We start from the raw sequence: 60,948 nt of genomic DNA on the forward strand, positions 1-60,948 counted from the left end.
GTAGCTCTGGGCAAGTGTGTTCACTTCTCTTAGCCTCGGTTTCCTTATCTGCAAATCTATATGCTGGACTCCATTTCTTAGGTCTGTGCTAGATTTACTATTATACAATTCTATAAATAAATGTATCAGGTGGGAAAACACCCAGTCAAGTCATCCAGCAGCCACAATTAGTTGCTTGAGCCGACACACCAGTATAAGGCATTTGGAAAACAAGTTTTATTTCATGCACCCACTCAGGTCTGTGGGCAGTGGCTATCTGGAGTGCTGTGTTGAGGAGGAATCTGAAAACTTATCTCTCGGTACAGCAGGAGACAGGATAGTTTAGGGTTAAAAGCTGGGCTCAGAGGCAGACACCCCTCCTCTTATGAGCTGTATGATTTGGGCAAATTACTCAATCTTTCCCAGCTCTGGGCTGGTTGTGATGATGGATGAGATAATGCCCCTAAAATTCTTGCATGGTGGGATCAGGCACATAATCAATGCTCCAGGAGGATGGCCAGGGCTGTCTGGGGTGCGTCTGGGAGGGGAAGGATGTGTGCCAGCACAGGGACCTGCCCTGGGCCATTATCTCCTTCTTCTCAACCCAGTGATCACCCTGGCTGTTCACTCTGTTTGTCCCAGGAAAGGGAATTAGGAATCTCATCAGGATAGAATCGAGTTAGAGGAGACAGCCCACCCTCAAATCCTCGGGAAACAGCTAAATTGCTCCTTCCCTCTTCTTTTTATCCTGGAGGGGATTTATCATTTCCAGAAATGCCTTTGCAGCCCCCACCCTCTGCCCCTTTCTTGGGCCAGACAGCAGGAGGCGGGTGGCAGTCGCCTGTCCTCTGGGCTGGTCCCCGAGGGACTCAGGCCTCTCTGGGTACAGGTCTTCCTCCATGATCCCGATCCCGATCCCAATCCCGATCCCAATCCCGATCCCTACCCCTGGCCTGGGGAGGCGCGGGTGCGTCCGCGGTGATGAACGCGCCGCCGCCTGGCCAACTGATTCCCAGAGGCTCGCTAACTTGCTGGGTCTGGGGAGAAAAATCCACCCGCTCAGCAAATTTCCCTTTATTGTTGGTTTTGTCTGTCGGCTTTCCCCCGTTTTCTCTTTTTCCTTTCTTCTCTTGAGTCAGCAACACGGAGTCCAGCGAAGCAGATGGGGCGAAGGGAGAGACGCTCCCCAGCGCCCCCAGTTCCCTTCACCTAGTCCCGGCCGTCCGGCCCCGCGCTGTGGACACCCGCGCCTCTGGCCCTCCTTTCGCCCAGAAACTGAACGTCGGCCCCCTCCAGGGCCGGTCGAAGGGCACTGGCCGGGAAGGCGGGCGCCATCACCTGTGTTCTCATGGACCGATCCCTGCTTTACCTGCAGCTCCCTTCCGGCAAAGGCTCCTCCTTCCTCCTTAGCTCATGGAAACTGGACGAGTCCAGACCCTTTAATAAGTGCTTTACACTGAACTCATTTCAATCTCACTACCAATCTGTGAGTGATCCTATTATTATGCCACACTGTTGCTGTCAGCAGCCAAACCAAGCAATAATAATATAATAATCAGAATACAGCAAACCAGCAATTTTTCATCTAAGCGTTAAGATTTGAAGGGATATTTAAAAGGTCCCTGCCCACAAAAATATTACCCTTACACTCAGGTCTAAGAGTTTACCAGTATATTATGTATTTAGGAAAAGTATGACCCATGCAATATTTCTCTGGGATATACTTGTACTAAAAAATGATCCATCGTTGATCTACAATTCAAATTTAACTAGTGCCCTGTATTTTTATTTGCTAAATCTGGCAATCCTAGCCTTATGGACCCTGCACCAAGGCTGCACAGAGGCCTCACCTACCTAGAAATGCCCTCTGCAGGTACAACCCCAGAACCCCCAGCTATGGGGGAGCCCCAGGTCACTCCTGTTTCTGCCCCATTCTACTGATTACACTCACCAGGATCTCTTCTTCCTCCTCCCCCAGCTCTACAGCCTCTTCGCAAATTCATAAGCCCCCACCCCACCCCTGCCCAGGTGAGAAGATTGCCCCACAGTGGCCGCTCAGATGCTACAAAAGGATACAGGGTCTTGTCCAGAGTCCTTCCCTATGCACCCCTAATTCCATCCTGATGCCAGAGAGGAGAAAGACAGGAAAGAATAAGAGGGTGCACAGCGAGGCTTTGAGATGTCTATGCTGAATTACCAGTGGACCCTGCCAGAGAGCCTGTAGATTGATTTTTTTCAAGCAGCACATGCTTATGTGCCAGGCCCTAAGGATACGGAGTGACAGAGTGACGACCATGGGACCATGTCCTGATGGAGCGTACATCTAGCAGGAGAACAAATTACTAGGTAAGTAACACCATGTGACAAGGGTTCTGCTGGGAGACAGCATACAGCAGGGTCCCAGCGGCGCCCAGTGGCCAGGGGGCTGGGGCAGAAAAAGACCCCCAAAAGAAGAGATGAGCTGAAACCCAAGGGCTGAGCAGGAGTTCTCCAGGTAGAGGGGATGTAGAGGGTGGCTGGGGGTTAGAGTAGCAGTGTTACTGTTTGAAGTTCCCAAAACAAAAGAGAGGCTCTGGAACCTTGGAAACATGATGCTAAGTGAAAACAGCCAGACACAAAAGCCCCACGTGGTACGATTCTATTTATATGAAATGTTCAGAATCGGTCCGTGCATAAAGAAAGATTAGTTGTTGTCAGAGCTGGGAGGGGGCAAAAGAGGAGTGACTGCTAATGGGATTGGGTTTCTTTTGGGGATAAAAATGTTGCAGGGTTAGATAGTGGTGATGGTTGCACAACCTTGAGAATAACCCAAACTCACTAATTACACTTTAAAATGGTGAATTGCGTGTTATGTGAATGATGTCTCCATTTTCCACAAAGGGGGTGCGGTGGGAACTTGAGGCCCAATGAGCAACTGAATGAAGCCCAGGTCACGTGGAATGAAAGGGAGAGGTCGGCCGGGCCAGATCGTGCAGGACCACCTTTGGATGGACTTGACCTGGGAGCTCTGGAGACCAGGGGGGGGCTTTGAACCTGAGCCCCATGGTCAGGTTGGCACTTTAGAAAGACCACTCTGGCTGCAGTGTGGAGGATGCTACCGAAGAGGGGCCAGAAAGACCAGGTAGGAGGCTGCTGCCCTCTCTAGATGAGGGGTCACGGGGACCTGAATTGGGGCAGCAGGGAAAGAGAAAGGTAGGATTCAAGGGAGAGGTGGAACGACAGAGCTGGGGATGGCTGGATGTTGGGGGAGGGTGCCACGAGGGAAGCGTGGTATGTGGCCCAGGGAAATGGGCCTGGGGACCGTTTACTGGGACAGGGAAGTCCGGAGGAGGTGCAAAGGAGGGGGTGTCTTGAGAAAAATTGTGTGATCCACCGTGTGGAACACCATAGGGAGTCTAGCAGGTGGGGACACACAGGTGTCCCCTGGATTCAGGGACAGGTCAGTCACTGGCGACCCTGAGGGGACAGGGCTGGACCGCAACTTGACTGAAGGTAGACTGAGGTAGATTGAGGAGGATGACTGGAGGAGGAAGAAGCAGAAACTGATTCTGGAAGCAAGTTCGTGAAGGGAAGAAGCGATACACGAGTAGAGCTGGCAGGGTGGGAGGGCTCAAGGGTGAGAGGGAAGCCATTTGTTTCCATTCTGAGAGCCCGGACTGGAGGGGCTGAATGCTGCGCAGGGTTTCTAAGGAAGTGGGTGGAGCCAGAATTAGCAGCCAGCAGCCCTGGCCCCGTGGGAGGAGGGATGGGCCCCTTTCTTAGCGGGAGGGAAGAAGGGGCAGGGCTGAAGTGGGGGGTGCCCGGGTTTGTAAGTCTAGAGATGAGGGAAGGGAATTCCCACACAACTTCTCTTTTGTCACTGAAGCAGGGGACAAGGTCAAATACTGGGGCTGCCGGCAAAATGGAGGGGCTGGCCCAGCGTATGCCTAAAATGGCTCAGAGAGCCTCTTGTTAAGTTTCTAAGAATTCTGTGAGCCGGTTATTAAACATTGCTGTTATTAAAATTAAATTATAGTAAATCTGCACAAAAATGCTCAACTATTTTTTTATAAAGATGCAAAAGCAGGGCGCCTGGGTGGCTCAGTCGGTTAAGTGTCTGCTTTCAGCTCAGGTCATGATCCCAGAGTCCTACATGGGGCTCCCGGCTCAGCTGGGAGTCTGCTTTTCCCTCTGACCCTCCCCCCACTAGTGCTTTCTCTCTCTCTCAAATAAATAAATAAAATCTTTACCAAAAAAAAAAAAAAAAGATGCGAAAGCACTTTTCTTTTTCAGTGAGTGGTTGCAGTTGGACCTCAACAGAATGAAAAACTTTTGCTCTCTGAAAAACCCCATGGAGAGAATCAGAAGACAAGCTACAGACTGGGAGAAAATACTTGCAAATTACGTATCTGATGAAGGACCAGTATCTGAAATATATAAAGAACTCTCAAAACTCTGCAGTGTGAAAAACAAACAATTCAGTTAGAAAAATGGGCAAAAGGCATGAATGGACATTTCACTGAAAAGGAGATACAGACGGCAAATAGCACATGAAAACATGTTCAAGATTATTAGACATTTTGGGAAATGCAAAATCAAACCACAATAAGATAACACGGCACACCTACCAGAATGTCTGTTAAGGATGTGGAGAGGCTGCATCACTCATACATTGCTTTTGGGAATGCAAAATGGTAAAGCCACTCTGGACAAGAGTATGGGAAGTTTCTTACAAAAGTAAACGTGTGTACAATCCGACCCAGCAGTTGTACTCTTGGGCATTTATCCCAGACAAATGAAAACTTACATTCATACAAAAATGTGCATAGGAATGTTCATAGCAGCTTATAATAGTAAAAACCTAGAAACAATCCAGATGTCCTTCAGTGGATGAATGGTGCATCCCTACCATGAAATGCTAACCAACAGGAAAAAGGAACAAACTCTTGACATGTATAGCAACTTGGATCATACAGTATATGATCTTTTGGAATTGGATATTTTTTACTCAACATAATGCCCTGTGTGGGGAAAAAAAAAATCCAGTTCCAAAAGATATTGTACTCTGAGTCCATTTATTTTTTTAATATTTTATTTATTTATTTGTCAGAGAGAGCACACAAGCAGGGGAAGCAACAGGCAGAAGGAGAAGGAGAAGCAGGCTTCCCGCTGAGCAGGGAGCCCAATGCGGGACTCAATCCCAGGACCCTGGGATCATGACCCAAGCCGAAGGCAGACGCTTAACAGACTGAGCCACCCAGGTGTCCCTCTACGAGTCCATTTACAGAAACTCAAAATAACAAAACAATAGAAACAAAGAACAGATGAGTGGTTGCCAGGGGTCAGGGATAGAAAGAGGAAGAATGTGGGTCTCTTTGAAAGGACGACAGAAGCGATCCTTGTGGTAATGGAAGTGTTTTGTGTCTTGACTGTGCCAACAGTCATCTCCTGGCTGTGACGTTGTACTATAGTTGTGCAATGTGTCGCCCCTGGGGGACGCTGGATAGAGGTACGGGTATTTGTCTGTATCATTGCAACTCCACGTGAATTTACAATGATCTTGGAATAAAGGTTACTTTAAAAATATTTAAAAATATTTTAAAGGTTACTTTAAAATATTTTAAGGTCCCTTAAAAATAAGGGACGCCCAGGTGGCTCAGTTGGTTAAGCCTCTGCCTTCGGCTCAGGTCATGATTGCAGGGTCCTGGAATCAAGTCCCACGTCAGGCTCCTTGCTCAGCGGGGAGTCAGCTTCTCCCTCTGCTTGTGCTCTCTCACTCTCCCTCTCTGACAAATAAATAAATAAAATCTTAAAAAAAAAAAGAAGAAGAAGAAGAAGAATGGGCAAACACTGTAAATCAGGGCTTCCCTCAGCCCCAGGCCTGTTGTCAGAACTTCTGCCAGCACACCACTGGGCCGGCCGGCTTGTTGGGAGTCCAAGCAAGTGGAGTAGGCTTTCCAGGGCACAGACTCAAGAGTTGCCTGGAGACGCAGGGTCCTCAGATTGCTGGATGCTGCTGTCAGCTCAGCTGAGGGTGGAGACCACGACTTTAAGGTGGCCCAGGCTTCCTAGAACTACGGCAAGCAGCTGGCTGCATTTGTGGAGGGTTGGGGTTTTGCCAGCTGCCGGCTGGGCAATGACAAGGAAGAGAGGGATTCTAGGATATAGACAATCAGTGCTTGAAGCTGGAGCCTGGAACCTGAGCTGGGAAGGGAGGGATGTGAAGGCAGCGGAGACTGGGCTGTGGGGGCAGTGGGGAGGTGTCCGTGGGCTGGAAGTCCCCAAAAGCCTGAGGAGCGGAGGTGTTACAAGTGACTGAGCTAGTGAGCCTCAAGGGCGGGGGCTGTAGTCAGGGGGCACAAGCTCCGTGTGCACAGTCCTGGGGATGATCCACAGCCTAGACCCACTGGATTCCAGGGCACAGCATGGCCACGGGTATGAGCTGGAATGGAGGGCAGGGCCCTGGGGACGAGGAGCCCAGGATGCGAGAGGCCAGGAGTTGGCCCGTGTCTCCAGGGATGGTGGCAGGTTTGGAGTGGAGGAAGCACTGGGAGAAGTAGGGGCTATCTGGGAGGGAAGGCGGGAGGGAGAAAAAAAGAAAAGTCTTCTTAGCAGAGGCAAGAAGAAGAAATTAATGTGTAAAGCCAGAGGCTGTTTAGGAGTTCCATTTAATGATATTAAATGCCTCCATTTTAATCAAAAAGGCTGAAGGGCTGGGTTAAGAATCTCAATTACCCCAGGGGCCAGACTAAACTCCTGCCTTTGCAATTCTTAAATTATCGTAAGAGTCTGAATCTATCAGATGCTTCAGAGTGTATCCCAAATCACAGGACAGACTGTAACCAAGAAAATGAAAGTGTCAGGCAGTCCACGGGACCACCCTGCTAGCAGCTGATGGCAGTTCCCAGGCGTGAGTGGCTGCCTACTGGGCTAGTCTGAGGGAGGAGGCTTCAAAGGCAAAGCAGCATCAACCAGAAGGCAGGAGGTAGGACCAGATCTCAGCGGGCCAGGTCTGATTCCTCCAAGGACCCAAATGGGGACCCAGAAAAACCCGTGTTCACATCCCTAGGAGTGTAAGGACAGTGGGAAGTTTCCTCAAATTGCAGAAATCAGGTCTTACTCACATATGTATTTGTGCTCCCTAGCCCAGTGTCTGGCATATAGTAGGTTATAGGTGCTCAGTAACTGTTTATAGAATTAAACAGAATTTACTTGAAAAGAGAGAGAGAGAGTTTCAATGGAAGGGTTAGGGGTCTGTTATGTTTCCCTTCCAGCCGGATTTTAAGTTTAAGATAGGAGAGGGAAGGAAATATTAGCATAGTTAACGCTCTGATGGTGGACTGCCAGCTCTCAGTGGAAGGTTTTTGTGCTGTTGGAGAAAAGGTGGCAAGAGCCTTCCCTTCGCTTCTCAAATTGTCCCAAGGGGCACAGCTGTTCCAGGTCAGGTAGCCATGCTTGTGGTCACGGCTCTCCTCTGCAGCGAGTGAGTGCCAGGCACTGAGCTGAGCACTTTCCAAGGAGCCGATCCCGTGGAAGGGACCGTTGTTACGTCCACTGTAGCAGTCAGGACGCTTGGGTTCAACGAGGCCCCTGGCTGACTGGCCACGGGGTGGGTCTGGGCCACGAACCTCCTTCTGCCCTCCCAGCCTGAGCCCACAGCCGCCGCCCCCCACCCCCACAGACCCTGGGACTGATGTCAGAGCAAGTAGCCCTCTCCTCACCAGCTTGGTGACCCCTTGGGACAGACACCTGCCCGGTGTGGTCCCAGAGCCTGGTCCAAATCAGGTTCTTGTTCTGTAGGTAGAGGCAGGGGACAGAAAAATCCAGACTCCACTTTGAAAAGAACTTCAATTTGGGGGCAAGGGAGAGGTGGAAGGAGAAGGGTAGGAAATGATTCAGAAACAGCTGAAATCTGAAAAACAGCAGAAAAATCTCTCGGAGTGCATTTTTCAATGAAGCTGTGCCAAGGGACTGAAAAATTGCTTATGAGCAGAGGACATGGGCCCAGGGAACAGTTGAACTGACAGGGCAGACAGAAGAACTGCTGGGAGGGCAGTTTGTCCAGAGGCAGAAAGGGAACTCAGAGCACATGCTTCATCACTGAATTCCAGGAGGCCACCTAATCCTGCAGCCACTCAATAATATGACAGCTAAATAGGAGAGATACCAAATACGTGGGCCACTGAGTATTATGGCCACTAAATACTGTAGTAACCGAGGCCTACACCTCAGACAGAAAATTCTGGTATTATTACTCCAACAGACCAGGCCTAAAGGAAACCAATAATGTTTGTAAAAAGAACAACAGTCTTAAGGCCACTAAATTCACCTGCTGGCCCATTGTCTGGGTGGCCTCAGGAGAAGGGCATTAGATGGATGGCAGGTTGGGGCTGAGGGAGGGGAAAGGGGGAGAAGTATTATTTCACTTCCCTGTGAGGCCAGAGGCCTCTCTGTCCTTCTTGGGTCTAGGGCAGGGGCAGCAATGTGCTGAGTGTGAGTCCTAGAAGCCAGCTTGCTCTCACCAGCCTCAGGGCCAGAAGTGGGCCAAGAGAAGACCTTGCCACAGCTCCCACACCAATCTAGCTTGGGGGGCAGTGAAATTTCTCTCCAGTTTGACTGGCGCTTTGGCATAGAAAACCATCTCTACTCTTATTCACTGATAGGAGCCTGGGGACCAGTTAACATTAAAACGGCCCATGCATATTTTTGGTCAAGGTGAATGTTTGTAGCCAAGAGGTATTTGGCTTTGGTTTTGCTTTTTAACTTTTTTTAATTATTATTTTTAAGTAATCTCTACACTCAATGTGGGGCTTGAACCCACAACCCTGAGATCAAGAGTCACATGCTCCACAGACTGAGCCAGCCAGGCGCCCCCAGGTATTTGGTTTTTAACTGTGTTTGGGGATATGAAAAGGAGAGAGTGTGGGGTTTTGTTTTATCTAGATTTTATCTGTTGGCCTTTCTCCTGGGCAGCCAGGGAGTCCTGTGGCCTGTGGTCTTTCCCTGGCAGCTCATCCTGGCTACCCTTAGAGACTCCAGGAGGTGGAAGAAGCCTGGGCCTTGGTGTGGTGGCCACGGTCACGGGAGCTCGCCACGGTCAAGGGTCTCTTGGGGAAACCGCCTGCAAGCAGAAGGGACCTTGGCAGGGCCTCCCCGGCTGCCTGTGGTTCTCCTGCAGAGTCAGCATTACCCCCTGCCCCCCAGTCTCCAGGCCTCTCTCTGCTCTCCCCCAGCCTGCACCAGGATGACAAGACAGGGGGGTGTCCCCTCCCTGGGTCCCCAGGTGCTCTCACAGAGGGGATCTGGCAGCTCCTGGCAGTTGCCTCAGGCTGTGTGCGGAGAAGGGCAGACAAGAGGTGGCACAGATGGACCCAAGGCCCAGTACTCGTGTGCCCGCCCTTTCCCCCACATCCCTCCATTTAGTCTCACCCAGTGCTCCTGGGGTGGGTCACGGTTGTGGGGGCACCCAGAGGACTCCCCCAGCACTCGGGTCCCAGACAGAATTCCCGCCCTGCAGCAGCTTGATTCTCCCCTTAGGGGGTGCTCCCCATGGAGGAGGGGGATGTGGCCGCCAGCCCAGCTGAGGGTCTACGGGAAGAGGCCAGCCAAGAGGTCACGGCCACAAGGTGCGGAGGCCCCACCAGCCCCCCTGAACTGAATCTTCTGGGCAGCAAAGAGATGCCATTACTTCCTGAGCCCTCAGGGTTGGCTTTTCTAAAGTCTTCCCCTTATCACAATGATTCGTGTTCATCATAGAAGGTATGAAAAGTGCAGAAAAATAGAAAGAAGTATAAAAACAATTACTCGTGGTCCATAACGCAGAAGCAAGTACTAGTAATACTTCCACCGCCTGTCTTCTCTGCTCGCTTCCTTCACGTAACTTGTTTCCATTAACAGTAGGAGATAAAGCTGTTCCCCCAGGGTAGCAAACCCTTCAGGATGTTGTTTTAAAGGCTGTATGCAATGGTTACTTTATTTTGAGTCAACTTGGCTGGGCCATGGGTCGCCCAGATTAAATGTCATTCCTGGGTGTATCTGTGAGGCCATTTCCAGATGGGATTGGCATTCGAAACCATGGACTCTGTCAAGTCAGTTGTCTTCCCGAATGTGCGTGGGCCTCATCCAATCCACTGAGGGCCCCTCTTTCTGCCTCCCTGCAGGAGCTGGTCATCTACCCCCTCTTCTCCCACGCTCAGGCTTCTCCCACGCTCAGGCTTCTCCCACCCTCAGCTTACACAATGGGCTCCACTGGTCCTCAGGCCTTTGGACTCAGACTGAATTACACCACTGACTTTTCTAGGGGTCCAGCTGGCTGATGGCAGACTCTGGGACTTCTCAGCCTCCATAATTCTTCATAATAAGTCTCAGTAGACAGATAGACGATAGATTGATGATAGATAGATAGATAGATAGATAGGTAGGTAGACAGATGATAGATAGGGTAGGTAGATAGATCTCTTCTCTGGAGAACCCCAACTAATGCAAAAGCTGTATTATATATCTACCCATGTATTTATTCAAAATAAGGTATTGAAACAAAGGGGAAAAAAGAGACAAACCAAAAAACAGACTTTTTAAAAAAATGTTATTATGTTATGTTAATTTCAGAGAACAAACAGAGGGTTACCAGAGGGGAGGGGATGGTGAAATAAGTGATGGGGATTAAGGGTGCACTTACCGTGATGAGCGCTGAAGGATAGATGGAGCTGTTGGATCACTGTATTGTACACCTGAGACTAATACAACACTGTATGCTAACTACACTGGAATTAAAATAAAAAAACAAACAAGCAACAAAAAAAAATACAAAATGAAGCACGGAGTGCCCGTGGTGTGCTGCTAAGTACCCAGACCCTGCAGCAAATTCTGGGCCCAAATCTTGGCTCTGCTACTCATCAGTTGAGAGGTCTCAGGTAAGTGACTTAACCCTGTGCTTCTGTTTCCTCATCTGTAAACCCAGCTTGGGAGATAATGATATCATTTATCTCTTAGGGTGAGGATGTGATGAGTGAATGTGCGTCAAGGATTTAGAGCAGTGTTTGTTTGGGGCACAATTGGGGCTCAGTTGGTTAAGCATCCGATTCTTGGTTTCGGTTTAGGTCATGATCTCAGGGTCGTGAGATCGAGCCCCAGGGAGCACACCTTCCCCCGCCCCCCCGCCACCCCCACCCCCTCATCGGGCTCCCCACTCAGTAAGGAGTCTGCTTGAAGATTCTCTCCCTCTGCCCCTCTCCCCACTCTTTCTTGTGCCCTCTCTCTCTCTCTCTTTAAAATAAATAAAATAAATCTTAAAAAAAAAAAGAAAGAGCAGGGCGCCTGGGTGGCTCAGTCGGTTAAGCGACTGCCTTCGGCTCAGGTCATGATCCCAGGGTCCTGGGATTGGGCCCCGCATCGGGCTCCCTGCTCAGGGGGGAGCCTGCTTCTCCTTCTCCCTCTGCCTACAGCTCCCCCTGCTTGTGCTCTCTCTCTCTCTCTCTCTCAAATAATAAAATTTAAATAAAAAATAAAATTTGAGAATGAAATGATTTTGGAATAAGCATGTTCTGATATGGAGCATTATTAAAAATTTGCTTAAATGTCTAGATTTTATTAATAACTGAAGAAATCTGAACACTACAGGACACCTGGGTGGCTCAGTCAGTTAAGCGACTGCCTTCAGCTCAGGTCATGATCCCAGGGTCCTGGGATCGAGTCCCACGTCAGGCTCCCAGCAGGGAGCCTGTTTCTCCCTCTCCCTCTGCCTGCCGCTCCCCCTGCTTGTGCTCACTCTCTCTCTCAAATAAAGGAATAAAAATCTTAAAAAAAAAAAAAAACAGTGTCTGGCTCAGCACTCAGAAAATGTTAGCTGCTATTATTATTATTAATTGTATTATCAGTATTATTTTTACTTGGTACCATGCTGGAAGCACAAAGAGGATTTAGATACTGCCTGCCTCCCAGGAGGTCACAGTCCACTTGAAGGAACAGACAACAGAGCACACATGACAATATGGGGTAAGCAGTGAACCTTCAGGAAGGGTGCCCAGTCCAGCATGTGCGGTGGGTGCTAAGGGTGGAGAGGAGAAAGGCTTCCAGAAAGAAGGGATTCCTGAGCTGAGAATCAGCTGGGAGAAGGACGGAAAAGCGGGCATTCTGGAGAGAAGGCATGGGAAAGAGAAACAGCATGTGAGCGGCAAAAGCTGAAGGTCTGAGGTCTTAGTTAGAAGAACAGGAAAATTTGGTCACGTAAACAGGGACCCAATGAGGAAGAGCTCTTAGTGCTTCGGATAAAGTTGACCCTTATCCTGCAGCTGATGGGGAGCTGTCATGAGGACAGAAGCAAGGAAGAGGGTGACACGCATATTAGGGAGATGACCCCACAGCTGAGGCTGGAGCTGGAGATGACCAGTCCAGATGGCACCTGTCTGGAGTAAGGAGGGTCTGAGCTAATGCAGTGGTGGCGACGGGCAGATCGAGGAGAGGCAGCCTCAAGAATGATGTGGGTGGTAGCATTGGCAGAGCTCGGCAACGTGGCATAGAAGTGAGGGTGGGGGAGGCGTCCACGGCAACCCTGAGGTGCCTCGCTCGGATGATTTGGTGGATCATGGTGCCACACACTGGGACAGGTGATGGAGGAAAAGGAGTGCGCTGGAAGGTATTTCAGTTATTTCTATTCCTGCATTTCAAACCTGCCTAAAATGTGGTCTTAAGTAACAATTTATTATTTCTCATGATTCTGTCAGAGCTCAGCTGGGTAGTTCTGCTGCACCAGCTTCACCTGGGCTCATTCACTGGGCTGCTTCCAGCCTCTGACGGGACCGGAAGGTCCACAGTATGACTCACGTGCCCGGCACCTTGGCCTCTCTCCCTTCCCATGTGGCCGGCATTGGTCCCCTCCTGCCTTCAGACTCAGAATAGGACCCAGCAGAGCCGATGGTGAAGTTCCAGTCCTATTCTGAGTCTGAAGGCAGGAGGGGACCAATGCCTCAGCTCGAAGACAGTGAGGTAGACAGAAAGAATTCTTTATGACTCAGACTTCTTGCTATTCATGCTTTCGACAGATTGGACAGGCCCACTCACAGCCTGGGGAGGGAAATCTGCTTTCCTCAGTTTACTGACTCAAATGTTAACCTCACCAAGAAAACACCCTCACAGACACGCCCAGAATAATATTTAACCCAATATCTGGGCGCACGGTGGCTGAGTCAAGATGACACCTAAAGGGAGGCAGCACAGCCAACCAGCTCCCCTTCCAGAGGGAGGCATTTGTCTCCCTACTGCGAGTGCAGGCTGTTCACAGCTGGTTCTCTCTCCAGGAACTGTCCTCCCCCGAAGTCACACCCTCTCAAAGTACAGCCCCCATCCAATGCCTGGAGGATGTGGGGGATACCAGAGCCCAGCCTCCTCACCCTTCTTTAGCTCAACTCTGAAGGGCCATCCCAGCTGTAGATCTCCCCTTGGGCTCAGCTGATGACTGTGCCGTAACCATATCACCGTTCAGCTTCCTCTCCTGCCCAGTCCTCTTCCCTCGCTCCCGTACAGATGCTGCTCCAAGTCCTCCCCCGCAACTAGACACAAACCTCTGCTTCACAGTGTGTCCGCCGGCTGACCAAGGCAGAGGAGGAAGAGGCTGAGCTCTGACTGCACCACGCGGAGGTGCAGAGAGCTTCTGGAACGGAACCAGAGCCTCCTGCAGCCAGCAGGATATTTGAGGCTGCAGCTGGAGGGAGAGGTCAAGGCCTATATGGAGTGGGTAGAAGGAGAGGATCAGGGAGCTGAGGTGAAAGCAAAGGAAACACGTGACCTAACCAATTCACTAACGTGAGTAACTTAGGTTGTCTCCAATTTTCATTGTTATAAATAAAAACATCGCAATACACGTCTTGATACCTGAATTCTTTTGTCCACAGTTCTGATCACTTTTTTTTTTCTAGCCCAGACTTGAGCAATGAAATCAGGATTTAAAGAATATAAGCATTCTTGAGGCTACCAGAATTATCCAAGGCCCCTATTCACATTGTGTTTACACAGCATTCATTCTCCTGCAGCCAAACTCCTAAATTTATAAGAGACCTGATTTAAGGAAGGTCATTGATTCAGCCGGAGAGTTAATTATTCATTTGAACTGGTTTGTGCAAAAGGCTCCAGAGAGCCTACAAGAATAAATTAAAACACTGTTAGAACTAACAGGCGAATTTAATAAAGTGGCTGCATGCAAAATTCAATAGCTTCCTCATCAACTCGCAACAATCAATTAGAAAATAAAATGTGGGGGCTGCATGGGGGGCAGAGAACATCATCACAACAGTAATAACAACAACAAAATGCTCGGGATTGACTTTACCAACAAATGTGGGAAATGAGAAAACTCTATCTTAAAACTTGGTGAACTTTCTAAAACACATGCCATAACGCATTGCATGGAGATGCGTTCCTAAATGGCACGAGCAAATGTGCAGTTGAGTGAACTCGGTGACGGAACACCATCCACTGGAAAGTCCAAGGGGGTTCATTGCTTTGTTGTTGTTAAACATGCCACAATTATGCTGAGGTTCGCTCCTAGGCAAGAATGGCAAAGACAAAATTTGAAGATGGATGAAGAGAAATTTTGCCTTATCAGATATTAAATATACAATGGAGCTAACATTGTGGAAATAGTGTGGCCCTGACTCAAGGACGGGCAGACACCTCTGTGGGTCATGCCCGCAAGCAGAAGTTCGTGTGTGACCATCTAGTGGATCCAGTCCTGCTGGAAGAGGTAGCAATAAGAGGCAGAGGGACAATCAGTGAACTATCTGGGGGGAAATTATACTTTCTTTTCATACCACACATCCAAATCAGCAAATTCCAGCTGATGAAAGAGTTAGATGTTGTTACAGGTATAATTGTATCCCTTGGAAAAAATAAATAAATTAATTAATTATATATATTGAAATCCCAACCCCCAGCACCTCAGAATGTGACCTTCTTTGGAAATAGGGTCACTGTGTACGTAATTCATTAAGATAAGGTCATCCTAGAGGATGGTGGGCCCCTAATCCTATATGGCCGATATCCTTAGACGAAGACAGCACAAGAGGATGAAGCAGAGGTGGAAGTTACACCCTCCCACAAGCCAAGGAACCTGGAGGCTCCCGGGAGCTGGAAGAAGCAAGGAAGGATCATCCTTCCCTAGAGATTTAGAGCAAGCACAGCCTGCTATCACCTGACTTCTAGCCTCCAGACCTTGAGACAATACATTTCCTTTTTTTTTTTTTTTTTCAAGTAGGCTTCATGCCCAAGCAGGGAGCCCAACTCGGGGCAGAACTCACAACCCTGAGATCAAGACCCAGGCTGAAATCAAGAGTTGGACACTCAACTGACTGAGACACCCAGGCGCCCGAGACAATAAACCATCCGGTTTGTGGTACTTTGTTACAGCAGCACAAGGAAACCAACACAAATGTATAAATTAGAACCATTAAAAAAATTCAAAGAAAATACAGGTGAGGGGCGCTGGGTGGCTCAGTCAGTTAAGCGTCTGCCTTCGGCTCAGGTCATGGTCGCAGGATCTTGGGATGGAACACCAGCGGGGAGTCTGCTTCTCCCTCTCCCTGCTCTTGTGCTCTCGTTCACTCTCTCTCTCTTTTCCCTCTCAAATAAATAAATAAAATCTTTTTTAAAAAGAGACTTTGAAAAAGAAAATAGAGGTGAAAAATGAATATGCTTTCAAAATCAGTAAGGACTTTATAAGCATAAAGGCAATGGAAAAAATCCAAAGGGAAAATCAATACTTTTTCTACATTAAAAAACTTAAACTTACATAAAAAAATAGGTTTACTAAAACTAAAAGGTGAATGGTAAATTGGGAGATACAATTGCTACAAAATGACAAGTGGCCATTATTCTTTTTTTTTTTATTTGAGAGAGAGAACGAGATAGAGAGAGCATGAGAGGGGGGAGGGTCCAAGGGAGAAGCAGACTCCCTGCTGAGCAGGGAGCCCGATGCGGGACTCAATCCCGGGACTCCAGGATCATGACCTGAGCCGAAGGCAGTCGCTTAATCAACTGAGCCACCCAGGCGCCCCCATTATTCTTAACATATAAGAATCTAAAACCCCAATAGAAAATTGGGCAAAGAACACAGACATTTCACAGAATGGCCATGACTCTAAACATAAAAAATGTTTAACCTCATCAGTAATCAAATCCATGTCAATTAAAAGATGATACTTTTTGCCTTCCAAATTAATAATATTTTATATGATAATACACTTAATATCAATGAGTACAGTGAAAATTGCATCCCCTCCTACAATACTGTCCAAAGTATCCATTTCTAATATTCAAAGTATAAAATTCTAAATTTTTTAGAATGCAATCTGATGCTGGGCATAGAGTTTTAAAAATCCATACCCTTTGACCAAGTGATTCTCCTTCTAAAAATCTATCTTCAAGAAACAACCAAAATGCAGGCAAATATTTATCTACAAAGATGTTCATCACTGCATAATTTATAATAGTGAGAAATCAGAAATAGCGTCAATATCCAAAAAGAGGGGAATCACTGCACAGCCATGTGTGCAAATTATACAGCCCTTAAAGGAGGTGATTTCAATTTAATTATTGACATGAATACATTCACAATAAAAATATCAAACTAAAATCTCACTATTATATGCATATTATAAACCAAATTTTATAAAACACACACATGCTCGCAGAGGGGAGGGAAGAGGTTAAAAGAGGTTAAAATAGAGGCGCCTGGGTGGCTCAGTTGTTAAGCGTCTGCCTTCGGCTCAGGTCATGATCCCAGGGTCCTGGAATCGAGCCCAGCATCGGGCTCCCTGCTCGGCGGGAGGCCTGCTTCTCCCTCTCCCTCTCCCCCTCCTTGTGTTCCTTCTCTCGCTGTGTCTCTCTCTGTCAAAAAATAAATAAAAAATCTTTAAAAATAAAAGAGAGATTAAAATAAGCCAGACTACCTTTTCTTCTGAATGCATGATTTATGGATGGTTTTAATGTTTTTCTTATTGGGGTGAAATATATATGACATAAAATTTACCACTTCAACCATTTCTAAGTATACTATTCAGTGGCATTAAGTACATTCACAATGCCATGTAATCGTCACCCTCATCTATTTCCAGAGCTTTTTCTTCATTCCATGCTGAAACTCTTTACCCTTAAAGCAATAATAGCTCCAACTCCCTGTCCGCCCAGGCCCTCCAACCTCTATTCTACCTTCTGTCTCTCTGAGTTTGCCTATTCTAGGTATCTTATGTAAGTGGAATTATACAATATTTTTCTTTTGTGGCTTATTTCACTTAGTGGAACAGAATGAATGTTTATCTGCCCCCCCTCACCCATTCATATATTGAAATCCTAATCCCCAAGGTGATGGCATTTGGAGGTGGGGCCTTTGGGCGGGAGTGGAGCCCTCATGCACAGGATTCGTGCTCTTACGAAAGAGACCCCAGAGAGCATCATCACCCCTGTGCCTATGAAGGTACAGTGACATGATGACCATCAGTGAGGAAGCGGGCTCTCACCAGACATGGAATCTGCAGATGTCATGGTCTTGGAGTTCCAGCCTGCAGAATGGTGAGAGATAAATCTCTGTTGTTTATAAGCCACCCATTTGGTGGCCTTTTGTTACCGCAGCCTGAAAAGACCTAGACACTTGGCATAATATTTTCAAGATTCATCCATGTTGTAGCATGTATCAGAATATCATTCCTTCTTATGGTTGATTAATTTTCTATTATATGTATACCACTATTATCCATTCATCCACTGATGGACATTTGGGTTGTTTTCCTTTTTAGGCTATTACGAGTAATGCCGCTGTTAACATTAGCGTACAAGTGTATGTTTGAGTTCCTGCTTTCAATTATTTGCGGTATATACCTAAGGAGAGAAATTGCTGGATCATGTGATAAGTCTGTGTTTAACTTTTTGAGGAATGGTTGGTTTTAATTTTTAAAAATTTTCTTCTTGGGACGGCTGGGTGGCTCAGTCGGTTAAGCAGCTGCCTTCGGCCCGGGTCATGATCCCAGGGTCCTGGGATCGAGTCCCACATCGGGCTCCTTGCTCAGCAGGGAGCCTGCTTCTCCCTCTCTCTCCCTCTGCTTGTGCTCTCTCTGTCAAATAAATACAATCTTTAAAAAAAATTTTCTTCTTCATTTTTCAGATTTTCTTTACTAAACAAGTATTATTTTTATAATCAGAATAAAAAATGAACATATTTATTCTCAAGCATCTCCCATTGCTTTTCTTTCTTCTCTCTATACATAAAGCACTGCTCCCTTGGAGCCAAGCAAGAGATTGCTCAAATTTTTCCCTTAACCGAGAGCAAGGGCTGCACAAAATGACTATTTTAACATGCACCTGGGATTTGTTTTAATCAGGCATGGTAAGATGATAGACATGGAGACCATTGCCTGTATATTTTTCATTTTCTTGAGATATAATAGCCATGTAACATACTGTAAGTTTCAGGTGTACAACATGATTTGATACACATATATATTGCAAAATGATTACCACAATAAGGTTAGTCCGCACACCTATCGCCTCCTAGGTTGCCATGACAACTGCCTTTACAAGAATAGTTTATTGCTTACCATTCCCAAGAGGAGGGGGGCCAGCGGCGCCACATGGGGGAAGCACCGGTGTCATGCAGAAGGCTGAAAGGAGCAAGGGGAAAGTGTGGGCACAAGCTTTCATTGTGATTTCCATGGGAAAGGCAAGGCAAGCCAGGGTGGACAGATTTAGGATTGGCGAATTTGAATAAAATTTCAGTGGGCTCTGGGCTAAAGGGGTGGCCCCTAGTTGTTGGGTACCTAGCCCAGGGGTGATTTTTAGGGCAGGGGGAATACTGACTTGGTGTGAGAGAGGTAATAAAGGAGGTGATTTGCATATGAAAGGAATGCTCTCAGGCAAGGATGTTAACTACCCCTAAGAATTAGCTAACCCTAGGAGGACCAGCAAAGCCCCAAGATGTCAAAGCATCATAAAATACAGAAAACAAAAAACATGATTAACACAGTGATGTATGTGCAAGGTTTCTCTTTACAGCTGTTTGTCATAACAAAGTTTGGAAGCCAATGAAAGTTCCACCAAAGAATGAGCTGGTTAAGTGATGGCACAGTAACAGAATCCAATGCTATGATGCAGCCATGAAAAAGAATGGAACGATTTCCAAGAGACACCACAAAAAGGAAAAACAAAACAAAACACAACCTGGTGCAGACACCAAGTGAAATCTTCTCCATTATATGTCCCCAGGGGCTTGTACATGGAGAGAATATCTCCGGAAGGGCGCCCAAGAAATTCTAACACTGGTGCCCCCAGGCAAGGGAACTCAGTGGCTCACGACCAAGGTTAGGAGGGATAGACGTTCTGTATCTTTTAATTTTGTGTCATGTGAATGTGTTGCCTATTCCAAAAGGAATTATATAAAGATTTTTTTTTTTTAGGAAAAGAAGAAAAAACAAAAGGCCAGAGGCCCTGTTATGTCTGTTATGGGTTGAATTGTGTCTTCAGAAAGATACACTGAAGTCCTAAGCCCCGGTACCTGTGAATGTGACTTTCTTTGGAAATAGGGTCTTTGCAGATGTAGTCAAGTTACGATGGGGTCATTAGGGTGGGCCCTAATCCAATACGACTGGTGTTCTCATAAGAAGAAAGAGATTTGGACACGGACACCCGCACGAAGGGGAACACAGACACAAGGAGAAGGCAGTCGAGTAATGCCGAGGCAGAGGTTGGAGTGAGGCATCTTAGACCAAGGAACGTCAATGCCAAGGATTACCAGCAAATGTCAGAAGCTAGCAAGAGGCAAAGAACAGAATCTCCCTCAGAAGGAACCAATCTTGCTAACACCTTGGACTTCTGGCCTCCAGAACTTCGAGACAATAAATTTCTGTAATTTTAAGACACCCAGCTTGTGGTGCTTTGTCATGGTAGCCTTAGGAAATTAATATAGGCCCCTCTCAACTTGCCCTAGAAGCCCAAGTTTCCTGGTTATAATGCTGGCAGATGCTTTGAAAGAAGCTTGAGGTGGAGGCGCAATCTCTGGACATGAACCCTCAAGGACCATGCGTGCTCCTTCTGGCCAGAAGTTCTGGCCTCTGGGTTCTCCTCTGCCCTTCCTCCGAGGACTTGGAGCAGAGCCAGGTGAGAACCTTCGATCAGACATCCGGGGGCAGATCGGGGCTTGCTTGGTTCCTAGAATGTGAGCTCCAAGCCGGCCAGAACTAAATTCTGTCCCACGCCCTCCCCTGCAGCTCCTGCCGGAGCTCCTGGCAAAAGTCGGGACTCAGTTAACACTTGTGGAGTGAAGGCAGGCATAGTCTATCTTGTGCCTCATTTGATCATTAAATCAGCACACTCACAGCATCCGCCTCCTGACCTCGTGAGGATTAAAGCCGCTAATGCCCACAAAACCCTTAACAAGATGCCTGGACTATAACAAGAGCAACGCTAAGAAGCAGTTTTGTCACATTTTGGCAGAGGCATGTTTCCTTATAGCAAAACTGGCAAGAAGGTTTCACCTCGCATGCCAACTCCAGTTGTCGGCTGAGGTAGCCTAGACTGTTGTGTTGAAAAGATGCTGAGGTCAAGTCTGGGCTGGGTCATGATCAGTTAGCGAGGATTGCCAGGGGCGAAGGAGGCCGGGTGGTGGCCTGGGTGCCCCTGATCTGGGGTCTCCTCGCAGCGCGCCATCTCTCCCAATGGCAGAGCCAGCTCCTCATAGAGGTAAAACCCGGACACAAGACAGACCGTTCTCCCTGCAGTGTTGTAGGGAAGAAGCAAAGGCTGACGAGGGCACGTTGCCCCAGGACAGAGCCTCACCCCTGAGTCTGGGTCTCCCTGCAGAGGCCACCGTGGGGCCAGTGCCACGCTCCCAGCCGCGAGGACAGGGTGGGCTCCCTCAGCCCAGGCAGGAGGGCGGTGGAAATTAGCCAGTCATCTGGTGGTGGGCAAACGCTTCTAGGACAATCATCCTTTCTCCCCCTTCCTGTGAATTTACCCAGGACACTGGGTGCAGAGGCATCACGGAGCCCCCTCTTCCCATGCACCCCAGAGACCGCTGGCCCCAACCGAGGACTTCCTCACTCCTTCACGAGGCTTTTCCATTCAGCGCGCTAACAGTCCTGCCAAGTGAGCGTTATGGCCTCTGCAGATGAGCAAAGAAAAGACTGGAGGGCCTGAGTGGTTTGTCCAAGGTCGCCCTCTTGTCCCTCGGCCTTTGTCCATGTCACGGCAGCCTCCTGGGGAGATGGGCTGTGAGCGGGGTAGAGGGTGAGCTTCCCGTCGGGGAGGTGCGGCCCCACGCTCCTTCCTGCCCCTCGGCACTGCTGGGGACACACCTGGCCCCGCCTGGCTCCTGTCGCGCTTCGTACCTTCCACAACTGCAATCTCTTGGGAAGAGTCTTTCCTTCTTTTGTCTCTCACCCGACTGGAGCCACGCAGGCCCTTCACTGCCTCCATGGGAAAGGGCACTAGTCCCTTGTTAAAACCCTACATTGCCTAAATCTCATCGAGAGGCTTCGAAACGCAGATGCCCTGTAGCAGGTTCCTGGGAGCCATTTGGCCCCTGCCCCTGAGAACATTTATGCTTCCTGGAAAGTTCGGGCACCCTGGCTCACCACGGGGCTCTTTCCCTGGCAGTGGCTCTCACTGCATTCACTTCCGTGCCTGCTACCAAATACGCCCTGGGAGCCGGGCAGACAGAGGGAAAGACACCCCACCCCACCCACCCTCCTGCAGCTACCCCGGCAGGGAGAACAGGCCCAGAGATAGACTTCCAGCGGTGCCACTGAGGGATCCATGGGCGCTCTGGGTGTACAGAGGGGAGTGACTCAGCTAATTAGCCCAAGTCCGGGATGTATATTCCGAGCTGTGTGGAAATGCATGGGGTGCTTGGTGCAGGTGGTGAGTTTCCTGTCCCAGAGGGTCTGCAAGCAGAGGGCAGAGAGGGTCTACCTACACAGATTTCCCTTCTGTCGTCTTCATCCAGGCTCTGGGTGCGGGGATAGGGAGGGGATAAGCATTTGCTCAATGGGATAATATAGCACACGCCTGACTAAGTGCTTGGGAACTGTTAGCTGCTATTATGAATTTTATATTTGAGTTGAAAGCAGCCATCCTCTTGTGGGGAGTAAGAGAACAGGAGACAAAGGGTTCTTCCCCTGCACCAGCCACATCCACACACAGCTGGTCACAGGGCAGGAGACCCCAGCTGGCAGCTGTCCCCACAGACGGGGAGCAAGGGTGTGTGATTTCCTGAGCAGCCCCTTCAATCCTAATGTCCCTTTAATAAGTCCTTGTCAAATTGCCATGCCTCTCCCCAGAGACTTCCACGACTATGGAAAATAAATAGCCATTATCTGACCTCCAGGGGAATGAAGATGTCTGCAGGATTCCAAGAAGGGCCATCCTCAAACCAAGTAGAGCCAACTCACCCTTGCGGAAATGCAAAGCCAAGGTAAGGAGGACATCATAAAGTAAAAGCACTCACTGCTCTAATTCTTCTCACCTATTTTGATGTATATGAGTACATTTGGCTTCTGGAAGAGAGGGAGAAGGAGAGCAACTACAAAAATCTGGGATGGCTCCTTTTTTTTGCCCCGGGGTGGGGGGAAGGAGGTGTGAAGCAAAGGACTTAACTTTTCAGTTAATAATTTATCATCAAAACTTGGCATTACTGATTACATGAACGAAGTTTTAAAACATCTTGTTGCCATCCAAAGAACGTGTGAGAATGAAGCATTCTTCCTTTTCTTACCACATAATTCGAAAAAGAGAAACCATTTTTTATCCTAAAAATATTTGATGTACCCAGCAAAAAGTGTTTTGAAATACAAGACAGTTCCTTAAATAGGCCCCAGAGACAGCTCTGGGCCAGGTCAGAGCCCTGCTCTGTTCCTAGCTCCGGTGGCCAGGGGATCTTAGTTGAGTCAGCCAGTTGCCACCAGCTGTGAGGCGGTGAGGATGACTGCCCCTCGATGACCTCAGCCAGGATTGCTGAGGTCGAACGCCCCTCGATGACCTCAGCCAGGATTGCTATGAAGAGCACCTGAGGTAAGGAGTAAGCAAAGGCTCTGAGAAAGCAGGCTGCCCCGCAGAGCTGGGTCTCATGTGAGAAGAGCAGTGCTCACGCCCAGCGCCCCCTCCCCCCGGTCAAGGTAGGGGGGTCCTGATACCACTCTGCACCTGTCATAGCCAGACGGCCGGTCCTCAGGCAAGTGTCAGCGCTTCTCCCACAACCAGGCTGCTCCCAGCCCGAACCGCCTCTGGGAAGGGTCAGGAGAGATGAGAAGGAAGGAGAAGTTTTTGTGTTCTCTCTCCCATCAGGAGGAAAGCTTGAAGCCGGGAGACGTTGGAGGACATTCCCACTCACCCCAAGTCTTGGCTGCCCTCTCCCACAGGTTGGGGGAGGTAGCTGAGGTTGATGGGCAGCCCCCAGCCTTGCCTTTGCCCACACTCCACGCCTGACACAATTAAAAAAACAAAACTGAGTAGATTTGAAGATCTAATTGACTTTATTTAGCAATTCATGAATGGGCAGCATCCCATCTAGCTGAGAACGCTGAAGTAGAGGGGAACTGCTGTGAGGAGCTGTACAAAATGGAAGGGTTTTCTAGAGGGAGGGTGGAGCAAGATAGTTATTAGCAAAAGAAAAGAAAGGAAAAGAAAAGAAAGGCAAAGTCACCTTCCCTTAGATTATCTCATTTTCCTTTGGGGGACAGAGGGGCCCTCGTGTGACAGATGACCTCATCGGTGCTCATCAGAAAATTCCTGATTGACAGGCTAAGATTTACGTTTCTGGGGGAGATTGAAAAAGCAATTAAGTTAGACATTAAGCCCAGGTTTGGTGGCTTGGCCTAAGAGACACCATTTTGGGCCTGTGGTTTTCTTTTTAACGACCTAGAACCCATGGCTGTGGCCCTAACCCTCTCGACAGCCACGGGCTTTTCTGGGCCACATCAGCAAGGATGTGGAGACACACAGGACATGGGAAGCCCATACTCCTTCAGGAAACTCTTTTGTGCCAGTGGGAAAACTGAGGACTGGCATGGGGCAGGCTATGTGGCCACAGAGACAGAGACACAGCCACGTCCTAAGCCCTGGGGCTGGGATCACAGGGAGCAAGTTCTTGCCATCGGTGGTTCAGTCCCCTTGAGGAGGCAAGGCCTAAAGAAATGACAAGTCAGCCACAGTTGTGTATGCTCTGTCAGTGGCTGCCACTGGTAAGTGTCAGAAACTGAGGGAGGGATTGCAGTTCCCTGGTTTGGGCAGGGTCCCCAGGGAGAAATCCAGCTTGAATACACCAGTGGAAAGGTGTTCACTTTGGACAAGGATCTAGCATGGATGGACAAGAACAGTAAAAAGGACACAGGTGGTGTGTTCAAGGGACTGTGACTAGCTCTTTAGAATTCTATCACTTCGTATTTTGGGTCCCTTTCACATACCTCACTCAGGAAATGACTCTGTTGTCCTCCACAAGCCCAGCTAAGCCCTGAAGCAGATGGCCTTCAGTGAGTTCAACAGAATGAAATGAACTCCTACTATGTGTAAATCATTGTCACGTCCTGCAGAGTATGTAGAAAAGTGTGAAATATAGTCCCTGCCCTCAAGGGCAGGAAGGATTTTCCTTTTGTCAAATGGCCAGTGACAGATTCAGGATGACTCTGCAGCAGTGAGGTCCTCTGTCTGATAAATGGTGGCAGGCTCTGGGCAGCACGGACAAGTCTAAGGAAAACCGGATTAGCCATCTATCAAGACGCTCCATTTGTGGGTGGTCCAAAGGTATTCTGGTGACTCTGCTGTTTTTTTTCTCAGAATTAGTTACCAGGCTCAGTCTTGTGTCTTCCATATTCCTCTCAGCGTATTCCTTCTCAAGCACAGGAGCCTGTCCACAGCCGAACGCCCGTTCAGAATCAGAAGCCAAAGTAATTGCAGAGATACCTATAACTCATCCATGGCTGGGCCACTGAAGAGCACCCCAATCAATGAGCAGTCTCAGACTCTGCCATCAATCCTGGTAAGGAAGAGGCATCAGAACAAGAACTAGAGAACCAACGTAAGACAACAGCTGTGGGTAACTTCTAAATCGGTCAACCTTGGACAAAGGAAGGCTGAAAATCTTTACCTGGCCTGAGAGAAACAAAGCAAGCTCCTCCTGGCCCTGGAAGCACCAGTTAGGGCTGAGTGGGAGAAAGCATAGGTGAGCGTCATCTGAAACAAACTGAAATACCAATTTATCTTGGGCATCCTCACAGTCTGGTGATGTAGCTACTGCCATGATGGAGCGGAGAAGTTTCAGGAACTTGCCAAGTTGTGTGGGTAGAGCTGCTACTTCTAGGACAGAATTGGCAGATGCCTGTCAATCACACCTCAAAAAGTGAGTCACGGGGATACAAAGCAGAGAACCAGCTCCTTGGTCAATCAGAGGGCATCACACGGAAGATTCTGGGTGGTCAGGACTCACTCTGGCATAGTTGACCTCTTGCTTCCTCAGATGACTGAAGGCCAAATACATGGTGAGAAGGGGATCTCTGGTGCCCTGAGGTTCTGGGCGCTGAATGCTTCACTGGAAAAATTCTTTTCAAGGCAAAAACAGACCACAAGATGTTTGGAAGTATTCTGAAAAATGAGTTCACATTCAGCCATAAAAAAGAATGAAATCTTGCCATTTGCAACAACATGGATGGATCTAGAGAGTATTATAAATGTCAGTCAGAGAAAGACAAATACCTTATGATCTCACTCATATGTAAATTTAAGAAACAAAACAAATGAGCAAAGGAAAAAAGAGACAAACCAAGAAACAGACACTTAACTGGAGAGAACAATCTGATGGTCACCAGAGGGGAGGTAGGGGATGGGTGAAACAGGTGATGGGGATTAAGGAGTGCACGTGTCGTGATGAGCACCAGGTGATGTATATAATTGTTGAATCGCTATATTGTACACCTGAAACAAATATAACACTATGTTAGCTATACTGGAATTAAAATGAAAAACTTAAAAAAGAATGAATTCACATGTCCTAACTCTGTCACAGAAGTGTACAGAAGACAGGTGAAACATGCTTGTTGCAGGCTAACCCTTAAAGGAAGGGACTGTACCTCCCGGATCAGAGCAGATTCCTCGAAACTACCAAGTAGCCCCCCAAAAAGCAAAGAAATAGCACACAATCTTAAGACTCTTTATTTAAAAGAAAGATTTCTGAGCCAGGCTCCTGTAACCAAGCAGAAAGATGCTACTGAAACTTAAGTTTGACTGAAGGCATTCGGTCTCAGATGTTAACAAAATGTTTGTTATGGTTGTGTTTTAACTAAGCAGTCTGTACCTCCATGTTTAATTCAGAAAATTCCATTTCATGAAACTTTAGGCTCTGAAGTGAAGAAGTGAGCACAACTCTCATGCATTAATACTCCCAAGGCAGAGATAACGTACGGCAAGATGTCCCGAAGGACAATACCATGTAAGGAATCAGGTTGTTGAGAACGTGGATGACTGGTCCGCATATCACTTTTTAAAAGAACTGAGCACTAACTCTGCAAGGTTGCTAAAGCTATCAGAAGCAGCATCTGGATCTAAGAGAATATGGCAAAGCTATCTGAATGAACACCAATTTTTATCTATTCTAAATGTCAAGACATATTTTTGAATGTTAATTTATAGATATTTGTATACCCCAAAAAAGTATCTGGTGAGCAGAGTTGGCCAGGAGAAAACAGATTAGTTAACAGGCAGATGGTGGAGTCAGTCTGTGTATACCTTAATAAAGTATCTTGCTCCCTCCCCGGTGTACAGACCTTCCTAGGACAGATGTGTGGCCAAGCTATTTCAAGAACGTTTCAAACTCCCCAAGTCATACTGTCTCAAGAGAACTGTGGAGATACAGCCCCTGTCTTTTGGTTCTCGCCCAAGAAAGGCTTTTAAGTATTTTCAGGGTCTCTCCTTTATCCATTTTTAAACCAATTCAGGGCATTTTTGAGCATTCACTGGTTTTCCCAAGATACTGCAACAGCCATATCCCCAGGGTTGCAACGGTTCTCCAGAAAGCATCATTTATTATAGCACCGGGTTGGACTAGAGAGTCAATAACTTTGGACTGTATTTCCAACTCTTTCTCTGACCCACTGAGTATTGTTTCTTCCTTTGCCCATTTTTTTTTTCATTCAAAAAACATTTACTCCTTACCTACTATGTGTCAGGTTCAATTCTAGGTGCTGTGTCTCCAGGACCAATGAGAAATCAAGTTCCTCTCACAAAGCAAACATTCTAACGAGGGGAACAAACAAATAATTTCAGATAGACTGAGTGCTAGGAAGAAAATAAGAGTAAAAGGATTCAGTGATGGGGGCAGGATAGAGAGGAGCGGAAGAGCCCTACTTTAGCCAGGAAAGAGCTCCAGGAGGGGTGACAGCTCGGTGGAGATCTGAGTGATAAGCAAAAGATCTGAGGGAAAAGTTCTCCAGGCGAAGGGAACAAACACAAAGGTTCTGAGGTGGTAGAGTCAAAGGAACCGAAGGAAGGGCTGGGAAGCCAAAAATGAAAGCAAGGGAGAGAAGGATAGACAAGTAGGAGAGGTGGTAGGGGCTGGAGAACCGAGGGCACTGCCTGTTGCAGGAGCTACACCATCTCAAGTCTGGGGCGGACTTCATGAGGACCAAGTAGCTGCAGGACATTGCACAGAGAATGATGATGTCTGCTTTAGAAAGGGGCCTCAGGGACTAGGGTGAAGACACAAAGCCCATCTTCAGGTCATCCTGGGGCCAAACATTACTCAGCTGACCAATCCTTATGGCCTCCTGTAGCCCAGTCCCCTGGTACTGGAACGCCCTGGCACTATCCGGGACTTACTCTACTTGGTCTGTTCCAGAGATGGGACTCAGGCCCCTCTGACAGCTACACTGAAGTTCTTCCAAAATCCGATTCCTTGTGACTTTTACTCATCTGCCTCCATATATCCTTCTGGGCTCTACCAACAGCTAATAACACTCCAAGAACTCCCTTCTCAGGCAAGTCAGACCAGTTTCTTTCAGTTACTCATCTGACTTTCTAAACTTTTTAACTTTTTATTATGGAAAATTTCAAATGTCTGCTGAAGCAGAGAGAACAATATAATACATCTGCACTTACCTACGACCAGATTCAACAACAATCAACTCATGACCGATTGTGCTTCCATCTCTCTTTTTGATTTCCTTCACCAACTTGGCCATTACATTTGTCTCATAGGTATGGTATGGCCAACCCGGAGTATTAGCAGCTGACTCTCTGGAGACATCTCATTTCTACTACTACAGCTAACCGTCCTATTGCATGTGTGGCAGCCATGCTGTTGCTTCATAATGTGAATTCAATCAACTCAAACTCTCCAACCAGAACTTATGCAGTAGGGCTTTTGAACCCTAGTGAAGGAATTTATGTTTGCTCCCAGTGATTTTCATCTTATCAGATTCAGCCCATTCCTTCGGGCTATCGTGATCTTTTTTGGATCTTGACTCTCTAATATTTATTCACCATCCTTCCCAGCTTTTGTGATACCTCTAAAGTTTTGGGAAATAAAGAGTCATCTCTATCCTCTTTGAGTTTAAAAGAAGATTATGAATTAGAATGAATGAATTAGAAAAAGAGTAGAGCCAAAATGGATCAGAGAAAACTTTGATTCAATTCCTTACTCTACAGATGAGAAAACTAAGGCTCAGAGAGTCTGTGGCTGGTTCAAGGCCACCCATTAGGTAAGACAGGACAAGCTAGAGCCTCATGCTCACCGCTCCCTCGACCAACTCCTACCTCTGTTAAGTCCTGAGGAAAGAAAAGGTGGGTCATCACCAGCCAGGCTAGTGACAGTGGGCACTGCAAACTGATTTCTAGTCAACTGCCCATTATAACCTACTTATCTGACAAATAATTATCAAGTGTTGCTCTCTGCCAGGCCCCACTGCTCTCAATGACTTTCCCAGTCTCTCCCACTCTCAGAGATTAGGTCGGAAATCATTTTTCTCCGTTCTTACTTAATTCCTGCATTATGTAGAACTATGTAACTGAATTAGAGTTAGGAATGTCAGTGTTCATAAATAATAAAGGATTCACATCTATTAGAAATGAGAAATAGTTTGTTATTCAAAAAGCCAAACAAGAGCTCATTTAGAGGAGACACTTAACAAAATACACATCTTAAAAATTCAGTCCTCAAGAATCCTTTTTACAACTGTTTCCATTTGAGAAACAAAGGATTAAATGGGCAATAATTACAGATACAATTCACACAATAACTTGGATAATACACAATAAGCATCATGACGTTTTTCTGAGATTTCTCTCTGTGGTTCACTAATCACGCACTGGGGAGGGCCCAAAGTTCAAATGTGCACAGCCCAGGGGGCCTCCCAACAAAGTGGCAGTGCCCTGGGGAGGAAGGGGGGTGTCCCTCCCTCAGAGAATAACAGTAGGGGGTGGAGGGAGACCTGGGAGCTTGACCAAGAATCCAGCTTCTTATCCGGTCTGCTGCCACCATCAACTGTCAAACCATTTGCTCCTCTTTGCAAGAGGTACTCCTTTAGAAGGTCCCAGTAATTTCTGCTTATATTGTTCGACCAGCTGATTGAAGCGGATTTCGGTCTTATTTCCCTTAGTTTTCTTCCCAGGGGCCTATAAATGAAAGGTAAGGAAAAACAAGATCAATTTCAAGCACTGAATGTCACCTTACCTTTATGCCCCAAGAGAGAATATAAGAAATCTTGTCAGCCACAAGAGGTGGACATTCAGAGAGTGACCCTTAGAAAAACCCAAAATGAACCATTCATTGGTAAGAAACCAGACCAGGAATGCCTAAGAGAAGGGCCCCACTAAAACACTGTGCAGGTGCTTCAGAGCTCTCACTCTCAAACGCTTCTGCAAGAACCTTCTCGCAGATGAATGAGTCCAGAGTTTGCACCTTCTTGCTGGCCCTTTCCCTCAACGAGAATCCTGCTTATGGGATTTCAGAGATAGAGCTCTTAAGACAGTACGGTATGGGTCAGACTTCCCAGAGGCACAGATTCCTTGAGTAGGAGAAGCTAATGCTTCCTTTACCCTTGAAACTTAAAAGAAAGGGACAAGGGAAGGGGAAAAGAAATCTTGACCTCAAATGTTGAAGAATGTAGAACCACAATTTTCTACTAAAAGGAACTAGGGCTGCTTGGGAAAATGGCTAATGCTAGGACCAGGGAAGAAATATGTAAGATGAGCTGGGACATCTGGTTGTACCAGAAAGCAAGGACACCACCAAAGACAGGGGCATATCAGAAGAACTCAGGAGCCAACCTGAAGGGCCTTCTGCTGGCCTAAATGGGACAAGAATAATAACTGCATTTGATTGCAACACATCAGGTATATAAAAGCTCAGGAATCTGGGGTGCCTGGGTGGCTCAGTCGTTAAGCGTCTGCCTTCAGCTCAGGTTATGATCCCAGGGTCTTGGGATGGAGCCCCACATCAGGCTCCCTGCTCGGCAGGAAGTCTGCTTCTCCCTCTCCCACTCCCCCTGCTTGTTTTCCTGCTCTCGCTGTCTCTCTCTCTGTCAAATAAATAAATAAAATCTTAAACAAACAAACAAACAAAAAACTCAGGAATTTGTCATACTAAAAAGATCTTATTGGTCACCATGGGAGGTTGATAGGGCACCAACTCGTTACTCTGAAAACTGATAAAGAGAAATTAAATCAAGCATTTATCCTGCTTTTCCTATATATACGGTATTTCATGGTAACCATATAGTTGACAAGGGAAGATTTTTTTTCTCTAGAATTCTACCAAAACAATGCAAAAGAACTGAAAGAAAAAAAAAACCCAAAAACAAAACGCCAGAAAATCACCATTCTGCATGCCATACTGAAATCACGGATCTAGACAGTAATCATCAATGGGTGCTGAAACCATTAGGTGAGAGACTAATGGGAACTTCACAAATGGAAGAGAGGAGGACAACCTCTAAGCCTACAGATCTACTAATCAACCTGAGCATCAGCTAAAAATGGGGTAACCAGACGTTATGTGCCTTAGGATGCTGATGCAACAGAAAGCACCCAGCACCACTCATGAAATACTCTTGCCAAGAAAACTGAACTTGAGGAGCACATGACTGGCTCAGTCGGTGGAGCATGTGACTCTTGATCTCAGGGTTATGAGTTCAAGCCCCACACCGGGTATAGAGATGATTTAAAAATAAAATCTTTACAAAAAGAAAAAGAAAACTGGACTTGAATCTAATCAAGCCTGTACATCCAACTACCAGTTTATAGACAGTACCAGGTATCACAGGACAGGTTAAATGACACAAGGTAGCAAGCAGCTAAACTCAAAATGTAGTACATTCTAAAGGGCAAATAACTCAGTTTCTTCAACAAATTATCAGCATGGAAAAAAGGGGGCTGATGAGGAAGACTGAGTTATAGGAAAAAAAAGATTTAAGAGATATAAAAACCAAATGTAATGTGTGGACTCTGTCTGGATCTTAATCTGTACTAACCAACTACAAAAGAATATTTTTGAGGTAACTGGGGACATTTCAATACGGGCTGCATATTAGATGATATTAAGGGCTTTTTATTAATTTCATTAGATATGATAATGGCATAATATATACATATTTTTAAGGCCCAGTCAGTTGGAGATGCATTCTGAGGCATTTTTCTGAGCAATACACCTCATTTTCATTTAAGGCATATTTACATGTGAAGCTGAGTTTGCCTTAATATACTCTGGGTAGGGGGCTGTACATATGAGGAATAGATAAAATAAGAGAATGGTTGAAGTAGAGAAACTAATGTGCGGGTTCTTTCTACTTTTATTTTATTTATCTATTAATTTACTTAGTTAATAACTTATTTATTTAATTACTTCTTATTTATTTCATTTAAGATTTTTTTAAGTAAGCTCCATGCCCAGTGTGGAACCCAATGCGGGGCTTGAACTCACATCCCTGAGATCAAGACCTGAGCTGAAATCAAAGTCAGATGCTTAATTGACTGAGCTACCCAGGCGCCCCTAAGATTTTTATTTTTAAGTAATCTCTACACCCAACATGGGGCTCAAACCTACAACCCTGAGATCAAGAGTTGCATCCTCTACAGACTGAGCCAGCCAGGTGCTCCCATTTCAAATTTTTTTGTTTGTTTTTTTTTTTAAATAATTTCTACATCCAACATGGGTCTCAAACTCATGACCCCAAGATCAAGAGTCACATGCTTTTCTGACTGAGCCAGCCAGGCGCCCCAGGTTCTCTCCACGTTTACAATCCCACACCTCAACAGCCTCTAAAAGAGAGTGTTGCAATCCAGAAGCCCTTTCTTTTTGCTTAACTAATCAGGGCACAAAAGTGGCTACCAGCCGTGGCACAGCCCTACCATACCAAAGCCTCGTGCTCTACAGAACTCACCTGCTTGGAAGGTAATGTCTGCTTCTCTGGCTTCTGCTGGGTCATCTGGGGCTTTGGCTTTTTGGGAGGGAGAGACTTCACTTTGCCTTTGTCCCGCAGCCTGAAATAAGAGGTCAGGTAAGTGTCACTCTGAGTTCTCCCTCTAACTGGCACCTCCGAGGCTGTCTCAGCCACAGGATAAAATTCCTTTTCTTACACTGGCTCTTTCTAAGCCCAGGATAAGTCGTTCTAAAAAGGGAAACTAACAGAATATCCTAAGGCTCAACATTTGTATACCCTTTTATGTTGGCTTAAGACCTCAAGGGATTCCCCAAAACCATCGTTTATTTAACAAATATTTTGTAAAGATTGACTTCTGCTGATAGCACTAATCTGCCACCTCAAACAGGATCTGCAAGATGAACTCAAGTAGGTGGGCCTCAGCTGACAGAGACAGCCCTCTGGATGGGAGGAAGCTCTTCAGATGAGGAAAAAAATGTCAAGAAAGCTGCCCTAGGAGTTCCTCCGAGGCCCCCTCTGCTAGTCCTATTCCAGCCTCCAACTGTTCCAAGAGCGACATCTCTGCCAGTATAGAGATGCCTGCACATCAACCCTTTATGGGGACTGACACAGTACTAAACGTACCTTTCATCCAAACAAAAGCCGCAAAGAGGAGAAGGGCTAAGCAAAACCAAACCCTCTGAGAAGCCACCCGCTGTGCTATGCCACCATTCTGCATCTCACCTAATTTTGGGGCCTCGGTGCGAGGGAAGCACCAGGACCTTTCTTCTCTTCTTTCCGTCAGGCAGCTCCACCTGCTCCACTTCAGCCTTGGTCTGGAACCCTGTCCACGAGGACGAATGCAGCTTCCCTTTCTGCTCCAGGGGGGCCTTGCTTTGTTCCTGTGTGTGGTTTTGAGCTGCTTTCCGTTGCTGGTCTTTTCCAAGCACTGGTTGTTCCTGCTGGGGCTCACCATTTGCAGGCTTGGATTTCACTTTTTGCTGCATAAAATAAGAGATTGCCATCTAAGTTTCTGGATGAGGTTTATTTGCTGGAAACACTCAGCAGAAAAGGAGATTTATGTGAGCTTAGTGAAAGAAGGAGAAGTCTTCCCCTGAATAGTTAGAAATTATAGGAGAGTGAATACAAGTTTACAGGCCCTGACATAGTAACAGACGGCTACCAGGTTGGGGGACACAAAACCACCACTACCCTTTCCATATACAGGAACAAGGGAAAGTACATGCACGCCCAAGACTCGAAAGCCAGTAGAAAGAAAAAAGAAAAACCAGTAGCATGGGGCAGTTACTAAACAAATGTGTGATGGGAATCCCAGAGGGAAAAGAAAGAAAGGAACAGAAGAAATATTTGAAGCAATAAGAGAATTTGCCAAACTTAGTGACAGACACTAAACCACAGATGCAGGAAGCTCAGCCAAATACCGAACAGGATATATACCAAAAACTCTCTACCCAGGCATATCATACCAAACTGTAGAAAATCGAAGACAAAAGTGAAGATCTGGAAAGAAGGGGTGGGGGGTAAGATAAAGAACACCTTACCTACAGGAAACAAAGATATTACTACACTGAATTTCTCTTCAGAAGCCATGTAAAAAAGAACAGAGAAATATTTAAGGTTTTGGGGGGAAAAGTCACCAACCTAGAATTCTGTATCCAGTACAATCATCCTTCAAAAGTGAAGGAGAAATAAAGATTTTCTCAGACAAACAAAATTAAAAGAATTTGTCACTAGGGGACCTGTCTTGCAAGAAAGCCTAAGTGAATTTCTTCAGAGAAGGAAGATGACTGAGGTCAGAAACTCGAATCTGCTACTTAAAGAAAGGAAGAACACTAGAGAAGGAAAAATTGAAATGAAGACTAGGAAAAGATGCTATGAGAAGGAAGGCATAAAGTATGTTACGAATTTATGCTGCACTGTGGTAGAAAAAAAAAAAGATCCACATTAAATTAGTGTAATAATCAATACAACAAAAATCTATTATATGCCTATAATGCACCAGTCTCAGTTTCTAAGGTAAGGGTAACAGAGGGAAAAAATAGTGTCTACCTTTAAGGACTCACAGACTAGTGGAGGATTAGAGACACACAAATAAGGCAAAGTGAAAAACTAAAGACCTTAAGGAAGTTCACGAAAGTACAAGTTAATGAGGTCTTACCTCTTTTGAGAAAGGTGGGAAAATGCTACTTGAGGAAGCACATTTGATCTGAATACGGAAACTGTGTAGAAGTATCCTTGAGTCAGGGAAAGGGGCACTTTTACACAGAAAGAGCAGTATGTACACAAGTATAAGCAACAAATAAAGCCATCTGAATCGTTTTTTAAGCCTCTAGCTTCAGAATCACTCTGAAGCAATAGCTTAAGGCAGTAAGTCAGTCTCCACCTAGGACAACAAAGCTGCCTCAAACAAGAACCAGATCCCAGATTTTCCTACCCAGGACTGCTGTATTAACCACTGAAACCGCTCTTCCATTGGCCAGGCCCATGGTACACACCACAAAGACCGCAGATGTTTGGTATATAAGCAAATTCAGGTATATTATCCATGAAAGCTGCAGCAGTTATGGTACCAAGAATACTCTGGCCTTCCAGTCCTAGGGCAAGAGGGCTAAGAGAATGAGTACTGACTGTGTGCTGACCAAGCACTGTGACCACTTAATCCTTATCAGTCATGCGAGGCAGATACTGGTAATCCTATTTTACAAACTAAACTGAAGTTGAGAGGTACTAACTTGCCATGGAACTCAGGGGTACAGCCTGAGTCTGAACATGAGTAACCGTGTTCCCGTTCTTTCCTTTACACCACACTAAATTAAAAACAATACTAAAACTATCAGGCAGCATGTTTCTGGAGCTACCTAAGAAGGAAGAATTATGGAAGAGATAGCTGAAATCTACAGCAATGTAAAACTTTCATCTGGGCCATTACCTTTGACAGGCACGTCACCAAATACTGCACTGCTATTGGTGCAGTATTTTTGCTTTATTACTTTTTGCTATTAACATCAGCCTGATGCTCCTCTCTCCTTCCTTTCCCCTCTGTGGACCTATCACAAGAAAGGCCAGCAGAGAAGATCGCCTGGAGAGTTCTAGGGAACTAAGAGTAAAGGGGAACAACCTAATGAGGTAGAGACCTACCTCAAGGGTGCAGAACCACAAACTGAACAAAACACGAGTTTAAATATAGCCTGAAAAAAACTGTTTTAACTGAACTATACACTTAAAAATCGTAAATTTTATGTTAGGTGTTATCTGACCACAATTTAAAAAAAAAAAAAAAAACAAGCAAAAACAGAAAAACATTCCAGTTCTATACCAGGCTGCGCTGAATCCTCAGTTCCTTTATTTTAAGTTTTCTTCGATCCTCCAAAGAGAACTCCACTATCGGTCTCTGTGTCAGAAGGAGAATGTCATTCATTAGATTTCTTAAGTTTCTGAGTGCAGTGAGCTGAGCTGTCCCCCACCCCTGCCCCCTCTCTTGCTCACTTACTCTACTTAAAGGTAAGGGGCCATTCTGCACAAAGTCTATCCAATTTTGATTGCAATTCCTTCTAATCATCTTACCAGCTGAATCCCTGCTCATTCCCTCCACGGACTGGCTACCCTTTCCCATCACACACAAGTCAGAGGACACTGGACATAAAGGAGAGAAATGGTTCTCCGCAAATGGCCCTCAGAGGAACAGGTCCGCCCACAGGCTGAGGCTCACCTTCAGGGGCCCAAAAATCTCTGGATTGTTGTTGATGTGGCGCAGGGCTGTCAGGGCATGCTCGTGCTCCCGGAACTCCGCAAAGGCGTAGCCCAGGGACTGACCCTTAACTTTCCCATAAACTCCTTTGAGGTCTCGCATCACCCTACACTAAGAGTAGAACAAGAGAAAGAACCCATGATTACAGGATGAGAGCATGAACAGGCTCCTGAAAAATCAGGTGACTGGAACAGAATCCTCGTCCATATCACTGCCACAACAGTCATACTGCAGTAATACTTACCAGTGTCTTATTAGAATACACCTACTGAAGGCATAAAACCAATTAAATATTTTCTAGCTTCCTAAGAGTTTACAGAGATCCACAAAAACCTATAAATAAGCATGTAAATAAAATACCCCCCCAATTATAATCGCCAACTGTGAACAATACATACAAGTTGAGAGGTATACGGTACTTTAAATGGTGTAAGTTATCACTGAGGATGAAGTGCTGTCCATAGATCTCATCACTGAAGAAGCCACTCAGAAAGGAAATTACTAAAGAAGAAAAAGAAGGCCTGATGGCTTTAGTTTAAGACAGACACTGAGGGGGACGCCTGGGTGGCTCACTCAGTTAAGTGGCTGCTGTCGGTTTGGCTCATGATCCTGGGGTCCTGGGATCGAGCCCCACGTCCGGCTCCCTGCTCAGCAGAGAGCCTGCTTCTCCCTCTCCCTCTGCCTGCCACTCTGCCTACCTGTGCTATCTGTCGAATAAATAAATAAATCTTAAAAAAAAAAGAAAGAAAGAAAGAAAGACATCGAGGGGCTCAGTCGGTTAAGTATCCAACTCTTGACTTCACTCAGGTCAGGATCTCAGAGTCATGAGATCGAGCCCTGAGTTAGATTCCCCACTCAGCAGGGAGTCTACTTCTCTCCTTCTCCCTCTTCTCTTTTTCTCAAATAAATAGATAAATCTTTATTTTTTTTTGCTTTAGGCAAATTTTATTTATTTGTTTTTTATTATGTTATGTTAATCACCATACATTACATCATTAGTTTTTGATGTAGTGTTCCAATAAATAAATCTTTAAGAAAGACATTCAGGCATGGAGAAGGGCCTGTCTGACATAGCCTCAGGATTATAGGAAGAAGCTTTAGCTGGCTTTGCTCAGAGCTCAGATCTTCTCTGGCATGATTTTTCCTTAAATCCTTAAGCTGAATGTAATAGGCATCCTGGGGCATCGAGGATACCATACCATAGTAGCATTATCTTGGAAAACCTGATTGTTTACATATTACTCCTGGAAGCTGTAGTTCTGATGTAATGGAGACATCTAGGTATTAGGACACATGGATGCTGCATTTGGTATACTTCTAGTACCTACATTGTCCCTACAACTGTGCCATGTACTGTAGGGAAGTTAAGAAAAGCTTAAAGTGAGGTTCCTGTCCTCAAGAAGCTTACGATCCTGCTGAGATACTATACCTACACATATTAAAGAATTAAAGAGAAAATTCAAGGGGCGCCAGGGTGGTGTAGTCAGTTAAGCATCCGACTCTTGGTTTCAGCTCAGGTCATGATCTCAGGGTAGTGACATCGAGCCCTGCATGGGGTTCCATGCTCAGCGTGGAGTCTGCTTGAGATTCTTGCTCTCCCTTTCTCTCTGCCCCTCCTGCTCGTGCTCTTTCTCTCTCTCAAATAAATAAATCAGTCTTAAAAAAAAATCCCCTTAAAATGACAGTAGAGTTTTAAAACAAACAAATAAACAAACAAACAAAATAAAGAAAAAATTCAACACAATGCAAATATTGTAAAACACATGAATTTCCCTAACTGGGGGCGCCTGGGTGGCTCAGCTGGTTAAGCATCTGCCTTTGCCTCAGGTCATGATCCCAGGGTCCTGGGATCGAGCCCTGCTTTGGACTCCCTGCTCAGCGGGGAGCCTGCTTCTCCCTTTCTGTCTCCCTCTGCTGCTCACCCTGCTTGGGCTCTCTCGCTTGCTCTCACTCTCAAATAAGTAAAGTCTTTAAAAAAAAGATTTTCCCTAACTGATGACAGGTTTTCAATGTACAGGCACTTACTAAGTATTGTGGATGTTGATATGAGAAATTACACAACTGACCTCTACACCAGTAACACTTTGAACAGTTTTACTAAGAGTGGTGTCAGATATGTGCTGATATGTTCACATTCTCTCATGTAATTCCCCAAATACCAATGCCATACATTTTTCCCCCCACAGGAAGTATCTTTAATTTACATTGAATAAGTGAATAAAATAAGATTGTAACTTCTTCTAGAGTACCACTTATTTTTCATTCTTTTTTTTAATTTTTTTATTGTTATGTTAATCACCATACATCATTAGTTTTTGATGTAGTGTTCCATGATTCATTGTTTGTGCATAACATCCAGTGCTCCATGCAGAACGTGCCCTCTTTAATACCCATCACCAGGCTAACCCATCCCCCCAACCCCCTCCCCTCTAGAAACCTCAGTTTGTTGTTCAGAGTCCATCGTCTCTCATGGTTCATCTCCCCCTCTGACTTACTCCCCTTCAATCTTCCCCTCCTGCTATCTTCTTCTTTTTTTTTTTCTTAACATATATTGCATTATTTGTTTCAGAAGTACTGATCTGTGATTCAACAGTCTTGCACAATTCACAGGCTCACCATAGCACATACCCTCCCCAATGTCTGTCACCCAGCCACCCCATCCCTCCCACCCCCCACCACTCCAGCAACCCTCAGTTTGTTTCCTGAGGTTAAAAATTCCTCATATCAGCGAGGTCATATGATACCTGTCTTTCTCTGATTGACTTATTTCACTCAGCATAATAACCCTCCAGTTCCATCCATGTCGTTGCAAATGCAATGCCATACGTTTTGAAGAGATTTTCCAGGATTAGGAAAACAGTTTACAGTCACAAATCAGAGCAAAGCAGATTTATAATATTGGCTGTGTTACTTATTCAATAAATACAGATTGAGAGATTACTATGTTCCAGGTACTCTGCCAAGACCTGGGAGCAATGACCCACCTCCTCTCCAAGAGCTCATTCTGGTCGGGAGAAATGACTGTCAGACAATGACAGGACGGTGTAATGGTAAGTGCCATGACAAAGACTTGCAGAGGCTGGGGCAGAGGAGAAGTCTCTGTACTCACACAGTGGTCTAATCAAATCTTGGTGCGAATCCAGTGTTTGTCTAATACAACTACAACTGTTGAAGACCTGCATGGCTCTCTGTGCTTACCACACAGCACTTTTCATACAGTAAGAGCCTAGATGGCACTAAAATGTTCTCCTAAAGAGCAAACTACACAGATTATTTTTCTGTGAGAAAATTAACATTACAGCACCTACTATGATGCTGAGCACACAGCAAGCATTCAAATTAATTCATGAGGGCAGACACTTCCTCACAATCTGCTGCAATTTGGACAATGCATTGAAAGGCAGTTCTAAGAAGAGAAAACAAACAAACATGAAAACTGCCAAACTCAGCCTCATCTGTTGATGTTGTGGCCAACATCAATGTGCCCAAAAGAAACTGTCAATCTACTAGCACCACAGTCTGAAATAAACGCTCAATCTGATCCAGGATGAGTACCAAACTTCGGAGTGGGCAGGGCCAACTCTCACCTCCTTGAGGCACACCCCCTTCTCCCCTCGGGTGGCATTCAGCAGCAGCTTTCTGAGCTTTTTGTCGTCCACACCCTTTGGGAGGTTGTGCAGGCAGAGCCTGGTCTGGGACACAAAGATATTCTGGTCCTTGAGTTTCTGATGCTTCAGCAGCTCAAACTAAAAGAACAACAAATGGTTAACAATACAATCCAGCCTTTAAAATTGCAGGTTCATAATTCTCCAAAAGGAAAGAACTGTGACCACCACCCCCCATCCAATAACCACACATATGGACAAAAGGAGGGAAATCACCCACCTACAGCCTTATGATGCCTAGCATAGGGAAAGAAAGGTTCAAAGAGGCAAGATGGTGAATAGTTGGTAAGATCACGGGCTCTAGATTCAGACTAAATTGGAAATCCATCCCTAACTGGAGAAGTTACATGAAATTTTTTAAGCCTCAGTTTTTCCCCTCTACAAAGTGAAACTGTAGGTCAAAATACCAATCTCTTAGCACTGATGTAAGGCTGAAACGAGGTAATATACAAACAAAATCCCAAACTCAAAACCCGGCCTAAAGCAAATAATAAATAATACTGTGCTTACCATCTATGCCTAGTCCTTATCTGCCCACCAATTCCAGCTAATTATCTAGTCCTTCCAAAAGGAAATGGAATTTGTTTAAAGAATACTTGATAGAATGTTGTCTCAACTCTGCCACCTTGAGGCAAAAGACTGTCCACGACCACAGAAAGGAATTTTGCTTCTGGAGCACTGGACTCAACTATGCTGCACAAAACACCAGTCCCAGGGCAACGTTTGCTAAAGCAAGAGGGTAACATCCTTCTCCTGGTGTGTTTTTTAAAAATCAGGTTAGTAGAAAAAAGTTTAAATTAAATTTTTTCTTTTACCAAGTCTTATTTCTGCTGTTCCTTATTTGGTAAAGGTACTAACGAATCACTAAATAAAGATACTCTGGAAATGAATATTAAAGGGTTATTTGAAGAGGCTCTCAGGCCTGAGCTCAACAGTATGATTTTTCTCCCAGGAAAAGCTGTGCCTGCGGTGAATTATAATGCATATAATCTGAGCTTTTTGCTAGAAAAGTTTGCTCTAAGGGAAAATTAAAATGTGTCACTATCAGGTTGTGATCAGAAAGGGGCATACAATGCCCACCAAATACCATGACTTCCAGATGCTCAATACCAAAAAAAGTTGTGAACACGAGACTAGAAACTGTACACAGGAAAAACACACTGCCTCTTGGTGTCATTATATTCTCATCTCTCTTCTTCATCTTCTGTACCTTCAAGCTCCAAAGCTCATTCTCTTCATGGTCATGCCTCTTTATCATTCTAGGCTGGCTTATTTGAAAGTAGACTACTTGGGCTAAAGTTAAAATTACTGCGAATGAACACTACTAAGCAGCAAAGAAACTCAATGATATCAGTTATCAGTGGAAACTCCCATGACATGGAGTTTTCCTAAGATGATTTTATAATCTGGACACAGCCCCTCCCAAAATCTTAACTCTTCCTCCTAAGACCCACATCTACCTCCTTCCCTACTAACTCCAGCCCACTCTGATCTTCCTTTCTTAGGTTATTCTGCCTTTATACTGACACCTAATTATATATAGCCTTAGCCTCTAAGTGCCTATTGCATTTTGTAGAAGCATACTATTTTGGCAAACATTTAATGCTGAGCATTGGGAAATTAAAGAATAAGACCCAGTCCTTATAATGGCATACAACGCTCATATAATATGATGTACAATGTTGGGTTATTTGCTGTTTTACACGTGTGCTTCCCTCTAACAAGACGGTAAGCAAGCAGGGTTTGTGACTGATGCGTGGCTCTCTGACAGGCACCTCCAGCATTCAATAGCTATTATTTATTGATTTATAATAAGTCATGCAGAACTTGAAGGCTGGTGCCTAATCTACCCACCCTTTCTCTTTTGGCCATATCAGCAGCGCTCACACCCTCCGCAGCCTTAGTCCCAGCACGAATCACTGCAAAAAGAGGGAAAAAGGCCAAGACATCAGCAAGGGAATTTTCACTGAGCAACAAGAGGAATGTGATTTGAATGATGCAAGCTCTTTGTACAGGGCCCAGAGGACTATGCTGGCCAGGACATAGTGGCATTTGGGTAGGTCCAGAAATAGGCTACAGGGCTAAGTTCTCAGCTCTGTGCTGCTCTCAAGGACTAAAACTGAACATTTTGTGAATTTGTTCCTCTCCTCCTTCCCTCCCCTCAAAAAGCTTCATGTGCGTATGCCCAACATCAGATGGAAAGGCCTAGAAGAAGTTCTGATAACAAGTGCATTTTAGGTATCTGGGATACAAAAATGCTCCACCTATAACCTGCCCTTGGAATTTTACTGTTCCTCGAGTACTTGGGGGTCAGTACTAAGCAGTGAGTTAAGCCAACCTGAAAACAGCCACCTGGCCAAACAGAGGCCTAGAACCAAAGGCTAAGGGCCTTACATCACTAGTCTGGGCTGTGCGGCTGCGCAGCAGGTAGGCTGACAAATACTGTATGACCTAGAGGAAGGGATTCTTCTGTTTTGCTTTGTTTTTTAATTGAAGCTCATTTCTGATTATCTTTCTGACATTAAGGGAAAGGTACTGGGTGCACATTTTAAATCTATGAATAATTCAGAAGGGTAATTTTAGTCATAATTTTCAACTCCTTCAGAAAAACTATCAGAAATCATGACAAGAAGCAAAGGTAATTTGAGCTTTTCCTCCCTCTTTGCCCTGCTAATCCTCTGACCTAAAGGTCTCAAGGCAAGCAGGCAGAAAAGAGAATGGGGCTGGTTAACCGACAAACTGAGTGAAGGCTTCCTAACAGAAAGCCCCATCTGCTCAAGTGGAATAATAATGTAACGCTGTTTAAGAGGACATGTGGGTTTTGAATGTGAAACATGCCCCCAGACATACTGTTGCTGGTCACTGTCATAGCACGGGGCCCGCTGGTCAGAAGCCGGGTTCACCCCCCCTTCCACTACTCACAGCCTTCTCGGGCCAGGTAGAGGCTCCGGGTCCCGGTAGGCTTCTTCACCTTCTTTGTCTGCAGCTTTGCAGCCTCATCACGGGTCACTGCCAAGTCGACCCTGAGCTGCCGGCCATCCAGTTTAAGCCCACCACCCTGTAACAGATTGCAACCCTCTCTCTTAAAATTCACAATGAGTAGAGACAAAGCCCCCGGCCAGGAATGCCAAGGAAAGGGAAAACAGCAAATCCCAATTATGCTATGGAACCCAACCCATAGGCTGTTTTAGCCCAGGTGGCTGCAAGTGGGCTACTGAGCCTAACATCTAGTATAGCTGTGCAAAAGGCCATGTGTATACTTAGGGCAGTTAGTAGTAATTTATTTTATGGGAGTTGATTAGGCCCAAAGTAGACCCAAATTGAGGAAAATTGATCTATATAGAGCCAATTTTTTAAATTCTAAAGAAAGCTAATGAAATGATAGTATTAACTCTACTTAGGAGAATTTAAGAGATAATGACAGTACAGGATAACTTATCTCAAAACACTATATACTTGCTTATAGAATACACAGAAAAATCCATCACCCATACATTTTTTCTCATTGACTCCACTTTACAGATGACCTTAATCCCTTCTTGTCCCAACCTTTCACGTCATCACCCTATGATAGAGGCTGACATACAGTGATTAATAAACATTAGATAATTATACCTGCTTCCTCACTTATAAAATAGGTATAATAATTGATCTTTTTTTTTTTTTTTTTTAAGTACATTCCATGCCCAGTGTGGAGCCCAACATGGGGTTTGAACTCACAACCCTGGAGACTGAGACCTGAGCTGAAGTCAAGAGTCAGACCCTTAACCGACTAAGCTATCCAGGCACTCCAATAGGTATAATAATTGTAATTACCATACCCCTGCAGAACTGACATAAGGATTAAATAAGGTAATACATGTAAAGCTGAGTGCCTAACACACACCAAGTGCTCAGTAAGTGTTAGCTTTATTATTATTATATTATTGACAGTACTAATAAAGCTGGGCATAAACAGCAGATGCTGGGGTTCGGAGCCACTGTGCCCTAAGTTAAGGGGTAAAAGAAATGTCCTCCTTACCTCAGTCTCTGGAGAAGCAGCTTCAAGGCATTTCTGAGCTGCTTCTTGAGTCACGAACTGGGCAAATGCACAACCTGCACCGAGAAACAAAATTAAATGAGATGCCAAACCCCTATGGCCCACCAGGATGCCAAAGATGACGCTACAAATGGCAGGCTGACACAGAGTGGAAGGGGGAGCAGCGTCCTTCTGTTAGGAGCTAGGAGCCGGGCACTGCACCAGGCACTGAAGGTTCAAAGACAGATGGGACACGTGCTTACAATGAAATTTTACTATTACTTCATCTTTTCCAATGCTTCTTAGAACTTTAGTCTCATCGTTGCTCTCCTTAGTAAGAAAAAGCCACAAGATATGGTAGAGAAATTCCACTTAAATCAGCATTATTTACTGGCTTGCCTTTTAGAGGACTAAAAAATGAGGCAGGAACCACCTAACCAGAAATTAATTACAGATCTCACTGTCCTCAAAGCCACCTGGGAGACATCAAATATGAGCGGACCGGCCTCTTGTAGTCAAAGTCCCTGGCTTCTATCACATGAATACAGCAGTGAACCAGAAAGCCATAAGCTCAACTCTTGACTCATACCCTCAAATTTGCACAGGCTCACCTGTCACTGGTTAGATGCAGAGCCAATCAATCCATCCTAATTTCTGCTATTGATAAAAAGCAGTTTTTATCAGCAAAGAAAAAAAGTTCACCTTACAGTAGACTCCAAAAAAGAAATACAAGTTTCACAGTATTTTGTTAGTATTCCTTTATACAAATTTAAATATTCCCTCATATATGAAAAAAACGTCCTAGAGCTACTAGGGCATTGATTGACCTTTTGTCCTCTACAAGAATGAATGGCAGCAGACTGAGACAACACACGTGGCAGGCCAACCCAAGAGTCACCATCTAGGTGAGGTCCTTCCTGCCTCCTCCAGGCAGGGCCAAGTGCCCCACCCACCAAGCCTCCAATCACATCTCTCTTTTTACAGCTCCCGTCAGGTGGCATCTTCCCAAACAGAAGGAATGCCTCAGGAGTAAGGGCCATATTTCTAGGCTGCTAGCACCTACCATGGTGTCTGGCATTAATAGATACTCAATAGGAAGAAACAAACAATACAGAAAGAAAGGGAGGAAGATGGGGGAAATATGCTCTAACTGACAGATTAGCTTATCCATCCAATATGAAGAAAAAAGGTACTTCTCTCTGAATGGGTAAGAATTTTAACACTGGAAATTCCTAGGTCAGTATTGGGTTTAATCTTAACACTTCCCTAAAAGTCTACAGATAATTTTTAGCTCTCCTAGACAGCGAAATGGCATGCTGACAGGGATAAATGCTAGGAGGCGGCCAAGGCTGTGTGAGTAGGCAAAAAAATTTAATAAGAGCTAGAAAAAGAAAATGTATTTGGGACACGTGGGTGGCTCAGCCGGTTGAGCGTCTGCCTTCAGCTCAGGTCATGATCCCAGGGTCCTGGGACGGAGTCCTGCATTGGGCTCCTTGCTTGGCAGGGAGCCTGCTTCTCCCTCTGCCTGCAGCTCCCCCTGCTTGTGCTCACTCTCTCTCTCTTCCTCTCCCTCTGACAAATAAATAAATAAAATCTTAAAAAAAATGATTAAAACTATGCTTATTAAAATCGTTAACTCTAAGCTAATATTAATAGATCAAGAAAGAGACAGAGCAAGTCAACTATTGACTACATTCTGAAAATACCAACCCAACAGACTACTGCACTCAAAAGGAAACAAAAGATATCAAAGTAATACAATATCCTATAGTAATAGGAACAGTCTATGCAATTCTAGTTGCCCATTTTTAGAAAAACATACTGGAAATGGAGAAGGTCCAAGAAGCATAGTTGAGTATTAGAGTTGAAGACACATTAAGTGATTACTCCAGTTGAACCTACTCATTCTACAGATAAGAAACTGAAGCCTGAAGTGGTTAAACAATTTACCAAAATCACCCAGCTGGTCTATGGCTCAGCTACAATTAGATCCCTAATATCCAGGAAGCAGTTCAGCTTTCTTTCCATCATACTGACCTACTTATATCTTTTTGGCTAAGGAAAAACCAAAAATGATCAGGTCTCATCAATTTGGAAAATAAGGTTTAGAACAGAGGTTCTTAACCCTTGAATAGATTCCAGAAAGCCCACAAACCCTCAGAAGTGGCATTTTTCTGGAGAGATGGTTCATAGCTTTTGCTAGATCTCAAAGAAAGCAAGAACCAGAATGAATTAAGAATTCACTGCTTTAGGAGAATGACTGCAGTTGATGAAATCAAAGATTATAAATATACGGAAAAGATGCTGCTCCCCTGAACAACAGTACACTAGAATGAACTGGGGCCAATCCTTCAAAGTTCAAAAGAAATAGCTTTAGAGAAAAAAACATCTAAGGCAGCAGTCCTGCTATGTACAGCTTTCCTTCTGACTGTTGCCACTGCAACAAAATTTCTGTTAGCTTCCATCTCTAACAAAAGCAACTGAAAAAGATCCCAGTAATTTCAAGCAATGTGGAATGATTAATACCCATGAGATGCTATCACATTTGAAATTCAAAGGAGAACAACAAATGGAATTCATTACCCTAAAGTAAATAAGCAAGGGCTTAAAAAGCTTAGACAAAATTGTGGCTGGCAGCACCATTAAAGATGCTGAGTTTGATATCTTGGAAGACAACCTCAGAATGTCCTTGGTGCTTCTATGGACCACAGAAACCTGGGCTGGATAGACTGTAGACCCCGCAGAATGACACACATTATGTTCTCAAGTAACCTAATCAGTGTCCATGGCAGCAGTCTCCACCTTTTTAGGGCCTAACAAGCTGACAACAAGTACCTTTAGAATGCTCTGTGTCTGGATGCAAGACAATACGGACATACTTAAGGTCTCCAAATTGCTGGAGGAGCTCCCCGAGTTCTTCTTCCTCTGAGTCAAAAGACAGGTTTCTACGGAAGATAGTCAAGTCACAAGAAAAGTCAATTACTAAAGTGAGATCCTGTGTTCTAGTACAAGGTGAGTAAGACACCAAATGGAGTGGTACTCTTGTTCATGACCACCCTCTGGGGTTCAGGTACAGTACCAATACATAGGGGAGGCCCCCAGTGGCCCAGCGTCTGATGTGTGACTCTGCCCCTCATCCATAACTAACTAGCCTTTCTATGTCAATCAGATTCTCTCCCCCAGGAATTTAAAACTTGAACAGACACACACAAAGGCCAAAAGCCGTTGATGCAGATTCATTTCAAAATAGGAATACCCCACCCAAAGGAAACTTCTGGGAAGCAGAAATCTGAAAATGTCCTATATCTTGATCTGGGTGGTGGTTATATGGGTATATACAAACAAAAAATTTCACTGAGCTGTACATTTAGAGTAATGCACTTTACAGAATATATGTTATGCCTTGAGAAGGAAAAAAAAAAAAAAGGCAGTGAGTGTTCTCAGAGAACAGACCCACAGCCTTCCTACAGCTGGGGCCCAAAACATCCCAGATTTTCATCTCCTTCTTAAGGTTTGCTCTTCGACAGCTTTGATCCTGTGAACCACCCAATGTTCATCGAACAAACCCGCTTTTTCATTAACACTGGCCAAAATTAGTTTCTCTTATTACAAACAGAAGATTCACAGCAGGCTGATGAGAAAAGTCAAGTGTGTACATGTGTCTGTCTGTCTCTCTTGATTACCCATTTTCCTTTCTGTGTTGCTGTGAAATCCAGGTTTCAGTTAAAACTTTACAAAAGCCAGAAAATCCTTCAAAATAATAACTCAAAAGCAAACACAGTAAAGTTTACTAGCTAAGTGCAAAACAAGAAAAGCACTTATTTCTCTTGATGGGATTAAAAAAATGTTAGAAGATTTTATTCTACCAAATTTCAATACATTATAAAGATCTTTCGTTTCCCCAGCAATGCACATCCTTCCAGGGTAAAAACAAGAAACAAAAAAACAGTCCCCAATAAATATTTATAATTTTTCTTCTCTATACTCAGTTAACAACCCCATAAACAATTCTATCTTATGAAGTAACTGAAACAAAAAAGATGTTCTGCAATAAGACATATCCTAGCCATGTCACTTCTTCTAATTTGTCTCATTGTGTATAGTTTTCTCTCTCCCATCCTTTATTTTCCTAAGTTTCATTAAAAGATGTAGAAATAATAAGGAATGGTGACATTTCCTCCTTCTTATTAAACAGCATCCTCTACAAATACAGAATTATTTATATGGCCATTCCAAACAACACAATAAGAACAACTATGAAGAGACAAGCCGTGAAAGAAGAAAATGGGCTACAATGCAGCTTATGAAGGCTAAATTCACCTTTGTTAACAGCTATGATATGGGCATGTGTGTGGGTGTTCTCTGAGCAATCATTAAGGTTAATATTTTGTGTCTTTTTCCTCATTTATTTCCTAAATTTCCTACAATAAGCATAAGTTACTTGTATAATAAAAACAATCTTAAAAGACTATACAGGAAGATAAAATACACATCTTTAAAATAAGACCCAAATAGCCCTAGCACACTGGCACTTAAGAAAGGACAAGAAAGGGGGCGCCTGGGTGGCTCAGTCGGTTAAGCATCTGCCTTCGGCTCAGGTCATGATCCCAGGCTCCTGGGATTGAGCCCCACATTGGGCTTCTCGCTCAGCAGGGAGCCTGCCCCTCCCCCTGCTTGTGTGCTCTCTCTCTCTATCTCTCCCTCACTCTCTCTCAGATAAATAAATAAAATCTTTTAAAAAAAGAAAGAAAGAAAGGACACATGCTTGAGGTATCCTAAAGATATCCTGACTCTATGAAACGGCGAATGTACCACAGTCAGTAGGACTAAAATGGCAATGGCAACATGGAATAAAACCCATCTCCACCTGACTCCCTCCTTAAGATTTCCTGGAAACAAATGGGATGCCTTATTTTATTCTGGACACTACTTTAAAAGGTAAGTTAGGCATAGAGAAAAATTATCTGGGACAAGTGTATCACCCCTCCCCAGCATTCCCCTAAAACAAAAGCCAGAAGGAAGATGTTTCTAAGAGTTGAAGAACTGATTTATTCCAAATGATGCTACTCCAATTACAAAGAAGGAAATGTAAATGAGGACAAAATCTGCAGACCCCTGCTCTTTATCTTCTGTGTGCAGTTCTGATTCTCCTATATTCTCACTGTTTGCTATGTTCCTAGGGCCAGATGTATTAATGGTCTTAAAGGCATCTAATTTTCTGGCCTACCTAACAGAATTAGTACCGGGGGGTGGGGGGGGGCGGGGGGAAGAGTGGGGCGACTGGCTGGCTCAGTCAGTGGAGCATGCAATTCTTGATCTTGGGGTTGTGAGTTTGAGCCCCACACTGGGCATAGAGCTTACTTAAATATAAAATCTTTACAAAAATAAAGAGAGAGAAAGAAGAAAGGAAAAAAGGAGAAAAGAAAAACCTGTGAGGGCAACATAAACAGCAGATCTCAAGGTACAAAGACATACCTGATAAAAACAGTTTTCCCTTCATTCACATCAGAGGGTAATTTCCTCTTCTTTTTCTTTGAGACTTGCACATCTAAAGTAAAAAGAAAAAACAACAAACTGAAAAAGACTTAGTGCAACCCACATGACAAGGGGCTAACTTCTTAGATATATAAAAACCTTGCTTAAGTGAATAAGAAAAAACAAAATTAAAAGTGAACAAAGGATATACAACTAAATACATGAAAAGATGCCCAAATTTACTCAAGAAAAACATAGCACCAGAAATAAGAAACTATTTTTTATTCCAACAGATTGGCAACAACCAAAAAAAAGGATGAAATGCGATGTGGTAAGGGTGTGGGACAAAAGACATTCATATATACTGTTGTAACAGTCTAAACATTAAGAACATTTGAGGAGAAAAAAATACACATTCACACACACAGACATACACTATATTTGACGTGTGTGTGCATGCACGTGTTTTTGCTTATAAAAGTATTAAGATAGGGGGCGCCTGGGTGGCTCAGTCGTTAAGCGTCTGCCTTCAGCTCGGGTCATGATCCCAGGGTCCTGGGATAGAGCCCCGCATTGGGCTCCCTGCTCCGTGGGAAGCCTGCTTCTCCCTCTCCCACTCCCCCTGCTTGTGTTCCCTCCCTTGCTGTGTCTCTCTCTGTCAAATAAATTTTAAAAATCTTAAAAAAATAAAAGTATTAAGATAGATACACAAGAAACTTTTAACATTGGTTGTTTCTGGAGAGGGGTCCTAAGTGGCTGAAGACCTGGGTACAAGGAAGACTCTCTGGGTACAAGGAAAGACTCTTCTTTCATATTCTGAAAGAATATGAAAGAAACAGCAGTGGTTACTTTAAGGGACTCTTGGGGGCAGTGGTGAGGAACTTTTCTTTCTATATTATTCTCCTGCACTATCCTTTTTAATTTTCTGCCATTATTATGTATTGACTCAATAATTTTTTCAAGGTAAAGAAATGGTAAGAGACAGATGAACCTGGTTATTAAATGCAAGGTCTCATAGTCCCATCAGTATAGAAGCTTCTTTGATTCTACGGTGTCTACCATTCTCTCCTCATGGAAAAAGCTTATTTCCTCAGATTTTTTATATGGCCAAACCAACATGCCAGACTTAACCTAAAGAACCAGTTATTGACCATTCCTCATTCTGTAATGACCAGCCTCCCTCAATAAATGAGTTGAACTTATGCCCAGCAATCTTTATAAAGGGAGCAACAATGTTTGATTACAGTTTTCCAAAATGCCCCAAGAGGTCCTTTATCCCCATCTCAACTCATAAGAGTTGTTTAAAATCCTCTTGGAATGGGACGCCTGGGTGGCTCAGTCGTTAAGTGTCTGCCTTCGGCTCAGGTCATGATCCCAGGGTCCTGCGATCGAGTCCTACATCGGGATCCTTGCTCAGTGAGGAGCCTGCTTCTCCCTCTCCCTCTGCTACTCCCCCTGCTTGCGCTCTCTCTCTCTCTCTGACAAATAAATAAATAAAAATCTTTTTTAAAAAAATAAATAAAAAATAAAATCCACTTGGTGTTAGGATACAATATCCTGCTTATCCAGTTATTCATTCATCTTGGAGAAGCAAGAGAAGTAGTGCTTCAGCATTAAGCCAGGTTTTAAATTCCCTGAGAATCTTAACCCTCAAATACTATTCCAAACGTATTTAAAAGACAAAACAAAAATGCTGAGAAGGAATATAAAGATATCCTTTCCAGCACTGAAACATAAATCTGACAGAACACCTTAGAGCCCTATTTAAAAAGAGGTGTGCACTGAACTGATGCATATTTGTCAGTAACTGGTTTTAAACATAAAGGTGTCCACAAAGATCCCAGGCAAACCTTCGTCCTCTTGCTCTTCACTGTTGGTATCACTCTGAGCCGGTTCCTCTCCGCCATCGATACTCTCTCTTCCCTCCAGGATGCTGTCGCCGTCAGAGAGCTCCTCCTCACTGCCCTCTGCGGCTGCGGCCCTCCAGACTGCTCTGCAATGGCACAGGTCAGAACCAGGGGTCTGGGCTGTCAGAGGAGTCTCTCCATAGTCATTACACACGTCGCCTCTGCCGTGATGGGGGCAGGGAAGACATCACTGTCCCTCCCAGACACAAGCCTAGCTCTGAGTCTGTTGTCTCGGAACAAGATGAGCTGCTTACCTCTTTTGAATCTGTGCAGTCTTGGTCACCCTTGATTTTTTATTCTCTTCCCCCTCCTCCTCTTCCTCTTCTTCCTCCTCTGTGGCATCCGCTTCTTCCCTGCCATTCTCTTTATCTAATTCCTGATGTTTAGGTTCAGGCCTCTTCTCCTCACCTACACACGGAGGTAAAGAAAAGAATTCATTTAGAATCCAAAATTACCTTGGACAAGATTAACCAATACCCCAAGTTCCTAGTTCGTTGGGACTATAACTATTTTTCTCAGTATTTTTCTTACTGCATGTAAGAGAAAGTATGAGGGGAAAAAAGCAAAAACAACAAAAAGCCCTCATCACTGAGATTCCCTGGAGGCCTGTCCCATTCACCGGAATGAGAGAGGGAGCAGCTGAGCCTCTGCAAATGGCCTGCCACTGCATACCACAGCCTGCACAGTGTTCACTCTGGGGCCCAGCCATGAACTTTCATCCCGGTGAGTTCTGTTCTCGGAGCTCCTGGTGGCTTAAAAGCCGCCTGCTTTCTAAAAAAAACCTCAAGTTTTAAGTTTCCCTATTCTTAATAGTCCATCATTTTATGAAAAGTGGGAAAGGACAGCCAGCATAGGGGACAATGAACTCAGGTCCCACTCCTCATTCACATTCACACCAAGGAGTGAGCTTAGACTCAAAAGACCCCATGTTTTGAGACCAGATCACCAGATGGTACAACATGAATCGACAAACAGCTCTGTGCTCACTTCTGAGCCCACAGGAATTCAGAGTTTCTCTTAATCCTCAGTCTTATTCTTTCCGTTAATCTTGTGCTTTTGGTATCTTTAACCCAGTATTCTTACTGACAAGCAGGTTCCCTTATAATTTTACCATAGGTAGAGCTGTTTCCATACCCACCGCAGGACATACAACCCCTCCTACCCAATATCATCACATCTTACCTGGGGCAGAGGCAGACTGTGTATTTTTATATTTATCCTTTGCCACAGCCCAATCCACAGCTACTGTCCGCCCTGTCAGATAGAAAAGTAGCATCAGAAAGGTCTTCCTTTTTTTTTTTTAAGATTTTATTTATTTATTTGAGAGAGAGAGAGAGTGAGATAGAGAGAGCCCAAGAGGGGGTAGGGTGAGAGGGAGAAGCAGACTCCCTGCTGAGCAGGGAGCCCATTGTGGGACTCGATCCTGGGACTCTGGGATCATGACCTGAGCTGAAGGCAGTCGCTTAACCAACTGAGCCACCCAGGCGCCCGGTCTTCCTCTTTTTAAAGTCTCTTGTAAATGACTTCCTATTCATCAAAGACCGTGATGGAACCAAAACAGACAAAAGAAACTGCTAATTCAGAGAATGTTGGTCCTGAAATAAACCTCAGAGTAGCCTACGTTTTTAACCCTTAAACTTTTTCATCAATGTAAACAGTTATTTTGCCTTTCTACAACAGCCCCCACACCTGGGGTAATAGAGAGAAGAGAAGAAAGAAAGAGAGAGAGAGAGAGAGAGAGAGAAAGAAAGAAAGAAAGAAAGAAAGAAAGAGAGAAAGAAAGAGAAAGAAAGAGAAAAGAAAGAGAAAAGGAAGGGAGGAAGGAAGGAAGGAAGGGAGGGAGGGAGGGAGGGAGGGAGGGAGGAAGGAAGGAAGGAAGGAAGGAAGGAAGGAAGGAAGGAAGGAAGGAAGGAAGGAAAGGAAGGGAACAGTGTTTCCAGTCAGACAAGTCTCTAGTTAGACTAAGCAAGAGGCAAAACAAGTGCTCTGGAATAATCTGCACTCTGCACAGAAATTACAAAGTCTCCAAGCCAAGCCCTTCTTTAGTATCTAGTATATGAACACAGTCAGTTTAACAGCCCAAGGGAGCTGAAGGGTGCTGAAGAATGACCACAACCAAGACAGAGAAACCTGCAAAACCCACAGCCCCCGGACAGCAACCTGCATCTATCAGTGATTATTTCAGGGACATTTTTTCATTAAGGATTTAAATGCATACTCATCATCCAAATAAAGTAAAGCAAATAATGGCATGCGTTCTTTCAAGTTTAACCCTAAGATCAAGCACTAGGAATATTTCATCAAACAGCTTCTATATTATCAGTAAGACTCAACAATTCAAACACCTTTTGAAAATGTAGAAAGTGGGTTACTGTGCTAATTCACCAAACACCAGAAATATCTGGGTGAACGATAGAGATACAGAAAACTCACCTTTTATCTCTTTCATGTTCATGCTTTTGAGAGCTTTTCCTGCTTCTAGAAGGTTTTTGAACTGGACAAAAGCAAAACCACGCATCTTTCCATCTGTGTGCAAATGTACAAAAAAGTTAGAGGCAGCAGGTGGGGAGCCAAAGAACACCAAGAAGGACATTACAGCAACCTGGGCTGGCAGGATGACCCAAGCCCTGCCAACCAGTCAGCCCCTTGCCCAAAGCAATAGCTTTTGTCCTCCTGCTGAGGATACCCTGATTCAAGCTTGGGGAGAGCAAATGCATTTTCTCAAACTATAACTTGTCTTCTAAAACTAGTTCTGAGATCTAACTAAAAATGCCATTGGGGGAACAAGTACTATTTTTGAGTTTTTGTTATGTGTCAAGCACTGTGCCTGATACTTTATATATATCATATCATCTGGGGCTCACAAACAGTATGACATGAACCTTGTATTTCTATTTGTTTAAAAGATTTTATTTGAGAGAGAGGGAGTGCATGCACAGTTGGAGGGAGGGGCAGAGGGAGAGGGACAAGCAGACTCCGCGCTGAGTGTGAGCCCCACGGCGGGGCTGGATCCCACAACCTTAAGATCATGACCTGAGCTGAAATCAAGAGTCAGATGTTCAACCAACTGATCCACCCAGGTGCCCCTGTATTTTTATTTCAAATATCGGTTAGTTCAAGGATGAAATGGAAAAACACCATTATGTTAAATAATCTTAATCTAATCCACAACAAATGAAGGTTTGCTAGTACCTGGCTTCCGGGGGATGTTTACTTCCAGGACAGCTCCATATTGAGCAAATACTGTCTTCAAGTCATCTTCTGAACACTGATGCCAAACGTGAAAAGATATTATCACAGAAAATAAACATGAAACATCAACCATTAAATTAGTTCATTACAAAGAACTTGAACACTTTCACTCCTTTTTTTACTTTTGAGACTGGGACATCAAACATTTCTAAACAGAAGACAACTTGCTTTGGATCAAAGAAGACAGATATCAAAGAGCTCTTCCTCCCCTCCCTATCCCAGCAGTAGTGCCCCAAAGGGAAGACATCTTCACACTTACTATTCTTAATTAATTGTTTATACAGGCCCATTTTCTGTATTCAACAAGGCTAAGATTCATGCCCAGAAGGAATTATGTCCAATTATACCATCCTGGTGAGGAGCTCCACCAATGAGCACCAAGAGCCTTAAGAACAGGTCGTGTTAGTGTTCTCTGTCACTCACCTTAAAGCTCAGGTTCCGAATAATTAATCTGGCTTTCTTGTCTGCCACTTTGGGTTTTTTAGGCTTCAGTTCCTTCTTTGGGGGTTCTGAATTTTCTAAAAAATAAGAGGCAACAAAATAAGTCTGTGATCCAGCCTCTAGGCCCAGAACATCACAGGAAAGAAGCTACTAGCAAAAAAAGGCATTTCTCACAGGGTTAAGTATGACAACACCCAGAACCACCAGATTTCCAAAGTTAGAATTAAATAAAAGACAAAAATGAGTAATAAAATACATTAGATGATTTTGGACATCAAAAGGAAATTTAAGGAAGTTTTAAATTTAGAAGCTATCCCCTATCCTCCCTCCCCCTCCTCCCCTTCCTCACTCTGAGGGAAAACTCCCTGCTAGAAACTCACCATTTTCCCCCTTTTCCTTGGACTTGTTCCTCTGTTTTTTCTTGGCAATAGTCACGTTGATCTTACAGCCTTCGAAGGTGGTAATCTCCTTGAGGGCCCTCTGAACATCTTCCAGCATAGAAAAAGTGACATAGCCAAAGCCTCGACATGCCTTACTCCCTGAACAGTGAAGGATGAGGGGGAGAACTGTAAGCCAAGAGCCCTAAAACAGTAAACTCTCTCTTTAAAAAAAAAAAACAAAAAACAGTAAATTCTCAAAGTCCTAACTAGCAGATATACTGCCAGACCACCCTATTATCAGTTTGCCAAAATTCTCAGGAGGGATACAAACAAAGTTGGCATCAGTGGCCCCTTCTCCACTTTGCTCAGAAATTGTTAGGCTTCCTCTTCTAATTTGGTGTCTTCACTGTTAGCGCCTCTTCTTCCTCCTTTCCTGATAATCTTGAGAATACGGAGGGTCCATGATACCCATTATATCCCCAAAGAAGAATTCAACATCAAATAGAATGGAACATCACCAGAGAAGGTGGGAAAGGTAAGTATGGTAGCTTTGAAAACTGCAACGCAATAATGCAGCAGATCAGAAATGAATGCCTGAGGTCCTGACAAAAGAACCTCAATAAACAATAAATATTGCTTCAGGAGCCTGCAGATACTATTACCATTATTACCAAACCTTAGCAATCAATATCAAGCTTAACCTTTACAAAGCTGTAAATCTCTTACCTCACTTTCATCTTCAGAACACACTAAGGTAGATAAAGTGAATATTATCATCCTTTCTTTCCAAATGAGTAATTTGAGACGGAGGAAAGTAAGTGAACTGGTTAATGCACCAGGTGTTTGTAGCTGAATTAATTCCTCATTACTAGCCCCATGTTCTTTCCATGGGACTCCACCAATATAAAGGCCACAGAGAAGAATATTAGGACCAAGCAGATGAACAGTTGCAAATAAAAACTATAACTCACCTTTGCCCTTTTTGGTATGCTTTTTTTGATTTAACATTTTTGTGTAGTAAAATGTTTAAGTCATTTACTGCATCAAAAAGGAAAAGACCAGGTAGTCTGCCTACTACCCAAAGAAGAAATACAGCTCACATGCTCTGCTTCTTTTTCAACTACCCTCGAACCTACTTCAGGGTACAAGCCCTCAAACACATGACGCTGATCCACATAAGTGGTTAAAGCTGAAACTTTGCACTATGAAGGCATACTGTGATCTGGAGATCAAGGTTTTTCTCGGGACTCCTCACAAAAGCCAGCCCACTCACTGTCAGAAATCAGAACAAGAAAAGTCAGGGCCCTTCCTGATCAGTACAACCAAACACAAAGCAGTTGAAACGTGAAGGGGGCGGGGTGGGGCCTGGGTGGCTCAGTTGGTTAAGCATCTGCCTTCAGCTCAGGTCATGATCCCAGGGTCCTGGGATCGAGCCCCCCACATCGGGCTCCCTGCTCCGCGGGAAGCCTGCTTCTCCCTCTCCCACTCCCCCTGCTTGTGTTCCCTCTCTCGCTGTGTCTCTCTCTGTCAAATAAATAAATAAAATCTTAAAAAAAAAAAAAAAACGAAAGAAAGAAAGAAAGAAACACAAAGGGGTTCAGCACCAAAATAAAAGCATGTACTCACAACAAATGCCATTCACTGTTTGTCTGCACAAAGCACTCTCATTTTACTTGAATCCTCACAACATCCTGTGAAATTGTCCCCATCTTCAAGAGGTAGAGTCACCACTAAGACCTCATCCCACATCCCCTCCCTCCTTCCCATCCCAGTAAGTGCAACACTCTTTCCAACACATCCTGACTATCTGAAAAGAAAAGTGTATAGTCTTTCAAAAAGGGAACAGAGTTGTTTTTGTTTTGCGGGTTTTGTGGGTTTGTTTTTTTTTTAGATTTAGACCACATACATAGGATACAAGGTAAGATTACACCTCAGCTATATTTTGAGGACCCAAAAGAGAATTCCCATTCAGTGCCTGTTCCTCCCTGGAACAGAAGCATCGAGCACTGGACAGTAGTGTTTCTCAAAGTGTTCTGACGACCCACAGTAATGAATGTAACTTATAGTAGAACCCAATACACATATATATTCTCTATGTAAAACCAAAGGGGTGCCTGGCTGGCTCAGTCAGTATAGCAAGCGATTCTTGATCTTAGGGTTATAAATTTGAGCCGCACACTGGGTGTACAGATTATTTAAAAATAAAATCTTTAGGGATGCCTGGGGGGCTCAGGAGTTAAACATCTGCCTTCAGCTCAGGTCACGATCCCAGGGATCAGTCCCGCATCAGGCTCCTTGCTCTGCAGGGAAGCTGCTTCTCCCTCTGCCTGCCGCTCCCCCTGCTCATGCCCTCTCTCTCTCTCTCTCTCTCTCTCTGACAAATAAATAAAATCTTTAAAAAAATTTAAACAAATAAAAATATTTTAAAATTATAAATATTAACCCTTTACCACATATACATATACTTTGTTTAAAAAATTCTTGTCATGACCCACTCAAAACCCACTAACGCGTAATGATCTGCAGTTTAAGAAACACGGCTGTACAGGACTCTCATTCTTCACTCACCCACATCTCTACTTAAAATGGCAAAGAACCAGGCTGGTGTCACGGCTTGCATAGCAATCAGAGCCATGTGGACAATCCCAACTCTGGCCTCCGTTATTAACAAAATACAAGCTAATGATGGAGGGATTATTAGCACACAGTTAGCCTGCCTACTCACATACTCAGATACCATGGGGGGAAATGGGGGTCCACAAGATGCCAGTTCCCACCAGTTGTTCTGCTGAAAGACAAAGAAGTGGCCACCTACAGAGACAGCCTGATGACTTAGAAGAGAGCTAAATATAACATCGGATGCCTATCTTGAGTGTCCTTGAAGTCTAGGTAAGAGGAAGGAATGCTTCTCTACAACTAAAACCCTTACAATTCCTTCTCATTGCAATACATGCCAACCCTTTCTCATAGTGATGCAATGAGCATCACACAGAATATGAGGCATATAGCAGTATTACACAAGTAAATATCCCCAGTGGCTCAAGCCAAAAGCCTTGGGAATCAGACTTGACTCCTCTTTTTCTCATACCCTGCGTCTGATCCATCAAATCCTCTCGGTTCTATCTTCAAAAATATCCATATTCCAATCACTTTTTACCACCTCCACTGCTACCATCCTGGTCCAACACCATAATTTCTCACCTGGATTATTGCAGAAGCCTACTATTTGGTCTCCCTGCTTCTGTCCTATTCCCCAACGGCAGCCTCAGAGTATCTTTTAAAAATGTAAGCCAGATCATACTTACTGCTCCCTACTCAAAACCAGTAGTTTCTCATCTCAGAGTAAAAGCCAAAGTCTTTGCAATGGCCTTTAGGTCCTCCATGATCTGGTACCCTAGAATCTCACTTCCTACTTCTCTTACCTTCACTCACTTACCCTGGGCACCCTGTTCTCCCTGCTATTCCTTCAGTATACCAATAGTCCTCTTCAGTATTCCTGAGCTTGCTGTTTCCTCTGCCTAGCCTCCTCCTCCTGGAGAGAAACATGTTCACTCCTTCACCTCAGTCAGGCCTTCCCTGGCTACTCTATCTATAGATAACTGCCATTCCTCACTCTTCTACAACCCCCACCCCCACACTCACTTACAGAGACTCCTTATCCTTCTTCCTGACTTATTTTTCTCCTTAGTATTTACCACCATAATCACTATATATCTTGCTTGTTTATTGGCTGTCTTCCCCATCTTGAAGATTTAAGAGCAAGTTTTTTGGCTTGGTTTGGTTTGGTGCACTGCTCCATCCTCAGGACCTACAACAGTGCCTAGCGCATAGCAGGCATTCAAAAACTATTTGAATGAATAAATGAGTAAATGAGTAACATACTGGTTAGGAGCTCCGGATGATCAAATTCTGGATCCGCTACTTACAAGCTGTACGAACTTCAACTAAAGTTACCAAATTTTCCCTAAGCTCCAGATTACTGTCTGTAAAATGGGGTTGAGACTCTCCACTCAACAAGACTGTTGAGAAAACTAAACGAGATTAACACGCGCGGAATTCAGCACCGTGCCTGGCAATCGGTTGACTCTCAATAAGCCTTACTGATGTTTTATTAAATGTTAACTGTATTAAATATTAAATGTTAACATTGTTACCAAATAAGATCTTGTATGGGAGCGCACGTAGTAGACGGAAAGTAAACGCTATGTAACCCTGAGGCAATGCCTTGCCTTTCAGAATGGACCCCCATGGACTCATAGGGGTCATCCAGAACCGAGCCGGTTTAGAAAAGAAACTCAATTCCCAGCCCCTTCTCCTAGGAGCGGGTAAAGAACTATCTGGCTTGGGGCGCCTGGGTGGCTCAGTCGTTAAGCGTCTGCCTTCGGCTCAGATCATGATCCCATGCTTCTGGGATCGGGCCCCCTGCTCCGCGGGAAGCCTGCTTCTCCCTCTCCCACTCCCCCTCCTTGTGTTCCCTCTCTCGCTGTGTCTCTCTCTGTCAAATAAATAAAATCTTTTAAAAAAAAGAAAGAATTATCTGGCTTGCTGAAGTCTGAGAGGGTGTCCTCGCTCGGATCCCGCTCCCGGGTACCCCAGCCCTATCCTCGACAGCCCCGCCCCCTACCTTTCTCAGTCACCACGAAGCACTGCTTCACCGGCCCCACCTGACTGAACAGCTCCTCCAGCTGCTCACTGCGGGCCGAGGGCGGGAGGCGGCCCACAAATAGGGTGAGCCCGGCCATGAGGCTGGGAAACCGAGGCGCGCGAGACCGCGACGGAACCAGGCCCGCGCACGCGAGGCAAGGACAGGGCTTTGGCACGCCAACCACGCCAAGTGGCCCGGAGATTCCGGAAGTGCTCGTCACTCAAAAGAGTCCGGAGGAAAACATGGTGGCGAGGGGGGAAAAGCGTTCCGGAAAGGGGGGGGGGGGGGGGGGGGGGGGAGGTCATGCCTGGGGGCGGAGCTTCTTGAGCGGGGCTCCACCCCTAATCCCGGTACTGCCCCTCCGGTCCCCTTCGCCCCCCGGGCCACTGTAGGAAACTGGCATCTCTAGCTCCTACCCAGATTAAAATCTCACTTCCAGGAGATGATCCTAATGTGCCACCGCAGGCAGAGGAAGTCGTTTTTTGCTCGGGGTCTCACCCAGGATCTGACACGTACTGGATATTTAATGAATACTTTCTTCGGTGCCACCACACCCAGTTTACGTGTATAAAATGCAACCAGAATGCACATAGATGCATACATCACAAACATCATTTGAAGAATTCTCATATTTCAGAGAATATGAGACATCTGTCACACTCTAATAACTATAACCGCGCCTGTAACAGAGGACAAATTACAGCTACTTTTAAAGCACACACAGACACATATCATACACAATCATTCTTTCAATAAATATTTACTGAGCGCCTACTATGTACCAGACACTAGAGATAAAATTGGTGAGCTAAAACAAGAGTCCCTACTCTCATGGAGAATGAAGTGTAGTGGGGGTAGACAGACATTAACTTTAAAAACTTACAAATAAATCATAACATGCACACTACAGGACAACAGAACACACCCAAAGCAAACATAACATACACACAGACCCAGAATGCAGGTCCTCCCAGAGACAGGAGAAAACCTTCCCTCAGGTCAGCTTATCAGACAGACCCATGACTGAGGGATCTCACCCACCAGCAGGAGATGTGGGTGC

The 60,948-nt window shown here is 44.9% G+C and overlaps 1 protein-coding gene across 3 annotated transcripts; it reads right to left on the bottom strand.

The window, feature by feature from the left end:
* Positions 1 to 29,039: 29,039 nt before the first annotated feature.
* Positions 29,040 to 60,087, bottom strand: RBM28 (RNA binding motif protein 28). 3 transcript variants are annotated; one of them, XM_027573250.2, is made up of 19 exons: positions 59,868 to 60,087; positions 55,244 to 55,402; positions 54,846 to 54,940; positions 54,363 to 54,438; positions 53,604 to 53,696; positions 52,353 to 52,424; positions 51,425 to 51,578; positions 51,114 to 51,256; positions 49,264 to 49,336; positions 46,624 to 46,733; positions 43,792 to 43,865; positions 42,693 to 42,828; positions 41,625 to 41,689; positions 39,693 to 39,851; positions 36,067 to 36,216; positions 35,674 to 35,748; positions 33,081 to 33,337; positions 32,358 to 32,457; positions 29,040 to 29,592 (listed from the first exon to the last, which is right to left on the bottom strand). In XM_027573250.2, exons 1-19 carry the CDS (start codon positions 59,983 to 59,985, stop codon positions 29,458 to 29,460), a joined length of 2,244 nt encoding a protein of 747 aa, XP_027429051.2. In that variant the 5' UTR covers positions 59,986 to 60,087; the 3' UTR covers positions 29,040 to 29,457. The 3 variants fall into 3 exon arrangements, with proteins under 3 accessions (XP_027429051.2, XP_035579237.1, XP_035579238.1); XM_035723344.1 differs by having other exon boundaries at positions 51,114 to 51,331; XM_035723345.1 differs by having other exon boundaries at positions 51,114 to 51,331; positions 59,908 to 60,044.
* Positions 60,088 to 60,948: the final 861 nt, after the last annotated feature.

Source organism: Zalophus californianus, chromosome 12 (assembly GCF_009762305.2).
Source record: "Zalophus californianus isolate mZalCal1 chromosome 12, mZalCal1.pri.v2, whole genome shotgun sequence".
NCBI lineage: Eukaryota > Metazoa > Chordata > Mammalia > Carnivora > Otariidae > Zalophus > Zalophus californianus.

Excerpts from the sequence above, each read along its gene's own strand:
- RBM28 (XM_035723344.1), bottom strand. The coding sequence starts at position 59,985 with ATGGCCGGGCTCACCCTATTTGTGGGCCGCCTCCCGCCCTCGGCCCGC. Across the intron at positions 51,579-52,352 it reads ACAGTCTGCCTCTGCCCCAG|GTGAGGAGAAGAGGCCTGAA; the intron begins GTAAGATGTGAT and ends CTCCGTGTGTAG. Across the intron at positions 33,338-35,673 it reads TGAGGATTCAGCGCAGCCTG|CAAAAAGTGAAATCCAAGCC; the intron begins GTATAGAACTGG and ends TATTTTATGCAG.